The 72,089-nt window shown below is 40.5% G+C and overlaps 5 protein-coding genes across 6 annotated transcripts; 3 read left to right on the top strand and 2 right to left on the bottom strand.

Annotated features, from left to right (window-relative positions):
* Positions 1-30,037: 30,037 nt before the first annotated feature.
* Positions 30,038-31,042, top strand: LOC119719690 (D(4) dopamine receptor-like). The gene has a single exon (XM_038189186.1). It carries the CDS (start codon positions 30,038-30,040, stop codon positions 31,040-31,042), a length of 1,005 nt encoding a protein of 334 aa, XP_038045114.1.
* Positions 31,043-37,391: 6,349 nt separating this feature from the next.
* On the top strand, positions 37,392-41,878 carry LOC119719689 (octopamine receptor beta-1R-like). The gene is made up of 3 exons (XM_038189185.1): positions 37,392-38,274; positions 41,605-41,652; positions 41,782-41,878. The coding sequence occupies exons 1-3, from the start codon at positions 37,392-37,394 to the stop codon at positions 41,832-41,834; spliced, it is 984 nt and encodes a 327-aa protein (XP_038045113.1). The 3' UTR covers positions 41,835-41,878.
* Positions 41,879-45,424: 3,546 nt separating this feature from the next.
* On the bottom strand, positions 45,425-52,375 carry LOC119719238 (multiple myeloma tumor-associated protein 2 homolog). Of its 2 annotated transcripts, none has more exons than XM_038188611.1 (6): positions 52,133-52,375; positions 51,015-51,159; positions 50,198-50,246; positions 49,685-49,758; positions 47,544-47,720; positions 45,425-46,879 (listed from the first exon to the last, which is right to left on the bottom strand). In XM_038188611.1, the coding sequence occupies exons 1-6, from the start codon at positions 52,224-52,226 to the stop codon at positions 46,561-46,563; spliced, it is 858 nt and encodes a 285-aa protein (XP_038044539.1). In that variant the 5' UTR covers positions 52,227-52,375; the 3' UTR covers positions 45,425-46,560. The 2 variants fall into 2 exon arrangements, with proteins under 2 accessions (XP_038044539.1, XP_038044540.1); XM_038188612.1 differs by having other exon boundaries at positions 49,685-49,755.
* An 85-nt stretch (positions 52,376-52,460) lies between these two features.
* LOC119719237 (26S proteasome non-ATPase regulatory subunit 11A-like) lies at positions 52,461-68,547 on the top strand. The gene is made up of 11 exons (XM_038188609.1): positions 52,461-52,591; positions 56,268-56,369; positions 56,901-57,025; positions 59,050-59,179; positions 60,138-60,249; positions 61,186-61,268; positions 62,741-62,885; positions 64,431-64,554; positions 65,708-65,869; positions 67,044-67,095; positions 68,345-68,547. Exons 1-11 carry the CDS (start codon positions 52,465-52,467, stop codon positions 68,485-68,487), a joined length of 1,305 nt encoding a protein of 434 aa, XP_038044537.1. The 5' UTR covers positions 52,461-52,464; the 3' UTR covers positions 68,488-68,547.
* LOC119719239 lies at positions 54,498-55,612 on the bottom strand. The gene is made up of 2 exons (XM_038188613.1): positions 55,386-55,612; positions 54,498-54,832 (listed from the first exon to the last, which is right to left on the bottom strand). Exons 1-2 carry the CDS (start codon positions 55,573-55,575, stop codon positions 54,555-54,557), a joined length of 468 nt encoding a protein of 155 aa, XP_038044541.1. The 5' UTR covers positions 55,576-55,612; the 3' UTR covers positions 54,498-54,554.
* Positions 68,548-72,089: the final 3,542 nt, after the last annotated feature.

Below are 72,089 nucleotides of genomic sequence, written 5' to 3'. Positions count from 1 at the left end.
AGATTCTAGAAACTAGGATTTTGAAGGATTGAGGCGCTGGGTATCCTCCAATTGCAACATTTTGGAAGGTTTGGGATGATTGAGATGGTTCCTAGCAAAAAGGGCATGTGGTTAGCGTTACTGCTGGATAGTAGGCCTACTCCGCGCCTAAACTATAGTCATTTAACATGCTGCCACCATTATAGTCATGTTCCCTGTATCCAGTAATAGTACTGAGTAATTATTTTGTGCAAAAAAGGAACTAGACTTTTATTCATTCCAGCCTCGCTTTGGTTACGTTGATTTGACTTGGACGAAATCACGGATAGCCGTAACATGTTAATAGTCTATTAGATTGGAAGCAGAGGTATATATGGGTGTGTCTAATAATAGTCAGCAGAAAAACCCAGTGGCCAGATGCATGACTATATACTTACCGCAGTATCCATCCGACCGCCAAGCCACGGCAACATTGTTCTCGTTACAAGCCATCGCGTATGCTGCGATCGCCGTACACATGCACTCACAGTCGGCACCCCGGTCACACGCGCACGTGTCATACACGCATGCGTGGAAGTAGGGCTCAGGATCAACCTGTAAGTTGGAAAAGACACTTTGACAGCAAATCGCGCAAAACTGTTCACAGTCATATACGGTATGCAACTGGTAGAAATGTAATTCCATTGATCTAGTTTTATTATCTGAAGCTTGCCATTTTCTGATCGAACAAGCAAGGGAGGTCCTCAAGGTTGGACATCATTGTTAACATTTGAAAGCAATTTCGTGACGAAATTACTATTTCTCATTAGGTTAAACATTCCCTTTACACTATTGACATTTGTATGAGCCCTTTATTCTTCTGGAGATGGACAGATCATTTAGCCCTTTATTCTTCTGGAGATGGACAGATCATTTAGCCCTTTATTCTTCTGGAGATGAACGGATCATATTGTCCGAAACGTCGAGTCACAAAACAGGTTCTTTTCAGAGTCAAACAGAGTCATAAAAGAGATTTTTGCTAACGGCTCTACCGCAAACTTAACATCTTTTGACTTTCCTCCGTGCAAGAAACTTTCAAGTCTTACTGTCGTTTCCCTTTTATTTAAAAAAAATTCGTATCGAAGGTTTAAAGGAGCTCAATATTCCTTATTTCTTACCAGATTGTGGCAAAACGAAAACAGTGTCTTCTTGATGATGCCGCAGACATTCTCTGCCCATGGTCGGCGGTGAGCTGCCGCATCACACGGGTGAACCAGCTCCCTCGGCACGGCACAGTTCTGCACGGACCTCCAGCTGTGCCCGAAGATATGGGCCATGGCCTCAATCTCGCGATTGCGAGACTTGAAGTCGTCGTTGGCATCGCCGTTGAAATCACCGCAGAGACCGCAGACCTGGCCGGCCAGCAGCGGGTCAAGGGTCACGTGGATACTGGTCCCATAGTCCCACTTCAGGGTGATGCCTATACAAGTTCAAAACATGTATTTCGTAAATCCATTGCTATTGTCAATTCGAGGGGGGAATCCAGGTTGAGGGATATTTTGAATATTCCGAATATTTTGATAAATATTTTATCCACAAATTATAGGCCTACTACAGACACAAAAATTTGAAGATTTGTTCTGCATATAGTATATTCTGATGAACCCTTCTTAACTCAAGATGTTTGTCTGAAGCTCTCTTGTAAATAAACATTTCGGGCGATTCACATTGCAGTGCGCCACCAAGAGTTGGCCACGGAGATTTCCTTCTTTCCAGTGCACTGTGGGAGATGGTCGACAAATCCACAGCGTGGGACATTTGAAATTGTTAGTTTTTCTCGTCAGTATAGGGCCTACTTTCGTTAGCGTATGATTCGAGTGTATGTTTGCCTCCCCCCTTTTTCTTTTCATCAAGTTAGTGTTATTTTTTGTAATGCGGCAGAACGCTTTGCCCCAATCTATAACAAATCAGCCCAAGTTGTCTACTGACACTCATTCAAATGGGCCATGCTCTGTCGACCCTAAACTTGAAAAATGGACTCTCCGTGGCAAAAGCTTGGTGGTGCACTGCATTGTGAATCATATTGTGTCTCCAGTTGCTCGCCCGTGGAACAGTTTGGAGAAAGAATAATAGATATGACCATAATGAACCTCATCACCTCTATACCAACGAAACGACTTATCTACCATCTTTTCATCGACCTCTGTGATCACAAGATCGTGAATGTTAGGAAACAATGGATTTTATTATTCTTGCTGGACACACACTAGTTGATTGATGCTTTTAAGCTCACTTTGAAAATTTCCAAAATTGTTGACAATTTGGCATATCTAGAATGAAGGCCTAGTCTGGATGTTGATGTTGTTAGCAACTCGTTATCAAGACGATAAAGGAATCTTTAAACAGAACATGTTGAAAGTATGAAGGCCTACCATCGGGCGTCTTGATGACTAGATACAATCCAGCGTGCTCCACTTTAAACCGCGCCTGCATGGCAATCTCAGGGTTCCTGGTGACGGAGTAAGGGCTGCCACGCACGAGGCGAATTGTGGTGTCGTACAACATGAACTTGACTGCTTTGGTGCAGGTCACACCGAGATCGCCGCAGGGGACATTCTCGATGAGGACGCGAAAGGACCCTTCGGATTCTCCGCAGAAATCCTCGACCAGAGTGTACTCACAATCACCTGGTTATTATACATACAAAGAAAAAAGAAACGAAATTATCAAATTTACCAGCAAGGTTTCTGACTAGCGCCCCTTGAACAACGACATTGGCGACCTGAGGACTGTCAAGATAGGACTGGATAGCTCAGTTGGAAGAGCATCGGAATGGCAAACCAGAGGTCGCAGGTTCAAACCCCGCTCCAGTCAATTTCTTGTTCAACTTTAAAATTGTAACTGAAATTAATTAAACTCTCAAATTTATTGCTGACCTTGTTTTCTGCAATACAAACTGCTGATACCGAGGGCTTACCTTGGAATTTATATCTTCTCATATCGAATGTTATGAAGTTTGACTCGCCGTATGAGCTGCATGTAGCTGTAATGGAAAGTGAGATTTTAATTTACAACGTACATCTTAGTCTATACGGTACAAAGAGGTAAATCGTACCTAATACAAACTAGACAATCGGGATTCGAGGAACAAACAAACTCATATAAATTGCCTTAGAGTTATGGATATTTCCTGAAGCCCAAAAACACCTTAAAACAGATGTGATTTGGTTATTTCTTTTACACACAAATACGTTTAATGCGGATACTAGTATTAAGCACAACCTACTCACATGGGCAAGTGTCGTCATCACATATCCATCGGTGGTCTTTGTTGCACATGCTGAAAACAGGACAGATGGATGGCAAACGCTTATTACCAGCCGTGTATCAATTTCTTCCTTGACAATTTAGAATAGGCTGGACCCTATTTTCTCACTTTTACTCTATGTTATCACATATAAGAAACTGATAATGTCCAGAGATGTGCTCACTATGGCTCTTAAACAAATATGAAAACCATAATAAACTGTAACGTGTTGATCAGTTGATAGACAGGATCTGCCGATTGCTTGTACAATATTAGGCCTGCTCATTATCAATAAGTAAGCGGCGATCAAATCCAATGAATTTGATTGAGATGTAACCAGCAACAACATATGTTGCACATAATACAAGAATGACGGAAACAACAAACAGTTATTGACTGGGATAGCCCAAAAGCCAACTACAGAAGCTTATTTCCATTGGGGTCGCCATTTTGTCCACGCAAATCAAATACCTGAGCGGCAGAGTAAGTAAGGCAGATAGGTGATGGGATTGTGCCTTTGATGATGGCACAATGGCATTTGGCGCACAGTCAGAATATTACGTGAGAAAGGTATTTTGCTATAGGGCCATCGAAGATTTGTCATTTGAAAAAAAAACTATAGGTAGAATAACAAGCAAAGGCAGCCATTTTGATAACTTTACAAATTGCTTCTTATTCTACATGTATTTCCTTCAAAGGACAAATTTGCAATGGCCCTATAGCCAAATATCTTTCTTAAGGCATACTCTGACTGTGTGCCAAATGGCAGGCTTGTATCATCAAATGAACAATTCCCCAAAGTATCTCCTCTATCTGTGCCACTAGTGCGTCGGTTGAGTGTAGTAACCTTGACAAACTTATGTTTGGCAACCAGACGGACTTAGACACCAAGTATGATCTACAGGTGCTTGCGACTAATGGGGCAAATAACTTGGCAAATTAAACACGGACTTACCACTCATGGCACTCAATCGCTACCTTCTCGTACACCTTGTAACTCTTGCCGTTGTAGTCGCAAGAGCACTCCTCCTCTTGGATGCAGGTGCCCTTGTGGAGCACCTTACCCTCGGGGCAGCCGCACCCAGGGGTGCAGATGGTTTGCACGCAGGGCAAGTAGGCATTCTGACAGGTCCTCTCGCACTCTTGACACTCCAGCCACTCCATTCCCTCAGCGCAGCTCTCGTATGCTTTGAACAAAAACAGTATGATGAGGCAACTTATTCGGAATTGCTTAAAAGGAATTCCACAATGACTAGGCGTATAAAGAAAACTCACAGGATGTAACACAAGTTGAAACGATTCATGGAGTCATAGGAGTGCAAGGTGATTTGAATTGAATAAAATTATCTTCAACATTTTAAAGGCATTGATGACAATGAAACCAGCATATCATTGGTTATCACTGTCGAAGTGACCGAATTAGAAAAACAAAAAAATAAAGATATTAAAAAGGAATTTCTTTAAACACTTCTTACCTGTACAGTCCCTCTCGGTGCACGTGTACGTTCCGGCAGAACAGTAACTACAAAAGTAGAGTTTAGCAAATTGAAATAAACTATCAATGCTGTGTCACATTTGGCGATTATTTAAACGTTTCCTAAATCGTTTTAACTGGTTAAGAAATTTTGTAAACGACGAGCTAAGTTGATATTATTTGCAATATATCGTAAAGTGGTAACATACTGAATTGAAAGTTTGTTATGAGGTTTTGCCTTTCACCGGCAAACCTCAATCTCAAATATATAACTTTCCTCGCCTTCCACCGCTGTGACCTGGATTCGAATCCCACCTGGGCAAACATGTGGATTGGGTTTTCAGTCCCTACCTGATTCCGTGGGTTCTACCCAAATATCCTTCTTGGGTTTTCGTCCCACCTCTAAACTATAATTTCTTCACATTGTCTTCTCTCTACAGATTTCTTCAGGCTTGCGAGCTACAGTGCCTATGGCGCTTTTTGAGGAATGTTTGGTTTCATTACCAGAAATATAAAATAATAAAAATAATAATACATTTCACAATCTAAAATGGTATAAGACTGATGCGAATCCGTAGAAGAGAGAGTTGATGTAACTTAATGTATCCAGAATCTGTTGCTCAAAATCTAAACCAAATACGCATTACAATGTATTCCTTTTAAATATGTTATTTTAAGCCTACTCTTCTTCAGTTTCTTGGGATTTTGAATTGTATTCACCGCAGAAAGAAAATTGTAATGGTACATGTCATGTTTTTGCGCACATTCTGTCGTGTGTGTTTTTTTTCTCATGAGAAACCTACCATTCATTGCAGCCTCTTTTCCAGGATTGTTTGGATTCGTACACCACGCCATCTACTTCACAGGAACAATCTTCGACGAGCACGCATTGACCGGAACCAACGTCACGAATCTGTTGACAAGGACAAGAGGATCCACTGTAATGTCTTTTAGGCTACAATCCCGGCCAAAATGGTTGGGACACTTGGAAATAACCTCAGCCTCCAACGGTCACCAACTCCCCCGCTCCCCGGTCAGTGTTGTTCTCTTCAGGGGATAGAGCACATACCGCGCAATGAGAGGCAACATTGACCGGGGGCTGGGGGTTAGGGGCCCAGCGAGAATCGGCCAGGATTGTAGCTTGCATAATTGTTAATCCAAGCCACATTTTGTAATTGATGGACAAACAAGATCGAAATTATAGATTGCGCTATGCAGCCTACTATGACAAGCTAAAGGCTGGTGTGAACATGCAAATGGAAGTGCGATGCAAATTTTGACCACACATTCTCAGCGATCCTTAGCGAGTTTAAATGTGTTCCAAATATTGCGAATTCTAAGTGCGAAACTTGTTTGACGACCCAAACCTTCGCTTTGAGTATGAATCAACCTTATATGTCAGGACGTGTAGGCGTGGGCATACAGGCCCGCGTGGTGAACATTGAGCCGTGTGACTTTTCCACAAAAATGGAATTCCCGCAATGTCTTCTAGTGACAATAACGCACCTTCAAATTGAAAAAGCGATTAAGTGTCCGTCAATATCAGAAATGATGCTTTAAAAAAAAATTGGTTTAGTGTTGATTGCGCAAATACAATACGCTCGAAGTCTTCTGTATCAGTGTGATCGATCATTGAAGTCAATTGGCGCCCGTGTGCTTGAACACTTAGACACAATGTAATACGACATCCAGTTCAATGACAACAATGACAACGACACATTGTGACTTACTTTGCCCGGAGGACATTGGCAGCCCTCCACACATTCTTCCTGACAGTCCTGATACGACGACAGGTCTCCACAGCTCAAGACACAGTTAGATCCGCACATTCTATATCTCTCTCCAGGAGGACACACCATGGCTGTTAAGTGTCAAGAACAAAACACTGTTATTATTACCAATTTATGGAATTGCGTTACTGGAACTCAGAACGAAAACTGATCTATCTGAAATAAGCAAACTCCATTAATTTTCATAGACAAAAAAACGTATTTTCTCCGGTCGGTGGTGGAATCAGGAATGACACGACGCCAAGTTATTTCGTGCTATCTACGTGTCGTGGTAGAACTTTCCACCAATGACCGCCTGCCATTCACGCGTTCAGCATGTGACGTAATCGTATACAACCCCATCAGGGATCTTCTCCAAATTCCCGAGGTGTCCGCGCGTCCTTAAACCCGATTAAACTGTGCTTAATCATCATTTACACGAAACCAATTTCCGTTTAAAGTGCATTGATGGTTTCCTCACACCTAATCATCTTTGGAAAAACATTTAGAGAGAATTGTCCATAGTTATGATAATGCTTCTGTGGACGTAACACAAAATGCCTTTGAGGTAATATCAAATAAAGAATCCTAGCCATTATGCCACATTTGGCAATTGGCAGTTCACGATCTTTCAATTAAGTGGGAAAAAATAGGGACATCGAATATGGAATCCCAGCCATCTCTACCGTATCAGTAATTGGCTTTTCATGATCTTAATTAGTTTCATCAGAGAAGATGACAAAAATGACCTTCGTTACTTACGACACGTGTGTGCGCTTCGCCAGAGAAACGTCTCCCCAGCCACAGCACATTCACGGGCATAGGTTGCGAAAGCGAGACACTGGCACTGGTCGTCACTGGCATGGCAGCCGCAGACGGCCTCTCGACACTGCTCCTCGTACTTGTCCACGGCGATCAGTTTGTTGCATTGATCAAATGGAGGCTCTCGCAGCTTCCTGCAGATGCCATCAGCGAGGGCCACTCGCTGGGAGTGCAGGTCGCATGGCCGGAAAGTCACGTCCTCTTCCACATCCGGGCAGTGACGTCCGATCTTCCAGGAGTTGCCGAAGAAGTTGATATTGGCCTTGGCGTCCAGACCCGACTTGGCCACGAAGTCGTCAATCTGTTTGTTGTTGTAGGTGCCGCACAGGCCCTGAACCTAGAATAGAAATCGCATCAAATTGAATTTTTCGAGCGACTTCATGTATATATGAAATGAATCCATTAATTTTTTTTTTGGGGGGGGGGAGGCAAAAATAAGTTTTTTTGTACCCTCGATTGGACATTTCGAAGACATCCCCATAGACTTGTGCACAATTTTTAAACTTAAATATGCCTTAACCAAATATTCGCGTGTCCCTTTTCCACGAATTTCGGTATGTTTACTAATTAGACAACGAGCAACAAATATAACCTAATTGCGACGGCAAAATTTTGCCTCAAAGGGGGGCTGTGACATTAGGGAGACATGAAGGTGACTCCCTAATGACCAATGTCTCCCATCGTGCGAAGAAATTTCGATAACGTGTCTCCTTAGTGGTACCATTACACGTATTATTATTTTTTTGCGGGGGGGGGGGGTTAAAACACCAATTGTCCTTTAAAAGAATGAGCCCCATGAATGTTGTTTTTTTTTTCTTGCAGAGAATTTACCTCTTCTTTTCAATAACTCAAAAACTAAGAAATGGAGACATTTTAAAATCGTTTGATTGGTAACTGCACGAACACAAGGCGTCCATAAAGAACATACACCGCAATAAAAGTGTGTCAGAATCAATCGGTATATATTTCCAGTTTCGTCAGGACAAGTAAAGTGATTACGTTCCTTAATTTGAATGTTACTAAAGGCTCTGAATTTAGTTAAACAAAACGCATATCGCTAAAATCTACTGAGCTGTTGAACAAAAACTTTGCCTAACGATGTTCATCTGAAGAAATTCAACAGGAATGGCATCACTAGCTCACAACAACACACAGGTTTGACTAAAATGTATGTTTGCTTATATTTTTTTTCAAAGCTAAGCAAAAGGGATGCAGTATAACTATGAGAAATCTACCAGAGAGTCACCACTACCTTTGTTTGCCATCTGGGATTGAGTGTGAGGTACAGTCGACTGTCCCTTCCAAGTAGTATGTCGATACCGTGGTCTAGAATCGTCAAGCGGGTGAAGATTGAAGTCACTTGTCGTGCAACTATGGTGGAGCCGTCTGATAATCTTGTCCGGAAAGGTAACTTTTCTGACGTCCGTCCCAATGAGTTGGAGACTTTTATAGACGATTGGCCATTCAGTCTGTTTGTTGAGAAAAAAACCAGAGTGCTTTTATTAGTTTGATCTCTTATTCAATTCACTTATGATTTCAAACTGTTAATGAGCGTAGAAGCTGAAAATGACACAGAATGCAACGACATAATTTTAAGCGTCTATAAAAGACGAGCGGTAGTCGCGGCTGAAAAGATATAATTATGTACATGTAACAATACCCGCATCGCAAAGAGGGGATTTTCCGAAAAAAATGTATTCCTTGATCTACATTCCTGTATGAGAAAGCATTTAAGCGTAACTGTTTCCTCGTATTTAATATTACCTGTTATCATACCAAGTTTTGAGTTTCGTTTCTATCGACCATTGAATGTTACACTCTCATTCCTTCCCCTTCATCATCGATATCCACCTTTTGAAATCATTTTTGACTTCCTTTTGTGTAGTAATTATTGTCCAGACTTATCACTCACTCAAAGATAGACCGGTCGGGAGTGACGACACTGACAACCATCAAACACGATCGCAAGCTCGCCGAGCAGTCTTCAAACTCGATGAAAATGCTGAACGTGGGGTCAGTTAGCTGTGCAAGGAGGTATTCACAGGAACTGGTGGCCGGGAACAGATAGTTGGAACCGTCGAATGTTCGGAAGTGGTGGCCGCCGGACACGCTGCACGTGGCGTTGCACTCGTTGGTGGTGCAGTCCCATCTACCTCCGAGACAAGTGCTTCAAGACAAAAAAAGAAGAAAATATTCAAATGGTGTTGTACATAACAGGTTGTATGTTGACATTATCTTTACATTACACGTCTATTCTTAGTTCTTGTAACGTTAAATTATTATCTTTGTGATTTGCTTTGATTATCTGCTTCCTGTATTTGTTATTCAAGATGTCCAGAACAAAATATGGGTTGGAATTACGAATGGAATTACATTGAATTATATTCCACTCTACCTGCGATACAAGTGCTTCAATACAAAAGTATCAATGTTGGTTGGGCGTAACAAGTTTGTATGTTAACATCTCTACCTTACAGTCTATTCATAGCTCTTGTAATATCGGAATATTTTCTCCATATTATACATACCTGTTTCCAATGCACTGTCATTCAAGATGCCAATGTGAAAATAAATATTCGTTTGTATTGAATTGTACGTTCATGTGACGACTACAACAACGACATTAATGACATAACAACGACGGCAATGACAACAATGACAACGACGACAACAAAAACAACAACAAAAACGAACGACAAAGAACAAAAACTACAACGGAGGGACAACGTGGAAGAGGACCGCGATGATAACGAAGGCAATGAAGACAATATTGCATTGTTGTCTTGAAGAAAGAGAGTAATAATCTGCTAACGAATTTCCACCCAAATGAGATAAATCCATTACTGGGTAATAGGGATTTTTCTTGTATTCTCATGCTCCGAGGCGTAGGCTGATTGTGATTTAGTTTCACAAAAAAAATATTCGTAAGCTTTTTTGTTTAGAAGTATTTAGCCCCACAAAAGTTCATTGGTCTGTTTTGGGTGCCTCTGTGACTTTTACAACCTAACGTTTTACCGATTTTGACACATTTTCGTCAAAAATATTCCCATTCAAATGTCACGAAATCGCCCAAAAATAATGTACTTAAGTTTTTATCAATCGAAACTATATTTGAACTGCTTTCCAAAATGTTAATTGCTCCTCGCGTTGACGGCGGTCAAACTATATTCCCAGAATGACTCGTAAAGATGCATATTCCTAAATAGGCCTATTCGTTTAAAAAATGGATATCTTATGAAATTGGTTTGAGTGTCAAACAGACGCCGGTAAAAGTAGGAAAAGCCGCACATCTTTTGGGTTATTAAAATGGTGCAAACCAAATTCATTCAAATCTGCTCTCTAAAAAGAGAATAATAGGATAACAAAATAAAGTGGTGGCAATGCAGAAAACAAGTGGTAAAAAATATATTTCACTGTGGCATATTTCATATCAGCCATGTTTGGTTAAAAAAAAATATAGAAAAAGAATAAGCTCATCCGGTTCATACTTGTTCTCATAAAAAATTAAGCCACTGTATTGTTTGAAGTTATGCATATCGATCGCATTTTAAGGTTACAAAATAATATGAATACAATTAATAACCAGATGTTGGCCTACAAACAGGAACCTTATCAGACTACTACGGCAAGCCACCTGTTTCTGATGACGCCATTAGAATCAGCGATTTGGTATTGGTATACAAACCCCCCTTTTGTAGTGTCACGCCTGATTAACTTTGAAAGCGTGTTTACATTGATCGGCCGTGAGATGATTGATTTGGACTTGGTGATTATCTTTGATTGTTCCGTTCAGTGACAGTTCCCTGACTGATAATACATACTCCTATGCCGTTATATTGATCTCATTAATGTGTGAAGTTTCACACCATTTGAAAACTGGAACACAATCTATCCAGAAATGTCTGATGCAAGGCCTCTTGTCCGTGGCCGCCCATAAAGTCTGACGACCAACTACATTGCGAAAGACTGTTCCGAGGAATGCGTGTTATATATAGTACAGACAGGATTGTTGATTGTCTTCGAATGTTTCACACGGTAACATTGAATCAATAATTTGAATTCCAATGATTTCACAAATGGCGGGTTTGTTTCATTTAAGGAAAGCCTACAGTTTGGCTCGCATTTAGTTAAAGGGTTTCCTTGTATAAACACACTTTCCACAATAAGTTTCTCGATAGATTGTGTTCCAGTTTTCAAACCGTGTTTCTCTTCGAGGCGCAAGAATGGACGAATCATCAACATTCATGAGGGCGGGGAGCGAATTCTTTTCCCCCAACGACATCCGTTTCCTATCTTCTGATTAGTACATTACACGCATATCTAATGCTTTGTTCTTTACAACACAAACAACGTCTTGTGAGAATTGTTCCTTCTTCACTTAAATTATTTAAAAGGTAAAATGAGAAGAAGTGAAAAACACTGACTGAGATTCAAACTCCGATCACCTTATTAGAAGTCAGGACTTCTTCTAACCAGTCCACAAGTACGTGTAATTTATTCTCTAAAGCTCTGGACGCGTATTTTTTTTCGCAGCATACATCATATTTAAACCAACCACACCACGCACCTTACATCAATATCTATCACGCTCGAAGACACTTAGGTCCTCATAGTGTTTTCTCTTCAATTAAATTGATCCCAACCAACAAAAATATACGATGAAAACGGACATGGGTTCAAACCACGATCCATAGTTCATGCCACTATCCACTAGGCCACTGTGGCAGCTCGACGAAAGCCGTTCTTTGAAATGCTTTATGTACATGCATGACTGAGTACGTAGGACGTCATTGTTATCTTCTCAAGAATAAACATCGAACTAGCTGAATAATCATGATGCATTGACTAAGTGTGCTACAAATAAAAACACCGTGTTCGAGACATCATGAGTACGCTTAACGCAGAGAAAGCGCCCTCTTTTGAAATTGTCGGATCTCGTTTGGAAAACAAATTATTGATTTATTTTAATTTGTAGGCAAATAACCTTATAGGCCACCCCTCCACAATAAGAAATGGTGAGTAGATGTGTAAATGACAGTGAAGGAAGACTAATTAGACAAACACACTTAGAATGAAAACTGTACATCTATATTGGTTAATCTCCCTTATCTTAAAAGAAATCTTCTTTCAGCAAATACAAGAAATTTAGCTTACCAGAGTTGACAGCCAGATTGGATGGTATGACCAGCGGGGAACAAATCCGATCCTCGAGTGCACGGGCAGTCTTCTCTTGGTACGCACTCCGTTCGGTCCCAAAACGTTCCTGGTTGCGATTAACACAATTCATACTAGTTAAATTGATGAGATAACTTATACTTGTGGTTAACTGGCTGATTTGTAACCGGTTTTATACAGTGTGGTTGACAGTTTAAGATTTTTTCTAATTTCTTGAATACATTATTGTCACAAGAAAATTGTGCATATTCATCTAGCCGCAGTAGTTTTAGTTTAACTGTATTTCTTAACAAGTTATAATCCGTGTTACATTATTTGACTTTTCCTTTGATTTTATAAGGAGATTCCATTTTGTTTTAGTATCACATTTGCATTTAACAGGTATTGTTCTTTTAGCAAAACGAAAACAATTCACATACACCTATGTAATTAATAAGAAAGCTTATTAATGGGCTTTCATATCCTAGATTTTGAACGTGCTACACATGCAGAACTAAATAATTGGTCCTGTAGTTTGGTTTTCTTTTTTTTTGACTCACCCTGTATGTAAAAATTGTTCAATTTGGCTTCGGGTGCAATTCCTGAGATAGGTTTATGGTTTATGGTTTATGGTTTATGGTTTATGGTTTATTGACATATAGCAGTTAAAAACTAAATTGCATGCCATTTACAACAATAAAAAAGAACAATTAGAAAGCATAAATAAATATGTATTCCTCACGAAGATAGAGTCTCAGCCTTACGTAAAATACACGACATCCCGCAGTACGCGCGATGCGAACGCAAATCTCCTTATAAGGTAAGGAGTTGTATAGGGACATTTCATATTATAGTCAGAGGGGTGTTTCATAAATCATGAAGTAAACTTGTTGAACAAAATGGTTGGTTACGTCAATTTTTTTAAATTCTTTTTGATTTTGAACCGAAAAGAATTTTATTTTTGACCGAAAAGGTATATATAAATACGAATAAATATGTCCTTGGTCGGTATTAAACACTCTTTTTAAGACCGGTAGGAGTCTGGAGTGCTGATAATTACCCTCAGCTTCGCATCTGGTAATATTATCACCTATCCCGACTCCAAGCGGTCTTAAACAGAGTTTTTAATACCGACAAGGACCGTATTGATTCCCTTAGTAGCGGAATGAAGTCTTACCAGTTGGACAGTGGCAGCCTTCCACGCAGTACTGTTCACACTCTTCCTGAAAGTCCAAGTTCTCACAGGTTCGAGGACAAGGTGATCCACAATCTGTGTACACTTCTCCGTTTTCACATTGGACAGCTGTTTAAGACAATAAAAAACAATCAGCTCCTCACCTGCAACTAATTCATGTAGGCCTACAGAGGAATTTCAAATTGGCACCAAAGCCGAGGGTCTCAGTGATGTCTTTTGTTGAAAGGACTAAACAAGAAAAGGTCCTCAATTCATACCATTGCTTAGTACGGGGAGCTTTGGTTTCAGTGCTAATTTGGGATGCGTCTGAAAACAGTCTTGGTATACAGCAGCCATCTCTGAGGTATTGTCGCAAGTCAGTTGCAATAAATGCACAAAATGGTCTACCCGTGCATATCCGTGCGAAAAAAACCCGCGCCGCAAAAATGGCTATCCTGCAACAGATCTGTAAAGGATGTTCACCCCTACAGAGTAATATTTAGATACGTTCAGACTGGGAACCTGAGTGCAGAGAAAACGAAAAACAAACTCGGGTCAGCTTTATCCTTTTAGCCAACGAAATTCTCCCAAATTTGTATGAGTCAAAGACAAGGTCCTCTGTATTTGCACCAGCAATTTTTTTTTAGAGGAGACTTTTCTTTAACATTTTGCACCTAAGAGTGAAACCGAGTGATTTCAACTTGTAGCCTAACACTAGACTGGAACATGTCCAGCTTTTTGTGAACACTGATCTTTCAGTAGTCTGGTGGCATGACTATGGAAATGTGTAGAAACGGAGACTGAATACCAGATGTTTCTTTTGGCACAGTTGATTGATGCAGTACCAAAGGTGTGTTGGACTGGTTGTTTCATGTGCTTTAGTCCATTTTCTTGTATTGCATGTTTTTACTGTCCTACGTTTTTGGACTCTTACACACAGTACTGAGAGAATGTTGTCAAGTAGGTCTAATGCAGTGACTGTCCTATAATAAAACGTATACTAAAATCGAGTGGAGCTAAAAGTTCTTAATGATTTTGTGGTCTGAAAATTTCATATAAGCGGCGAATAAAGAGCCTTTTGTTGGTTTTGTCTTGTTCTCCACTCTCCAATAAGCCACCAAAAGCACTGTTCTTTTTAATTTTTGTGTGGTTGAGTTTGTTGCACATTGATGATTAAAGATTTTGACCCAGAATCGGGCTTTAAAGTTCCTTTTAACCCACAAAGTAATACATTTTCAAAATATGTACGTCTGTGGGAAATGCCGAATTTCCATTGGTAAAATACTTACGGCATAAGTCATCCCGACGCCAGTTTGGTAAGACGCCTTCAGCCGCGCAGTCGCGCGAATACTGCGTCAGGACGTCGCACAGTATGGCCTTCCTTCCCGCGGAGAAACAAGGGCCTGGCGCTACATCATCACCGACCTCGCGGAGACACTGGCACATGGTGAATAGGCACAGCATGTGATACTTGGCCGGGTACACACTCGCAGGGCAGGCCCTGAACCCGTCCTCTGCTGCAGTTAGCATATCATCACAGATGTTGTTGGCAGCTTCTGCCAGATCATGGTCAACGCCCGAGCAGCAGGTGCTCGATGATTCAAGGAACTTGAACGACATGCCGAACCCTCGTGCTTCCTCCTCCGAGACATCGTCGTCAGCGGCGTCATCGTTGAAGTTTCCGCACATGCCAGTCATGGCACCTCTGAACAGGTCGGAGACTCGGAGGTCGATGCTTCCGCTGGCGTCAACACGGACTGTTACATCTGGTCGTTGAATGGACAAAACAATTACGTGTAAGTAAGGAATTGCACGACTGACATATCGCAATGGTTCCAAAATGTATGCAGTTGGTGTAAGGGCCTATAGTGTAAAATAAAATAACCCAAACTGCCCAGACAAAATATTTATCTTTTAGAAATTTTTTTTCATGCTGTATGATAGCCTTTTGAGATTTTGAACCGTTCCCGCTCCTCTTTTAAAGGATTGTGCTGCCTGGGAGAGAGCGTAAAATTTCTACAACATATTCACCGATAATCAACTCGTTTGATAGGGACCCGTTTTTCTACCCACATTAGTATCATATCCTAAGTAAGTCTCGATATTCCCTATATTGGAAGATTTTTTTTAGTCCTGATGTCAAGCTCCTGAGCCCATCACGGTCGCTCTCTGCACATTCTCCACTGGAACACCTTACAGGTGCTGGCACTATCTAACTTGATGTTTGAAACAATCATCGATACACCTTCGGCTTACCATTTCCCTGGAATCCTTTGAAGACTGTGTGCACACCGACTTTGGAGATGGTTCCGAAGTCATTGATGATGAGTGGAAGCTCCGTGATGTCTTGATTCTCATACCGCACACCATTCCGCGGGAGAAGCTCTACTTCGAAATCACGATCACCAATTCTGCCATTTCAACATGCAAAATGACATATAATTTAAAGCTTCTTATTCAACAACACGTAAGAAATGCTTGTGCCTAAAGTAATGTAACATAACAATAACTAAATATAACAGGTTACTGGACTACCAGATAACGCCCATATAGACCTACTTAATTTGAACAGTTATGGAGCATGTATCCTATGACCCCCCTAAAAAAACAGATAAGGACGCAAGTTTGAGATTTTCCGTTTACGCGTTCCGACAATATGGTGTGTTTTCTTTGAGATTAGCCTTTTTGTTTATTTTTTTTTAACGCCAGAACCCCTCATAACCAAAATACTCCGTGCACGTGTAGCCTCATCCGGATTGAAAGAAGCACCTTTATTGTTAACGCTGGAAGATTACACAATGATAACCGCGCGTGCCGTACATAGTTGTCATACTGTTCATCTATTATTTCCAGTTCACTAAACCTGGCAGAGTGAACACAGATATTGTCCACACCTTAATTCCGCACGATTTGAACAAGGACACTGACCGTCCTCTACACGGATTGCATTGCTAAAAAGTGAGTTAAGTAGGTCTGATTTCGTTTTGCATGTTTTTTTTCATCCTCAAGGTCCATCTGATTGAAGGCATTAAATGACATGTAATGAAAGATATGTGCGCAGAGGCATATCCTGTCCGTCAGACGGGATGACAGTATGATGGTACAGGTGCAACATGACAGCGGTGGCACCTGCAACAGTTAAGTCGGCACGTTTAGAGTGTTCAACAGGTTGATCATGAGGACTTAGAATAACTGGTTACTAGGCCATCAGCCTGGGGGTTTGGTCGGTATCAAATGAGGGGAATAATAGTCATTGTGATTTTTGGCAAGGTATGCACCCCTGTAGTTGGAAAATGTGAGATAGCATTGCAGCAGTGGCAGCTTTTTCGGTGCTACGCTTTAAAAAAAAAAGGCAGCCAAAACATGCTTGTTACCATATATATTTAATCCAGTTCAAGCATATTGGCGGCCATTTTGAAAAAAAATTAATAAAAGTGATAAAGCCCTAAAAACTGCCACTACTCACACTAAGCTATCACACACTTTCCAATTCTAGATGTGTAAACCTTGCCAAAAATCGCAATGAACATTGCTCTCTTCGATCATTTGACACCGGTTGCCCAATTTTTGAACCGGAGCTGATAGCCTATACCTAAGATAGCAGTTACCCCGATGACCTCAGTACTTTCCGTGTGTACGAACCTCATGGGCCATGAGGTTCGGCCATGAGGTTCGGCCATGAGGTCCGTATACGCGGAAACCGCTGTTCGGACAAAAAAAAGTCGAAGCAATAGGAACAATAAAAGGAAACAGTTAGGTCCTCAGTTGTACAGTAAAACCAGACCGTGCGTGCTCACCTGTACGAGATGATGACTCTGTTGAAGATGTGGCACTGCTCCTGGTCGCACGGGTAGCTTGCGTCAACCTTGATGCTGAAGGCTCCAATCCCGCAGTCGTCACACGAGGCAAGGGTGAACAAGCCGGAGGTGGGCAGAGTGTAGAAGAAGCCATCGAATGATACGAAGGCGCCCCCACAGCAAAGCGTGCACTTGTGCTCCTTGTCGACAACGGGGCCTATTGGAAACAAACATGCACACTTGAATACGGCGGTTATGGGAGGCACTATACGGCTCAACATCATTATGAACTGGGAAGCCGAGAATTTTGCAGCGCAAAGTTAGCTTAGCATAAATCAGGCTAAGAACCTGTTACTAATTACAGCAAAATTAGCTGAGATTTGGCTACAAGCATTATAGAATGCATGAATCTTTGGCTTTGTTGAATCTATTTCAGCTGGGCAAGTATTTGCAGTGCTACGTGAATTTCTTAACTTAAAAGCTCCATTAAATTTGCATTTCAAATAAGATATGCGTCTCAAGCAATACTCCAACTACTTTGTGACCTACCTTTTTCGCACGATGTTCCGCTGAAGCCGGGATAACATTGACATTCATTCGGGGCAATGCAGACGCCATTGACACAATCTGGCTTGCATATAGCTGGCAAGGAGTGAGATGAATGGGTTTTTATAAAGTAAGCTAAAGACATTTAGCAAATCAGGCAAAGACTAAAGACTTAGAGAATAGTTTCTGGAATCCAGCAAAATACACAGAGGTTTCACAACTCAAACTTTGTAAATTCGCATGCAAAATAAAGTAAAATATACATGCTTGTGCTTTTTAAACAATAGTTTTTAATCTCCTTACGACCCATGAAAGTGCTTGGGTCAAACATTAGCCGCCAAACACTCCATATTTTCTGTAGAGGGAGGGGATTTTCCTTTTTTTCTGCAGCGATTTCAATTCAAAGAGCATCTACTTGTTTATCTTTTTGTTCCCAACATTGTAGGCCTTAATATTCGGTTTGTAAAGAAAATGTAATTGAATTAGAACTCAATATCACTGGGTCGGGTGGCTACTTGTCGATGTGCCTACCATTGCAATTCTTGCCCACAGTATGTTGTTAATGATCTTGAATCAGTATATTAGTTAAAACGGTAGCTTTTGATTATTCCAAGATACCTCGAAATGTTTTAGAGATATCTCTAAATCGATTTCGAGATATTTCAAAATGATTTTCAAGATATTGTGAAATCATTTAAAGATAATTTATTCATTTCATAATATTTCGAAATCATTTCACGATATTTCCAAATCGATTTCAACACATCTCTAAATCATTTCGAGATATCTCGAAATGCATTTCACTATCTCTAATTTGATTTCGAGATATCTTGAAATCAATTTATAGATATCTTGAAATCAATTTATAGATATCTTGAAGTGGATTTAGAGATATCTTGAAATGGATTGAGAGATATCTTGAAATGGATTGAGAGATATCTTGAGATGGATTTAAAGATATCTTAGTTTAAGAAAATAGTTTAAGAAAATCTTCAAGTGGATTAAGAGATATCTCAAAATTATCAACCGAAGGCTCTTAAAAATACATAATGTTTTGAAGATATCTTGAAATAATTAGAAATATGTTGAAGTAATCAGAGATATCGTGAAATAATCAGATATAAATTGAAATAACCAGCTACTGCTTTAAATTAAATAAATGTCACTTATGCGCGCCATATTATTACCCTTTTCGCATGACATCCCCTTGAACCCTTCGTCGCATTTGCAGCGGTCTGGAGAAACGCAGTCCCCGTACAAGCACCCTTGTTCACATACGGCTGCAATGAAAAAAAAATTACATTATTGGACAATGACACCTGCAGTTGTCTTAGTTAATGATCCATTATAATCTTGATCATCAGTTTTATAGTTTCTTTTGTGAGGCTTCACTTTATCCAAACTTCTAATTTTCAGGGATTTACTTCATATGGTTACGAGTAGTTAGAAGAAATGGTCCCCTTTTGTCCCATACGTTATGCCATGATTTCTTTAATTACATAATCATCGCAAAGACTAATACAATTAATAACAATACAAAAATGTGGGTTTTCTCTTTGCAAATGCACAACAGTAGAATATGAAAAATGAAACCCATGAATATCTTGAAGGATTAAACGTTTGTTACGTATATGGGACACAGCATGCGCGAATTTTTGGACTTGCCATCTTATATCTACATGTAATTAGTAAGTTAATCATCTGATCAAACAGTCGTTTGCAACAATCCTGTTTGTGTATCCTAATGTTTTAGAATTGATCACTGGATTTTTCGTGGACGTCCTCTTCCCGATCAAATGAATTAAGGGAGTTATGTTATTCTTGAAATACCTTTTTCGCATGTTAGTCCAGCGTAACCCGGGTAGCATTCGCATTCGTCAGGAGAAACACATTCCCCAGACTGACACGGTGGAGCACACACAGCTGATAGATATTTGAAACAAAATGAGCGATGCTGAATATTATTGTTTGTACGTGGTGTAGGTGAAATCATTAACGAGAGCAATTTAAACCTTGCCCACTCGAACCAGCTTGCATCGTGCCGTTATAAAGGTGCAGTTAAGGCCCTAAGTTTTAACACTATGTTAAACCCCTCAAGCAAAAAAGACAGTCGCAATGATTCTGTTCCTTGCTCTGTGCTTGTACCGATACAGTTTAAAAGATTAAAGGAGTATCTTTTTGGGATGGTCTAAAACGGGGTCTACCCGATGTTCCCCAACACATATGTTTCCCCAATTCCAATGTTCCCCCAAATCCTTAGGGTTATGGGTTAGGGTTAGGGTTGAGGTTGGGGTTAGGATTATGGTTAGGGCTGGGGAACATAGGTATTGGGGAACATAGGTGTATGCACCCGTCAAAAACCTATATCGCTTTCGACCATCGCATAGTTGGAATTGTTTGTAGAACTTGCTAAGTACCGACATTGTCATTTATTCTGAAATATCGACCATGACCAGTGCAAGATAATCCACGGAACATTGATTAATTATTCGTCTTTATAGTTACTTACGAAAATCGCAAGTGGGTCCTGTGTAACCGACAGAGCAGTGGCAGATATCAGGTGGGAAGATACACTGTCCATTTACACACTCCGGGTTACATATTGCTGCAAGGTAGAACAAGTACCCAAAATGGTATGAAGGACCCTCCTGTAAAATATATGCTTTCAAGCAGGAAGGAGATTTGTTTTCTTCCAAATCCCTTTCTGATCCTTACCTTGGGGGCAGTAACGTTTTCCTCTTTTTATCTTCCGTGTAAAAATTCCCTTTAAATATAAAATCGACAAAGGAGGATTCTTGTCTCTAAGCAAGGACCTCTCATTGAAAGATCCTTAAAACACAACGTGGGCATATAGTTTGTTTGTCCAAGGCTGGTACGGCCATGCATGGTATCCGGACAACGGTTGGGTCGTGGGTTGTTAATTTAATTGAAGTGTGTCTCTTGATATATCCAAACACTTATCTGTATAGGAAACGATAACAATACATGAACATAGAGTACTAACTCAATAAAATCACTTTGGACAGTGACTTACGCATGTTGCAGTTGTCTCCCGACCATCCTTGGCAGCAGTCTTTGACCTCTCGAAGCCGGGTCTGATGTCTGGGTCGTGAACGCTCAACCGACTCGGCACTACGAAAAACACAGACACAGCCTACAATCAGGTTGGGGCCAAGGGCGGATCGGGGGGGGGGGGGGGAGCCATCGGGGGCCATGCCCCCCCCCGGCCCCCCAAAAAAGTGAACCCAATTTTTTTTTAGTGACGTCGCTATAAAGGCAGGAACTGCGTACACCACCATCTTTTCCTCCCAAAAAAATTGGTAAAAGTGGTCAGAAATTGCCTCAGATCGCATCACAGAGCATTTAGAATAAAAAAAAAACGCCGTAAATTTTTGACCCACTTTTTGGGGACCAATTTTTTTGCCCTCCCCCCCCCCCAATGTGTTCTGGATCTGCCCTTGGTTGGGGCTACATTGATATGTTCAGGGCTCAAGGGCGTCAATCGCTTAACAAAAGTGTGTGAGACGGGGGAGAAACATACCTTGATCATAACTAATGCGAGCGCGAAGCCGTTACGGCGTGGGGTTCGGGGCCCGCTTTTTAGGGCGCTTATAAATTCATGATTGTAGACGCTCTCTGTGGTGCGATCTGAGGCAATTTCTGATCACTGTCACCCTTTTTTGTTGGCAAAAAAAATATCATTTCAACATCATTTATCGGCGTTGGAGTCATTGAATCAGATATTTTGAGCTTAAGGCGTGGGGTTCGGGGCCCGATTAAGGGCTCCGAAAAAAAATCGATTATTGATGCTCTGTGGTGCGATCTGAGGCAATTTCTGACCATTTTAACCAATATTTTCTTTAGATTATTGTAGAGCATAATAGGGCCCTGTTAATGAGACAAGAGTTTAAAAATCTTGGGGGCGGAACTTTGATATTGTGTCCCCCATCCTTCAAAAAGTGTGTGTGTGGGGGGGGGGGAGACATGTCCCATGTCCCATCCCCCCCCCCCCCCCCCCCCCCCAGGATTGATGCCCATGTCCGGGCTACATTTAGGTACAGGGTTGGGTTTACATTATTTTAGGTTAAGTACAGCAGACTACATTTAAGGCAAGGGCCACATTTTATTACATGGTTGGTTCCATATTTATGTCTCGTGTACATTTGAGAACGGGATTAGTGCTACAATTGAGGTGCTGTTCAAAACGGTCGATCATGCCCTATTAGGCAATATAGGCCTACGCACTTTCCAAGGAAGCAAGATTTGCCGACGGTCGCGCAAAATTACAAAGAGGGCACACGTACAAGGCCACTGGTTAAAAAGGGCACTTATTTAAACAAAAAAAGGCAGTTGTTGAAAGAAAAGGGCACTATTCACAAATATTGGGGGTGTAAACGCTGGTGAAAAAAGGGCGCTTGAACGGAAAAGGGAAGTCTTCCTCAACTGGCTACGCGGGGCTGGAGTTACTTTTACGTCTCGGGCTACACTTGGTACAGGGTTAATTAGGTTCCGGGCTACATTTTTGAAACATTTCGTTTTGGGAGCTGAAATTGCACCTGAAATGTGGTTGAGAAATCTTGCATGATTCAGAAATGTTAACGTCATCGGGATCCAGGTTTCTTTCTATTTGGGGTGAGTTTTTAGAGTGACCGTTTCGACCCATTAGACTTTGATTCAGAGAGTGACGTCTGCAATTCGTTCCACAAAGTCCGCTATAGTCGATCACAGTCCTCCGTACTGGTTTAAACGTCGAACGTTTTATGTACGCCTAGTCCTACTTACCAGTTAAAATTATTACATATCGGAAGAACGACTTTTAGGTTTTTTTTTTTTTAATTTATTTAGTGGACAGATTGAAATATTTGGTCACTGTTTTCAGCATGGTTTTCTTGAAGTTCTGCGTATGATTATTTTGGTTTTCACGAACTGACACCCAAGCACTTTGGCGGAAATACAAATCGGAGAAAACGCTTTTGAAAGTTTTGACACGATTATACTCAAACCACGTACTTGTGAGGTTATTTAGAATCATTTAACGTAAAAAACCTGTTAACTGGTGAAACGCAATCTCGACTTGAACAGATTCTTAGTCAATTATTAAGACGGGTTCCAGTTCGTGAAAACGAAAATTACGCGTTACTAATAACTTATAAAGAAACCAAGAAACTCAGGGGTCACCGTGTCTCAGTTCATTGTCAGTAACGAATTGTTCATCATCTAACTCGGGTGACTGTCTGATTGAATACATTTAAGGGAGTGAGATGGAAAAGGGAACTTGATCAAAAAAACCTTTTTAGTGGAAGCTCAAACATTAACACGTTTTCAATTACAATTTCAATATAAAACTCCATTAAGAATAAATATACCGGACTGTTCCATCCGTAGCAGAATCTTTCTTAGAGGCTGTGGCGTAACTTCTGGGTTGGGGGTGGGGGTGGGGACCCCAGCGGATGCCTGGGAGAATTAAACAAGAGTATAATCACTTGCCTTTAGGGCCCCCCTTGAAAAATGTATGCACCCACAGGTTACGCCACTGCTTAAAGGCAGATCTGTTTCGCCTATGAGAACAATTCTGTGTTAGACCATCTAATTTATACGTTGAGTAGATTTCAGGACAATCTAGCAAGTAGGCAGTTTCAAGCAGTTTTTTCTTACTTGGCCTGCAACATCTTTAGACCAAGGACAAAGGGTTTTTTTCCTCGCATTATTTTAAAAGGTATAAGCTACATCGCCCTTATTGTGCACTGCGTTTGTTATATAAATTCAGTGACAATGAAAGTACTTGGATCTTCTCATGCGTGTCACATAATGGAAACAAAACAGCTGTCCACAGTGAGGGCGCTCTTTGCAAGCTCTCTATTGTACTTACACCTGGACTTCACATGTGCCGGAGTTGTCGTCACATCTTACAATTCGGATGTTATCGCCATTTCTCTTACGGTCGTTGTAACTTTGCCGTGACATTACCAGGGTTTGCCATTCCTCGGTAAGGTACTTTTCCGGCACGATGACGTCAACGGCTTCCTCCCGGTTGCAAAAGTGACTTTCGGCAACCTGGCATCTTTGGCGGAAAAAAAGTAAAAGGAAACAAATTACAGAGGGATATCATATTTAACAAGCACAATTCGTGTATTAGATTGTGCAAATCAAATTATAATCGTTGCTCATAATTTTCTCGACCCTCGAGAAGATAATATGTAGTGAGTGTAGGCCTATTTGGCTTCCCCACATTGAGGTACAAACAATAAAAAATGGAAACAAGCTCGGTTCTAGGTATAGAGAGATTGTAACGTCAACAATCGATGTTCTCTTTTAACTTTACATTCTGTTTTTTTTGTGAATCACTTTTTAAATTAAATCTATTTTGAGGCCCCGAAAATGTTGAAATGTGTCACGACTGATACCACGATTCAACTTTAGAAAATTGAAAGTTTTTATCTAAGAGTTATTTCTTAACTGATTACCCGTAAGATAACATAATTAAAAAAAAAATCCCCCAGTAAAATACCCGGAACTGAGCTTCAGCTGTTTCAAACTTTCCTCCCTCATTCCTAACATCTTGAATGGTAAATGCAACAGGCCGATTGACGGAATTCCCATTATGAAACAGTACCGGTATCTAAACTTACTTCGTGGTCCGTGGGTAGAAAAGGGTCAGTAGGAGTAGTAGCAGGATGTATTGCGGTGGCACATTAGCCATCACAACGGGTCCTGTTTTTGTTTCGTCTCGTAATCCTCAGTTTCTTGATTGGCGTCTTCCAGTATTCCACAAGAGTATAAGAAACACTCGCCAAATTTACACGGGATACGACGTTGTACCGTGTAAAGAGACGCCTACCAGTTTCAAGAAACTGAGTGGCTAATGACGATAGCGGCTCAAAAACTGCTGACTACACATTTGGCCCGATTGCTGGTATTTAACGGTGATTGGCTGTTCACTAGTCTGGAATATGAAATCCTTTCTGTAATTGGTTGTTCAAACTGCTGACAAAGCACGTCGCTCGCGTGTTCACGATGGATTATTTCTTAACCAGATGTTTCGAGTGGCCGTGATTTGAAAAGAATTCTTTCGAAAATCGATGACCGGACGCCTTTTTATACCAAAGGCCTTGATGATAACAATACCCTTTTGTTATCCACTAAATGTTCCCGTCGCGGTTAGCGCGGCACGTGTTTCCTGCAATTTCCACGACTGCTTCCAAAGAGGAAATTCTTTAATACAAATGTGCTTCACATTGAAATTCCACAGACTAATCAATACGGAATCTTAAGACAATTCACAACCTATGCAGTGTACCAGTTTAGCCTCATTTAATCAAATATCACTCAGTAAACGTAGAATAGGTTTTCCCGGCCAATTTCCTAAAATGTTCATTCACTTCTGAAAATAGGTCATTAATTTTCGTCTGAATTTGAGAATCGCTCTGAACACGCGTTTCGTTTTGGCTAGAAGAGCATTCGATTCCATTTTAGTTCAATCAATTAAGTGATTGAGCAGCACCTTTCGTTTATGTCCATTCAGACTCGTTTACAAGACTTCTTCTTCGCTTTAAGATGGCTATTTCAAACATGGGAATAAATACAGGCATTCAAATTCAGACGAAAATGAATGACCGATTTTTTGTTTCTGTTTCTGAGACATTCCTGTCCTTTAAAAGTGTTGTCAGTGCATTTTGGCGATGCATTAAACCTGTATAGGACTAGAGAAAGATGTATTCCTTTTAAGATTAACTGATGACGAAGGCGAAACATATTGAGATTGTAAAAACAAAATTAAAGTATATCTTGAGCATGAAATTGGGGGCATTTTAACCATTTAAATTAAATTACTTTCTTTCCCATGAGAAACAAACACCTGTTCCAATTATGAAACTATGTTTACGTAAATCAGAAGGACATTGCATTGTTTTATTCAGCTGACATTGCACAACAAAACAAACAACGCAAACACAATCGATCCTATATCATACAAGGATATGGGATTGCTGTGAAATGCAACCGGCAAATTCCTTGTCAACCAAACGGCATGGGCGTCGAGAGAGGGGAGGGGGGGGGCGCTTGTCATTATATGCAAAGTCATATTGCTGTGAAAGTTTCTGCACATTTAACACCATGGGCGTCCGCAGGGGGTGTCAACGGGGGTGGGGTGGGCAAACGTCCCCCGCCTACCCTTGAAAAACAAAATTATACATTGAGAACATCCCAGAGAAAGTACAAGGATTTGGGGAAATAATGTGCTTTGGACCCCTCTAGAAAAAAATCCTGGCAACGCCCATGCCAAACGATTGTAAGTGCTGCAATTCTTGTAGCGCTCGTTAAAATGTCACAAAGATCACACCACTCGAACAAAATTGAATTCACATTATTTTGTGAAATGTGCTCTAAATACAATCATTTCATTCAAATAAAACGACATGTAACTGGAAGACGTGTGTTGTGGTTCGTGTACTGGAAGTCCGCATGTATGGCACGAATGGCCTAAGAAAGCATTCCTTTAAAAAAAAACGTGAACTTTAAAGTTAGTTAAAATTTAGTTAAATTTGAAGAAAAAAAATCGAAAGGAAATGTTTCAATGTTACGCTAATTCTAATCCGGCCGATCATGCATCGAATGTCTGATATAAAATATTGAATAACACATCGATCGGTTATCTAGAAATGCTGACAAGTAAGTAGAACACATATGCGTGTACACAAGCTGAAGTTAACAATTGGGATATCAATGTCACTGGAGTTGCAAGTTATTTCTCATCCCCATTTGATTTGCAGATTATGCAATCTGGCCCAAATGGGATTTGGACCTTCGACCTATGAAATACCGTCCCGGTGGGTCATCAAGTGCTACCTGTGACGAAATCAGACTTTTCACAAACTTACCATGTTTTTGTAACATCGTTTTATTCCAATTCCCAATTTTTGCATTTTTCACCCTTTTTGAACACCTTGCGTCGATGTAATTAATATTGCCTGGCATGGCCATCTTAAGTATCAAAAAGGTTTCCGTGAGTACTTTTGTGTTTGTTGCTTTTGTGACGTTTGACCTAATTGGAGAATAAAACATTGAATGCAGGCTCTTGTTTATTTTTGGTGAGTTTGTCTTACATACGCAGTGTGGACTTCCGAACAAAAGACGTCCACATAATGTAGGTAGCACCGACGTGTGTGTGTGTGTGTGGTGGGGGGGGGGGGGGGTGCCTCCACCACAAGGCCCCATTAAGATTCTTCTCAATTTAAAATAACAAACACCGAAATCCGATAACCGTGTTGCTCAAACCTTTTTTTTTTCAATTTGAAATAAACGAGACTGATCATGTGCCGAACGCATGATATAATTAGATATCGATTAAAAAATCGATCGGTATCTGTAATTGCTGACATAAGCAGAACGTTCCATGGGAAACACGCAGAGGCTGTTTTACATCATAACTACTGTACAAGCTGGTAGCAACAAACTTTCATTATGAACATTACTAAGCTGCAGACGATACATCACTTTTTTTCTCCACCAAACGGCGATTAATCCCGCGACAAATATCGTTCCGGCGGCTCGCAACTGTAAGCTTCTTTCCATGGCGTCGATTGCCCAATCAAAAGTCTCCAAAAATTCCAAATGTTTTTGTAACAAGATCGTCACGTTTTCACATCACTTTCAAAGAACAACCCCGATATTGCTTTTTTTATAGATGCAATTTTATCAATGGCTTCAAATGAAATCAAGAGAGTGCATGCCTGGGCCACCTCAAATGAAGAATGGTTTTCCTGAAACAGCTTTTTGATAATCGCTTCGATTTTGACATGTTACCAATCGGGATATCAGACAACAAATAATGCATGCTGGCAATCTCTAGAGAGTGCAGCCTGCATTGACTGTTGCACTGACCATAAGAGGTCGTTGTAAATGATTGATCGGGTCTGTCTAAATACCCACATGTGAATATTGGTACGGCTTTCGAATGCCCTCAAGCTTCTATACCACAAATACTAGCGGTACTGTAACCGATCACCGTCACAGGAACGTCTGCAAGTCACTTGGGTGTCCGGGTCGGTTGGTCTCCGAAAATTGACCAACAATATTTTACTAAAATAGTGCCAATGCCATGCCGTCGTCAGTAAATGCACTCTAACAATTGTTTGTGACAATTCCTACAGTTGTTTATGAAAATATTGTAAACAGAGGCAAGATATTGGCAGTAATGTTATAGTCACGTGGTATTTTGTGTAGTGGTAGCGAAATTGTAACTCGGTCGGCACTGACATGTGGCAATAGACCTTTATCATGCTGCCACCATTTCAGTCATGTTCCCTGTATCCAATAACAGTACTGAACGATAATGGCTTTTTTTTTGCAAAAAGGAACCACACTATTTTCCCTTCCAGCCTCACTTTGGTAACGTCGATTTGAATGGGAAAAATCAAGATGGCCGTAACATGATAATGGTCTATAGGCGGCCTGCAAGGTTTGGTTGGTATAACGGTATTCCAATTGCATACCAAAGACTGGTGGTTTCCAAAGTAAAAAAATCCACCAAATGAAAATTAATACGTGAAAAGATTGTAAAATACATTATTAAAACGGTGCTTATAATTTAAAACACTTTTGGCAGTTTTAAAATGTTTAGTCTAAATCAAGTTAACATTTAGTCTAAATTAAGTTAACATTTTTTTGCAAACAACAAAAGTCTATTTGCGGCATCAAATGAAAAGTGTAAGAGTGCAAAACTTTATAGAGTGGATCCGGAGTTCTTTTATGAGACATTTTGTGATAAAGAAATGAGAAAAAGAAAAGTGTATTTACCACGTTTCTCGTCTAGTCAGTTGTATTTACTTTTAGAACTTACGTACTTAAGGGCACTACCAGGCGCTAGTACGATGCCTACACATGTCACACACATCTGCAAATCTAAACATGTGGTAAAAACAAAAATGTGATTACAGTAAGTACAGTTAGCCTCTTCGGATTTCCAACTGCACATATGCACATGAATATTAAATAACTTTCCTTTAGCTGTATAACACTTCGCCGTATGCGTGCAAAATCATAGCGGGTGCTTGCAAAATCAAAGAAATTGTCTTGTTCTGAAGTGAGCACAAAATTTCAAAATTTTGGACAGCGAAGTATTTTTGCTTTCCGTTGTCGTTTTGATTGCATGACAAACTAAAGAATGTAGATTCGGTCACCACGTTCTCCAGAGACTTGTGTGCATGTATGTGCCGCGTTCATCCCGAGTTAAAATCGACGTATATTGTTAAGCACACGCTCAGTTGTAATACCGATTTGTTTTTTAAGTGTTTAAAATATATGTAGACCCTAAACACAATTTTTAAAGTGCAGTGCCGACACGAAAGAGTTTCTGTTTTCAGCCCAGCCTTTTTATTCCGTTGAGTCGATTCAATTGTGGACAAATTCTATTCTATGTTGGTTTTTCTTTGTTGTTCAATTAACAATGAAGTCCATTGAAATGTACTTATGCAGTTAAAGGCTTTCAGAATGTCGCGGGGAGAAATTAAATAAAAAAAAATATTTGTATAGACACGAGGCGTACCGTGTAGTTGAGATAGAACTATACTGATTAAATTAACCGATGTTTGCATTAGATTCTCCGGAAACATTCTGAAAACCATGTAGATTGTTGTGAGGAAGAGCGATCATAGCGTGAATTTCTTCGGTTCCTTTCCTTTTATTATTTTACCCTCGAACATTCATAATTGCTCACAACCATCTCCCCTTGTGTTGGTTCCCTTTGTCCTGCACACTCACGCGTTGTCAATCAATTTGGCAGCTAGGCGTCCGTGGATGATACGTCGTGTATAGACACACCACTCACGTCTACTGGATGCCGTTGGCTTAATGCATTGGTTTCAATCTTGAGGCCATATTAAGTTAAATTCAGTATTTGCGCAGAAGAGCAAAGAGGACCTTGGTCACACGGAATGTGTGACTTCGCATAGCGCCAGTATTTGCTCAGCGTTTCAACTGTGGCGTACCAGAGTATCTCTATCGCTCAGCTTTCACAGAGGCGAGCGTACAAAACCAGTCATGACGTCTAATGGCTCAGAAGTCACGGACTCCGTATGCGAAGTGTGGGAAAATGTTCCCCATCGAGTCCTACGAGCTACCTACATTGGCGTTGATCTCGTGCTGACCATGTTTGGGAATGTACTGACTATTGTAGTCACTAGAAAGGTGGAGGAGTTCTCCGACAGTACCAAAATGATGTTCACGTCGCTGGCATTGGCTGACCTCGGTGTGGCATTCGTTGCTGCCACGTCTTTTGCTGCCGAGATTTCGGGTGGTTGGATCTTCCCAATGTGGATATGTGAAGCTTCTTTCATATCCTTCTACATTTTCACAGCTGTTTCTGTTTTCATGCTTGTCATCATGACATTTGACCGGCTGGTGGCCGTCGTCCGACCGCTCCGTTACTCATTGATTTTGACCAAAGGAAGGAGCCTGGTTGCTATTGCCTTCGTGTGGCTGGCTTGCACCGTAGGCGCAATCTTCACGACAATTACCAACCAGATAATATACAACAAATGCTCGGCACTCTGCTCAACAAAAGACAGGAACATCCTGCAAAGTGTCGTGGCTATAGTTACCTATTACTTCATCCCTTTGACTCTCATAGTCCTGATGAATGTAAAACTTCTGTCAGTTGCCCACCAGCACGCAAGACGGTTCAGGAATCAAGTGGTTGCTACGCCCGCAGTCTCCATCAATCTCGAGCGGGCCCACGTCCAACACCATCCCCGGAGCACCTTGAGGGGCAAAGCTGTTGGCGTAGTCACTCTCGTCACCTTCGCCTTCATCGTCAGCTGGTCACTTTTTTACGTGAAGCTCATACTCAATGCAGCTTCCGATGAGGGTGTCAACTTCCCAGAGGGGATCGAGTTTGCTTCTATCTGGTTGGGACTGACCAACAGTTGGTGGAATGTCATCATGTACTCGGTGATGAATCGCAGCTTCCGGCAGCACCTGAAGTCTGTTTTGCGTCGGTTGTGTTCTTGGTTGCCCGAGCGATTTAGAGACATTTGCCGGAGATAAAAAATACAGTAAACCCAATGCCTTGGCCATTCACTCCGGTCGTGTGACCAACCTTTAGTGAATGTGAATGCAAAATTAGCTACAAATTGATACGAACATACGCCTCTGTGACTCAAGTTAAACCTAACTACACAGTGTGCTTTTGTCAGCCAGTCATCGTCAACAAATCAACAAAATCAAATGACATATTGCTTCATCATGTTATTTTTACAGGATGTGAAATGTATGATTTAAAACCAACGGTTGCTTCAGGGACATTCTAACAAAGGTAAAAACCGTGTTTGATCTGTATCTTGCTTCGATCTCTCTTTAACTCAGCAAAATGCATTTCTGCAGACAAAACAAACACGTTACTCTCTTCAGAGAATGTATGTTTAACATAGATCGGTATCGATAGTGACAGAATCAAAACCTTTCAGCGGCTCGACTCTGCTCTGGCGAACTGAGCGAGACATGTAGGTGTGATCCCATCTCAGCCTTTCCATAAGTCAACATTAACAAAGCACCATGACATTTTAATTTAATGTTTACATGCACATCTTACATCCCAATTTTACTGAGTGGAGAATGACCAAGGTATTATGACTATGTGGAACTAAATAATACTGGCACGGAACAGTACTCATCACTATTATTGATGCACCCCAACGTGGCGCGGCCCGTAACGTGACGCACTTTGAGTTTTCGCCTCTAGTGCCTTGCTGTAGAGCAAAATGTTACCTAAAATTTCACAGTGACATTTTATCAAGCTCTAAACATTTGCGTTCACACATCTTGAGTTTACGTACCCGCTAGAAAGTTCCAGAGAAATTCAATTGGCTTGGTTTTCTGATTTTGTTTCGAAGTGTACAACGAACCCCTTTAAAATGAGGCCAAGTGGTCGAGTGGTAATTCTGTTTGCACTAGAAAGCAGGAGGTCGTGGGTTCGAGTCCCGCCGAGTGATATTTTTTCCAACTTTCACTCGGGAGGTAACACACCGAGTATACAGTGTTAATACGTCGGTAAAGGGCAAAACTTAATATTGATTTACATCGCCCCGACGCAAAATTCCATCTTATGAATAAAACCATTCGGATAGTTTACGATTCTCCCTCAAACAGCTGCTTGATCAACAAAACATTTTTAACCCTCGTTCAAAATACTCTCGCCTGTGAATCAACACTCAATTCTTCAACGTGTAATTACTGAATTTAGTTTGTAACTATGGATGAACAGGGTGTTCCAAGAAAGTTGTTCAAGCAGATATCCTTTAATGTCTCAAAAACTACTTAACATGAGTATTTTCATCTTGATGGAGCATATTAAATGTACTCTTGTACATATTCATTAAAATGCCATGGAAATCCGTTCGTGCAAAGCAGAGATCTATAACAGATTATAAAAGGCGGGATTTTACCCATTCCAATGGGATGGGATTTACCCAGCTAACTTAATTTACATCAGAGTAAAAAGGCCCATGACAATCTGATGAACTGATATCACTGACTGTTTAAATCCCATTGGAATGGGTGAAAAACCCACAGCAACCCCCGGTTAAATCTCAGTCTGGTTTACATGAACTGATTTCCATGGCATTTTCACTGATTATACACAAAAGTATGATTAATATGCTCCATGAAGATGAAATACTCATGTTAAGTGGTTTTTGAGAAATTAATGGATATCCGCTTGCACAGGTACACCCTGTATCTATATTTGATTACAGTTCTGACGAAAATTGCCTTATTATGTAGTTTTTGCTGGAAATGTGTCAAGTGAGAGACGTCTGATACTGAGATACGAACAGTGGTTTAGGACTGGGGGAGAATTTAGTAATTTTTTTGAAGAAAAAAATGGCTAAATTTTTTTTATTTGTTCGTAAAAATTGTCAAAGACGAAGAAGATATTACTATACCTTTATACCGATGACAATGGATGTAATTTTCTTGTCCGTCATTTCATGATGTGATGCATTGATGCACCAATTCAATAATGGTTGATGATTGATTAAGTCCACGTGTAAATTAAACACAGACAACACTTACGACTTGTTTAATATTTTGCTGTGCGTGACCATGCGTCTTTCAATTATAAAATGCCCAAGTTGCATGACACCGACAGACGCCAAGTGCAGCTTTTCCAGTGGGTTCAAAGCATCAATTTTCCCGAGCGATTGTTTGCATAGGCTAAATATCTAAGGTTTGTTGTTTCTTTTGTACTGCCGGTGAAATGTGAATTCCACATGGCGTCATTAAAAAAAACCCATGCATGACATGACCGCGCTCAGACTATAACGAGAACCTTTAAATTAGACTCTGCAGTAAGAGGACTTAGACTGTTTTGCAGTTTTATGACGAGTCCCGAAGGTATGATTCGAAATTTATTGGTGTCCTGTAACGCTTGTACCTGCTAGCACTCGCTGAATTGCTTGCCCTCAGTAAGGCATTCGCCCTTAATGTTATTAAATTGAAACCACGTTAGTTATTGGTAAAGACGTCTTTCCATTGCTAAATGCCCGTGTTGCTTAGTGCTTAAAGACGCCTAATATAAAGGCCGGGTCATACCTCACACGTACCAATGGAAAGCAAGGGCTAATATCATAATGAAACTTAATCGTTGTTGGCGTCATGAAATTCGCTTCGCTTTCGGCCTCGCCATCGCGTGAATTTTGAACAGTAGTGTAAAATTATGTTGTTTTGGTATAGGCCTCCCACTCTTGCCTACATGTGAAGATAAGGACAGTTACATGTCAAGGCTAGGTCGCATGTGGGGGTTATAGGCATGGGCGTCGCCAGGATTTTTTTCTAGAGGGGGGAAAAAAAGTTTTGCCAAAAAATGCTTGTATTTCTCAACACATTCTCGATTTATCAGTTTTAGAGGGGGAAAGGGACATTTTGCCCCCCCCCCCCCAACTCATTAAATTTACACCACTTTGTCTTCGTCTTTTTTTTTCTTCCTTTTTTTTGTTGCTTTTCCAGGGGGGGGGGGGAGGGGGGCCAAGACATTTGCCCCCCCCCCTCGCGACGCCCATGGTTATAGGTCCACATAAGGCATAAGAAACCTGGTTTAATAGGAGTCCATTTTGACACTGGCCTGAAAGGTGCAGGCCAGTATATAGGCCCCAAATAGCATACGCGGGCCAAATCACGATTTGTATGTCCTCAATATTTTTTGCTATAAGAGCATTTTTTTTCCCCTTAAACTTGAGGATTGATAAAAAATGTAATGCTAGAAACCGTGATTACGACTGCAACATTGTATTTATGTGCAATTTGGATGAAATAGTCCCAAAAGTTGCTCTATTTTGCATTGGAGCGTGGGCATCATTTTTCAAAATGGCGATGGGCTTCAGGACTATACTTTTAGGGGTGATTGTCTTTGGAAATGCCATCAGATTACCTGGAAAATATCGAACAAAAGAAGAAAGGTGATGAAATAAGCTTTAATTTGATGGGTTGTCTCAAACACCTTGGAGAGTTGTGAGTATTTTTCCTGATCTTGAGAAGTGGCGCTTTTTATTATCGGGTTATGGCAGTTTGTTTGCTGGTCTGCAACAAGGGCGGATCCAGAGCACAATTTTTTGGGGGGCCCAAAAAAATTTGGTCCCCCAAAAAAGTGGGTAAAAAAAAAATTACGACGTAGGGTTCGGGGCCCGCTTAAGGGCCCCGAATTTTTTTTGGATTCTAGATGCTCTGTGGTGCGATCTGAGGCAATTTCTGACCACTTTAACCAATGTTTTTTTGAGGAAAAGATGGTGGTGTACCCATTGCCTGCCTTTATTGCGATGTCACATAAAAAAATAAAATAAATTGGTTTCGTTTTTTTTGGGGGGGGGGGGGGCATGGCCCCCTTTGGCCCCCTGGATCCGCCCTTGGTCTGCAACCTTAAGCGAGGTCTCCGTCGTTGCGTGCTGTTGTTGAAGCATAATCATATGGGATCATATGTCTTGTTTTGCAATTATCAAATTTATTAAGACTATAGCCATTAACGGTAAAAGACATCATTGGCAAAAAACCCCAGTATTTCAGAAAACAACAATGAAATAAATCCGAATCATGTTATTAAAAAATTGTCGAAAATTCAGTCCAGTAGATATACTAATTGACAGAACTGTAAAAATGCATCGTCATTTTTTTCGACGCAAAGCAATTGAAGGTGTCCGCCGAGAGCCCTCCTTTAATGGTATGTCAGTGGCGGTTCTACGGGACGGGGGGCTAGGGCTGGCTTTAGCCCCCCCCCCAAAAAAAACCCCAATTGTCTAGCCCCCCCCCCATAAAAAAATATTGGAACTAGCAAAATGTAAGAAGGTGACGTACATGCGAGCGGTCTCCCCCTAAATAAATAGTCGTGAGAAGGGTGCATTTGTACACTTTTATAGTGTGCCTGATGTAGGATTTTATCAGCACTCCCCATTGAAAATATGGCACGAGCACCCCTCACCTATTGATTTTCGGAGGCCTAAGTGTCCGCAGAAAATAACCTGTCTACATTTCAGCACGCCTCCCTGCATTTTTTTTTTGGATCCACCATGCTAGCCCCCCCCCCCCCCGAAAAGTATTGGCTCTAGAACCGCCCCTGATGTATGTCACTCGGGGAAAAAACTACTCTCATTCACAGATATGAAACCGATTCGGTCAATTTGGGGCAGTGTGTGTGGGAAAAAAATGCATTGTTTTCTGGTTTAGTTCAAACCATCGCGAGGAAATCATGGTAAATTCGGGTCGCCTCTTTTCTTGAAAATGACTTGCGTACTAGGCGTAACGATTTCACAGGATGCGTAATTCTATTGCTTACTTGAGCTGCTTATGTGCTGGTGGGTGTGTGTTTATATTGGGGGGGGGGGCAGCAGTAGATCGCACCCCCTTCCCCCGTTCAGTCGCTGACTAATATTATGATACAAGTGAAAATTATAAATGGAATGCTAAAGTTCATAGTTATTCTCTAATTACCTTAGAATGCAGTAGAAAGCGCCGTAGATTTCAAAATATTCCCGGGGGCAAGCCCCGAGACCATAAAGCAACCCCAACCTCAACCCCTGCCTTTCATATATGACCCCAACTCCCCACCCCCACCCAGTTTCCCGAAAGCTAGATCGCCCCTTGAAAGAGGGGCAACATACCCCTGGCACACTTGATATCCCCGTTATGCAATAACGACAAATTCAATGTGGAAGCGTATACAACAAAACATTTACCAGGAAATTAAAGCGCCATCTCTTCACAGCCACTTAACTTCCATAATTTGTTTCACGGACTGAATTCTTAAGATGTTATTATTCCTACAAGAGATTGAAACCCTGTCAGCGAAACGTCAACCTGACCATTGACACTAAATAAATCACCGTCGTTATTGGCTTACTGACCGTATCTCTTTAAGTGCAATAAAGGTAGCATTTCGAATGAGACAAATGTCAAGGGATTGATGCTGTGAACGAAAAAATCGTGGCCTGGCAACACGATCTATCTTTAAGACAGAAACTGCTCCAATTCTGTCCGTGCCGGGACTTCATTCTGCGTGGCTTTCAACCTTTCAAGTACCGCGGAAACGGATATCCACTTTGACTGGCATCGGCAAGAAACGTACGCCAACCAGGGGCGGATCCAGGAATTTTCGTAGGGGGGGGGGGTCATTAGCCCAAAAATCTGAAAACGTGCACATGTTTTTTTCTCCGGACACTTGGCCTCCGTAAAATTAAAAAACTAGGGGGGGGGGGGGGGCTTGTACCAATTTCAATAGGGGGCGCTGTTCAAATTCGACGATTATTAACACTCATTACAGAAGGGTGTACCGTATTTTGAACAGGCGGACATTAGACCAGTATAATTTTTTTGGGTTGTCACAGCAGGGAAGGGGGGGGGGGGGGTTTCGACTTATTTTTCAGGAATTTGTATGAGAATTTTGTTTTTTTTGACAGAGCTGGGGGGGGGGGTTTTGACCCCCAAACCCCCCCCCCTCTGGATCCGCGCCTGCCAACACTAATTTAATAAATATTGTCTGATTATTTTGAAGGTAAATAACGGATGTATTCTGTACAGAAAATGTACATCGCTCACAAGGACATGAATCTGGAGTGAAAAGGCTCAAGGTTTGATTGTCAATTGCTTTTTAGAAGCTGGTTCATGTGCGGGTACCTCTTTGTATGCATACATGTAGGAGTTGCAATGGCGGGGTTGTTGTTGTACATCTACAAATCCTAATTGGCTGAGCACGATTTGCATTGTACGTGCCAGATATGAATTCACATCACAGGCAACTTCCTACGAGCAAGCCGCCTGCGCTTGTAATCAGTTATCAATTAGGTTCGGGACTAACTCGCCGTCGGCAACGGCAACCGGTGAGCACGCTCGGCCAAGATCATTTCTAGATGCGATGGCAACCACGGATGCACCTACCACTCTGGCCCCCGATGAGTGTGTCCCATCAGAACACTCATTCCACCGTGCCCTCAGAGCCACCTATATCGGCCTCGACTTCTTACTAACTCTCCTGGGCAACGTGTTGACTATTGTGGTCACGAGGAAGGTGGAAGAGTTTTCGGACAGCACGAAGGTGATCATCACTTCTCTTGCTGTAGCTGACCTGGGTGTGGCATTCGTCGCTGCCACGTCGTTACCTGTCGAGATATTAGGAAAGTGGATTTTCCCGGAGTGGGTATGTGCAGCTTCGTTCATAACTTTCTACATTTTTACCACTGTTTCGGTAATGATGGTTATCGTGATGACTTTTGATCGATTAGTGGCCATCGTAAGACCGCTCCGTTATGCGTTAATTTTACCAAAGCATAGGAGCGTGATTGCTGTAGTGATAGTATGGTTAGCGTGTACCGGGGGCGGCATGTATACCACTTTTACCAACAACATTGTTTACAACAGATGTTCTGCAGTTTGCATGACGACGGGGAGGAACATCGTCGCGAGCATCGTGTCTGTCTTGCTATTTTACGTAATACCTCTTGCTCTCATCATGATGATGAACGTCAAAATTCTTCTGATCGCTCGGCAGCACGCAAGACACATCGGACGGCCTGCCGTTACCATCACGTCAACCGATGACGCCGGTCAACCAACAATTTTGCGACGACCACGCAGTGTCAAAGGCAAAGCTGTCGGTGTCATTTCACTGGTGACTGTCGCATTTGCCGTCAGCTGGTCGGTTTACCAGGCGAAACTCCTGCACGGGTCAGTGTCCGGCAGCAGCGATGCTTTTGATGAGTGGCTGGAATTTTCCGCGATTTGGCTGGGACTGACCAACAGTTGGTGGAATGTCATCATCTACTCGGTCATGAACCGAAGTTTTCGAAGGCACACCCGGTCTGTCTTATTTGGCTGTTGCCCGAGGTGTCCACGTCCGTCTGAAATCATCCCAATTGAGACCGTTTCGGTTAACCTTAGATCCAACCCTCCAGGATAAACGAGAACATAAGGCCTGCAATGCTGATGAAAATGGTTGAAGTCTACCTTTTCCCGCCAGCACTTCATTCACATAATTGCGAAAGTTGTAAATAACACCAGTGAAAGATTTCCACCTGTAGATTACCGCGAGGCCGTGCAACCGTCGATCAACAACGCTACTTGACTTTACGAGGGTGGGCATGTTCCGTTTGATCTCCGACAGAGTTCACATTGTCGCCGCTTAAGATCGCCGATATGTCAAACTAAGGCAACTTACACATCTGAGCAACATTGCCAAATACCCCTTGCAACGTTCTTGACTATTTCTATTGTCGGTGCCATTTTGGTACCTCGAGTCCTCGACCATGCCTCCGAAACGACAAGCTAGTATATTTGCTATGTACATAAAGATCCCATGTGCAATTCGTTGATGTCAGTAAGAGTGAGGGTGCGTAGACGCGCGAAAAGAGGTGCGGAATGGTCCCGAGGATGTGATAAAGTGCAAATGAGAATGACCCTTTTTTGTGTGACAAACAAAGCGTTCAATTTGTTATAGTACGCGCCCAAACAATATAATAATTGAAATACGGGAGAATAAGAGAGTTTTAAAGTAAGATCAGAGAGAAACCTGGAAGAAAGAAACGGAGATTAGAAAGGACGCCGGTGTTTCGGGAGATGGTTTAGGGATGTAAGAAATGTGTTCGGTACAAGAGAGGATTTGATCGATAACACCCAGAAATTTGGCAGAAGAGACCCTGTTGATAGGGATTTTGTCAATTACAAGTTGAAGCGAGTAGATGTCTTGTGGACGTGCCGACTTGGCTTTCAACCACGAAGAAATTAAGAGGAGTTCGGAGTTGACAGTGTCTATATCTAAGAAGTAACATCAGTGCTAGAGTAAAAAAAAATGGTTGTTTATCATCAGCGAAAATAGTGAAATTAAGAAGAGAAGAATTGTGAAGATCATTGATGTAAAGCACAAAAATTAAGAAGTGGCCCACGGATAGAACCTTGGGGGATACCATGCTGGATGATCAGAAGATTAGAGTCACCGTTTATTATTGATACTGGTGTCTGTCAGAATTAGAAAGGTAATCCGCAAACCATTGGAGGGCATACCACTGATATCATAGTAGTTGAGTTTAGAAAGAAGAATAGAATGATCGAGAGTGTCGACAGTTTTGGAGAGATCGATAAAAACACAAATAGCACATATTTCGTTGCAGAGCGCATTGATAATATTGTCGACAAGTTCAATGAGGGCCATGTCCGTAGAGTGTTAAGATCTAAAGCCGTATTGCTAATCGAAAATAATGTGATGGTGAGAGATGAACTGAGAGAGGGATGTAGACAAACCGTTCTAATTTTTTGGAAAGACAAGGGAGGATAGAAATAGGCTGATAGAAATATTGCTGGTGAAATCGAAGCGCACAAGATCTTTTAGGTGCGAGTGTTTTTCTTTTTCGCTTTTAGAGTCAATCTATTGAAACTAATCTGAGTGTTAAATTTAGATGTGATATAGATTATTACCGCCGCAATTAAGGAGTCTATGTTTTCATCGCAGTTGGTTAGTTTGTTGGTTGGTTGCTGTTAACAAGATGACTCAAAAAGTAATGGACAGATTTGCATGAAAAAAATAGGAGTGATCCTTGGTACAAGTAAAATTTGATTAGATTTTGGAAGTGATCCGGATCTTGGTCTGGATCCAGGATTTAAAAAAAGTATTTTTCACCATTTATGTGAGTATTTGGCGTGGAAGTGTTTAGCCTTGGCGGAGGTTTGCGCTCACTGAGTGATTTCTAGTTGGAGTAGGTTTTTGCTATGTTTCTTTTACTGCGCGGTAAGTTGATCTGAGTGATGTTCCTGTTTCATAGCCTAATCATCGTCTCGATTTGAATAATTTCTTTTCATCATTACTCTGTTATCTGTGTCTACGCCTGTCTCTTGAGTCACATGAAATCAAGGCAGGATTTGTTATTTTGTTTTGCTCGTGATTGTGTCTACAGATGTTGTGAATTTTTCCTTATTCTTTCTATTTGTTATTATTTGATCATTTAAATTTAAAGTTAACAAGGGTTTGCGGAAACATAGGTAGGGTCAACGTTATAACATGAAATCAAAATAATTTGCTTGTTTCCTTCACATAGGCAAAAACGAATAAAAAAGCACATACCACAGAATCCATTTGAATGTGGAAAATATTTACCAATTGATTACATTGAACCTCTATGCCCTTCGACGAATTTGAATTCACGAGACGACTATTTGAATTTGAATCAACTTATTGATCGAAAGACTGCTCAAAATAACGAAATTCGAACGACCCTTCCGATGTTCGAAAGCTCAAATATAAAGGAGCATTCGTTTTAAAATTAACTTGAATGGGCCTCGTGTCAAATTGAACAATTTTTAGTAATGAAATTGGCCAGGAAAACCTTTCCGGCTTGCCAAACTCTTTAACCAATGTTTCCTTTATTATATATGGTTGCCAATGATTCTAATTTATTTTATTCTCATAGCATGTAATATTATACTCTTTATAACACTGTGAATTAGAGCATCTTCATATTTCCAACTGGGTCAAAGCCAATAAATTAGCTCTTAATATTAATAAAAACCTATTTTATGTTATTCAGTAATCCAAAGATCAACAATCCATATACATGTATTTCTTACGGTATTCTTGACTGGGGTAAATCGAATGCTTATTTATTGAATAGAATTCTCAACTCGCAAAAGAAGGCTCACAGAATTATCAACGGAGTTTGTTTTCGTAGTCCCTCTGATCCATGGTTTTACAATTATATTCAAGCTCGACTGAAGTGATTTTTTTTTTTAAGAGTATTTCCATCTAAAATGAGTGGTTTTCACTCTAAACCGACTAGTCCTTAGTTTCACTCTTTGGACTGTCGAGAGCGCACGTAATGCATCAGTTCATAGATAATGCATTACCCGGCGAAGTATTTTTTTAAAATATTCATTTTAAACACTCAGATTCATTCTTCTCATACCAGCTGATATTCTAAAGATTTTCATAATTCCCTTTATGTAAGCCTTCCTAAATCTTTCAATATTGTGTGTCATTTCAGGGTCTAAAGCTCAGGACTGGAATTCTTTAAGTAATAATTTCAAATAAATTAACAGCTTTGTGACGTCTTCAAGAAAAAAACACCTTAAACTTTGACTTCTAGGAAATATATTCTCAAAATGGATCCATGCCCTTTTTATTTATTCATTTTGTAAACCTTTGTAATCAACCCTTTTGACAGCTTTAATTGTCGAGTTTGTGCCATGTTCCTTAATCAACTTAATGTGTATATACGCTAGTTGTCATTTTTTTGTAAGAGTAATTTCGATGTGTTTGGGAGACCTCCTTCACTTATTGTTATATGAGAGTTCGGTAATTGTTGTTACTTTATGAACTGAATAAGTGGAAAATAAAATGAATTGAACTGAAATGATCAGTGCTCCCATAGAGAACCTATCAGACAACTTGCATGTATCTATACTGACCGCCTGATTTTAAGCGCGGATGTCTAAATTTTCCCTCGACCACTGAATATTCTGGGTAATGTTGGGTGGTTGCCCGAATTTGAGTCCATGCCCTGGCACTAGGTAAACGGTTCCACACTTAGATGGCGATTTCTTGTCAACATGGGGTGGGGGCCCCGGGGGAGGGGGGGGGGGGGGGGAACACGGGGGACCAGGCTTGAAGTACGAAACTGAGGGTAGACAGGCAGTGCAGTCGCTGTGTGGACATGTTAACAAAAGATGTCCTCACACTGCAGGTAATGAAGACGTTGTCTGGACTTGCCGACGTCCACACAATGTTCCCCGTCTGTGAAAAACAGTTTTAGAGGCAATTTTGGGTTAGGGTTATGCGTCGCAAAATGAAGAGGAACAATCAAGCCTTCGGGAAATCACGATCAAAACTTTGGGTTGAAAGAGTGTTCACCGTGCGATTACTATGAGTTATTTTCACCGATTTTTCTTTAAATGTTTGGGTGCATATGCTATGGTGTAAATCTAGGACACACATGTGAAACATCTTTGAGAGAGGTCAGGAGTCAAATCGAGGACGTCCGGTTTGAAAACGTGCACAAATCCAATGGGAGCTGTTGCCAAAAGGATGAACAAAAGAGGAACAATAGGAAATCCTCGCTTTACACCATAACAAACATCTCTGTGTGTGTTGGGAGGGGGGGGGGGGGCGCCATTCAAAGATAAATGTACTCACGGATAATGTATATGCATTCACAGATGCATGGTTCATATATTCTCAGATAATGTACACACATAATATGCGCATTCATGCCCATTGTGCTATTTGAGTGAAAAGGACGGTGAACAATATAGCCGCGTACAGCTAAAACACTATTTGGGGAAACTGCAGTGCACGATTATGTGTACATGTGGTTAAAATCTATATGCACTGGGTCAAATACTTTGGGGGGGGGGGGGGGGATCATGCCATTGGTGTTCCCCACCCAACAAAATATTGGAGAGGTGGGGGGGGGGAATTCCCCCACTCCCCCAGGATCGCCGCTCATGGTTCTACATAAAAATGATGTGGAAAACAAACGTTGTATATGTCTCACCTTATCGTCTAAAATCATCGGTGATAGACCTTTATCAGGGTACGGTACGCCATCTTCAAAACCAAAGCGAGGACACAAACAAACATGGCGGCGTCACTAGTTTGTGCGGTGAATGAGTGATTCTCATAAGTTACAGCAGTGTAAGACCGCAATCTGGACTGTCTCACAACAGGTACGTGCTCCACATTACACCCCAATGTCTTCACCTCACTCGTTTCTAAGCAAAACTTCCCCACAGCATACCAATATTGTAATTTCATCCACGTGCAGGGCAGAATGTACTCCTACCCAGTGGCGGTTCTACGGGGTGCGGGGGCTTTAGCCTCCCAAAAATTCCATAAAAAAACCTTCTCCCTAGTTGTGAGAAGGGTGCATTACACTTTTAGTTAAAATATTGTGCGCATCGGATTGTGGGATTTTATCAGCGCTCCCTATTGAAAAAAGGGTACGAGCGCCCCCCCCCCCCCCTATTGATTTTCGGAGGCCCAAGTGTCCGGAGGAAATAACCGGTCTACATTTCAGCACGCCTCCCTGAAAACAATTCTGGATCCACCCTGCTAGCCCCCCCCCTCCAATTGGCTCTAGAACCGTGCCTGTTCCTATCGATCGTCCAGACTGACCATTAGGGCCTACGTCAGTCCACCTTTGTTCCGATTATGTCACGTAAGATATGTTTTCCTATGACATCATATCCTATTTCCCCCCAAAGATGCCCCTATGAAACTGTATAAAAAGTTGTGTCCCAATTTTCCAACTTTCGTTGAGTTCTCCTCCCTGGAAACCAGATGTGTATAGCCTAGCAGTAAGCTATAATGCTCTGTAAATTAAGCCAGTCCAGTCCTTCGTCTCTACTCCGGTATCGCCAGACATAAGCTGTCTCAGCCGTACGTTCTTAGGTTATCTTTCTACTCCCTCTTTGCACGCTCCGCCATAAGCATGCAGAACCTCGATCTGGCACCTTTACACTGAATATAGCCGGTTCAGTGATTCCCGGGTACACACGGGTATCGCTGAAACCCCGACACGGGAATCACTGAAGTGGCTACATGTATATCTAATAATTGTGTAAAGTTGCCCGATCGAGGCTCTGCATGCTTATGGCGGAAGCGTGAAAAGAGCGAATTTAGACGAGAACCCGGTAGAATTGAGTTTATGAGAATAACAGTGTTTCCAGTTCATTTAGCTGAACTCACAATGGTGTGTATCCTTCATTTCTTCCTGTTCAACCTGCTCATCGGCCACAGCTCTATAAATTCGGTCGACGTGCAAGACTAAATTTTCATATGGTAGGCCTGCCCCTGAGCAGGCTTGACACTCCTACTGATAGCTCAAATTGCCCGAAACATCAATCGATATTCTAGGCAGGTCACGTCCCACTGTTTTTGAAGGATCTTAAATATAAACCTACAAAACGAGTGTCCAAACTGAATTTTACGATTGAAAAATGACAATTGCATGTGGAATAGCAAATATATCTTGAACAAATCACCTTTTATTTGCCTCACGCAGAGAAACGACGGAGGGGCTAGCTTCATTGTATCACAATTAGCTTTCGGGAAATAAAAATACTTTACCTCAACACAACTGACTTTCAGATCAATCTTTACAACCAAACTCTACGATATGAATATACTAATTCGATTAAGGATAAACTCAAACCCGCATTTCCCCTAAATTATAGGGCCGACCAATTTATCACGTAGTAGGTCCATTTCCACAACGTAAGGCTTTCTTTTAAAAAGGCGGTGGGGCCAATGCAGAATATTAATTTTCAGAATGCACTTTCTCCATGTATAAACTAATATTGGTGTATTGAAAAAGAGTGACCTGCTACAATTTAAAACTACACACTACCGTAATTTAGTTCAGTTGATTATAAGCACTGCCGTAATGAAATTAACTTGATTAAGTTAACAAAATTAAGGACACCAGTACAATGTCCTCCTTGGAATAGCTTCGAACAAAGAGGCGTCCGCCTGAACTTTTTTTTTGCCGATTTCACAACTTGATTATCGTGAAGCAACCACAAACGGAATTACATGTACGTGACTCTCCTTTAGCTCAGATAATAATGCGTATGGTTTGTGTTTGATTTCTGTAGGTGCGCGTTGTCTTAACGTTCTGTTTCTTTTTAAGACCAATTTTACGGTAACTCACCTTTTGAAAAGGAAGTGTCATTTTCACGAGGGCCGTGTCACACAGAGCAATTGACAACTTTTCACAGGCAGAAACTTACAATTTTCTGTACGAAATTGTCTTGGACAAATATCAATGAGATAAACAAGTTTGAATCCGTGCCTCCAAAAATACTATTGTTATACAGCGATTGTTACAGTACACGAGGAAGCACGTTTTAGCCTCCGGATCTTAAATAAAGGATTGAAAGATAGGATGGACGATTTCTTTATACATGTATATAGATTAATAGAAGTCATGAAATTGCAATTTATTATACACTTAACATACAGCCACCACGTATTTCGTGGATGATCATGAAGGTAGTACATGCAATTTTATCAAACTTGTAACGCCTAGTTTCCATATCGAGGTAAGAAACGCAGTTAGCAACGCAAACAATACACAAACTCAACGCAGACATCTGGAAACACTTCATTCGCAAGTCTGCGCAGTCTAGCTTACTAACGTCATAATATGGATAATAATGCTCGTTATAGACCAACCACAAGACTCCAAAAGACTTCGCCCATAAGGCATGGCACAGGGCTACAAACTCTACCCAAAGTTTTCAGAAAAAGAAAAGGAATTCGAGTTTTCGATTCACCTCGTTTAACCGACACGAAAGTTGATCACATCTACATGCAATGACGTCACTGTCTTCACAAGCAACCACTGCGTGCTGTTCCAACCTTTGCAAAAAGTCTTCCGGCAGAAAATCTTTAAGATAAAGTCACACTACCTAACCTCCCTTCATCTTTGGAATCCCTCCATTCTCCTGTCGAGGGGCAGAGCCTACTGTGCGAAACGTTGAGTTTCCCGGTTCTTTTCATAACCTCACAAACTCATACAAGAGATTTGTCACATGGTGCTATCGTAGATCTTTATTATTATTGCTTCCTTCACCGCGCAAACCTTCAAATCCTAACTTCAACAATGAACTTGTGCTAGCGCCATGGACTCCTGAACGTGGGCTCGGTTCATCATAGGATATCCAGCGCCAAGGATCAGACTGGTCCCGCTGCAGAGGGAGCGGAAAATATTAATTGAACATGGATGGTACAATGTTCAGGCCTGATTGAAAGTATGGCTTTTTTCTCTACGGTTGAATGCTGTATGTAGAAGCACGTTCATGTGTATGTATCTTTTGATCTATGTTTACCTAAGCAATCAGTATACTTTTTGTCTATATCAACTACACGCACGTTCCGACATACCTTCCGATAGTCATTTATTTACCCATCCTTCTTCGCAAATGTACTAAGCTCGTGTGGACCCACTTTGCGCGAGTGCGGTGATGTCGGTTTTTTTGTTGTTGTTGCTAAAGCTAACCCATTTGTTTTGAGGATCCTTTTTAATGTGTGTCGATCACCCCTACCGCCTTGGGGAATGTTTACCCCTCTCCCTGCGGCTGTAAGATGATTCAGTGTCACGTTTGGCGTGGTGATAAGAATCTGATGGCCGTCTTCTCTTGGACAGGGAGTCAGACCCCCGCTGTCTATTCGTATCTCTATCACGATGTTTCTCTGGGGGAGTGTCACTGTGTCTATGACTTCCCCTGTCGTACGTTGAGGAGTCGTGATGTTTAGTCCTTCGGCCGGCTGTCTCGATAACTCTGTGTTTTTTGGAATCTCTCGATATTTCATTTTTCCACGTTTCATCTTCGTCTGTAGGTCTCGGGCGGTGTTTTCGTCTGCAAACCAAACATTCGAATAGACCAAGTCTTAATGGAAAGACAACATCATAGTAGGCCTACACCATATCAAGGTTGTTCTCTTTCCAAGCATCAAATCTCGAAAGCAAACGGGGTTACATGGGTCATCTACAGTTGAGAAATTATTCGCACATGGTGTTTCCGCAAACCTCTCATTAATTAGTATCTCCACCATGCAAAGCCTCAAATCTTACTTGTCATCTACAGTGTTTGGTACTCAGGAGGAAAGTATATAGGAATAGGTAACTTGACACTTTTACATCAATTCATGTCTCTATGAGGTTTCTTTTACGTCTTCATCAGAATACACGGTGGATTACAGTTACACATGTACAAGTAAAGGAAAGATATGATTATGAAATACAAAAATATTAGGGTAAGACATGAAGACCTAATTAAATCGTCTCATTCACAACAACTTTTTACAAGAAAAGATGAAATCACCTTTTCGACTAATCGAGTCAGAAATTAGGCTCTAAATAGAACCGGAAATGTTCGTCATAACCATGCACAATTATTACGGATTAGGAAGATTATAACGTTACCAAGGTGCTCTGTAAATTTCGTTTGTGTGTATATTAACACCTTCTTCAAAAATCCATTGATGACAAAAATAGTTTTGATACAAGATGTTTTTAGTCACCTGTGTTTGGTCATCTCTTCTTCGGATTCATCTGAACTGGATGAGTCGGATGAACTAGACTCGGAGCTCGAGTCGGAACTGGAGTGCCGGTGACTTCGCTTGTGAGATCTAGATTTCTTCTTTCCTTTCTTTGCTTTCTCCTTTTTGCGTTTCTTTTTACTCTTGACATCATGCGACCTAAAAAGCCAATATTTACAATATATTAATTGGTGAATTTGTATTGGATATTAAATATAAGTAAAGTCGACGATTCGGTGGTTATTTTGGACTTGATTAACTATGTATATTTCTGGTATTGTTAAATAAGTTGTTTTACATTTGGTATGGAGCTACATACAAAACAACACACCCTACATTTTCCCCCTGACATGACGGAGACTTAAAGAACCGACTGACAGGAAGCAACACTTCTTCCATTTGAATTTTTTTTTATTGATATACAGGGTGTCTCACAAAAAACTGAACCCTCAAAGCATCCTCTTTTTTTAACAGCTTTGAAAAAATACATCGCAAATATCTAATTTAGAGAGTATAATACATTAGCTTTTCAACAATGCAAACATACATTGTATTTTCAATCAGGTACATATTTGTTGAGGTATGACCAATTGAAAACAAGTGCCGCTTTAACATTTTGTCCACGGCGACTGGTATTTCCACTGTCGCCATAAAAAAAGGACCGAAACTTGCATTTGTGAAAAAAGGCTACCAAGAACAAAAAAGGACTACCGTTACTTAAGGAAAAATTACCCCAAATCCATTACGTTACTTAAATGAAAAACCGGCCCTTATTTTGAATCGGCCATAACTTAATAAATCTTTTCCGGATTGGAAAGATTTTTTCGTTGTCGAAAAGCTAATGGACTATACTCTCCAAATATGTATAGATATTCGCGATGAATTGTCTTTAAAGATGTGAAAAAGAGACTCTTTGAAAATTCGTTTTTTTTGCGAGACTCCCCTGTATAAGAACTCCTTTGATGCGGAATTGATTTCCATTAGGCCTACATAGCATAGCTATTCTCTCGCTATCGTGCTTATTTCCTCCTCCCGTCTGCTGTTTTGTTCTCTTCTTTTTGCTCTTAGCTAGGCAGGCACACTTCTTTAACACTCTTAATGTTCTTGTCTTTGTGTCTTTGTTTCTTGTTTTCTCCATTCAAGTTTTTTTTGTTCTGGCAATATAAGCCTTCGCCTTCTGCACATGCCACCATATTGCTGATTTGATTAACGAGTCTTAGATTTGTGGATTGTTTACATTACTTGTTGGTTAATTTAGCATTTTTTTTACGCTCTGTTCCTCCTTTATTTCATACTCTTTATATATTATCTTCTGTTATGCTCCTTAATCATTTTCTCATTAATGTTATTTATTCAAAGACTCAAGGTTCGTTTCGTTAAGTTTTCAGCAATATTGACATATATGTATGTATGAATGAATGAATGAATGAATGAATGTATACATGTACATAATGTGTATGTACATTGTACATACATTATTTCAACTGATCAATGTTGCCATGAGGTACAAATGTAGGCCTACTTGCAACATAGGCGACTATTCATGTATTAAACTCTTACTGAAATTTCCCTTCTTTAAATACAATTATAATGTACTTCTATTTGAATAAAATTAGTTAAGAATTTACTAGCACTTTTCCAAACTACCCATTTACGAAATGTTTGAACCTGGCTCTGTAGCGCTAATGCTTGGGAACAATACGCGCAAGAAGTACTACACTGTATGTGAACATGTAGGAAACTCTGCAGACTGTAGAGTTGTGAACTGCGCTTGGAACAATGATGACACCATATAAAAACACAAAGCTGTTAACAGCTCCTAATCAATTTCCTGGTTCATTTCTGATAAAAAATAGTTGCTACATTGACTAAATTGTAAGTACTATAGTTGATTTCGTTCAGTTGCAAGAATGCACCATTGCAGCTGTACTAAATTTTATTCTGTGACATAAAAAAAGATAATGGAAAATTCAAAGAAGGAAAGCAAACAAGTCTATAGATGTTTGGTGAAGAAAAATGGCAATATGAAAAAAAGAACATTAATGCGATGTGTCATGAACTTGCCGAGCTGAGAAAAGTGGTTAAACATTCAGATGACTCATAGAGTACATGCACATTTGTACCTTTTGCTTCGTTTCTTCCGTTTGTCTTCCCTTCTTTTCCCTGATGGTGCTGATACTGCTGGATTGAGATCCTGCTATGAAAAAAATGACACTTTCATGCATTAGCTAATTCTCACGTTACTTATTTTAAATGGCTTAGAATCTGCCATCTGCATATTTGTTATTTGAAAGCAAACCTTCTCTCTATACGTAGGCCAACGATCAACAAGTCCATGCAAGTTCAGTCAATTATGTAATGTTATATTCCTTCAAAATACAATGTACATTGATGAACAATTCTACAAAAGAACGTAAACTTGGTAAATGGTAAATGTACAAATACAATTGAGACCATGAAAAAATTATTATTGATTCCTAGAATATTATTGAATACTAGAATATTATTGAATCAATAAAGAATGTCAAAATGTGCATTTACACTTCATAATAAAAGTACTTGTTCACCTTCTGTGTTTTATAAGTTTTATATCTAAACTACTGGTATGCACAAGTACATGCAGTTACTGTTCTTACCTGTGTTGATGATACTGCATTAGAAGGACTTTTGACAACCTTCTGACCACTGGGGGACAAAAATCAATGGGTATGACTTTAAACAAGAATTCAAAAAGAGTATTAACGTTGAAGTCAAGTTATCATTAAACCATCCTAAATCCTCCAAAATCCGCTCCACACAAGTAGAGGATTTCAAAGGACTGAGGCTGTATGGCAAAAATGGATCGGTTGATTTTGGAGGATGCATTGTGTCAAGGTCTAGGCTAAACCTTGTGTTGTTTATGCTTAGCCATGCACAAATGTAGGCGTAAATAATACTTGAAATCATCTGCACTGCTTCTGGATATTATCAGCACTGCCTCAACATGTCAACAGGACATTGCAGGATTGAGGCAGTGGTCACCCTCCATGAACAAATTCAAGAAACAACAGAGAATTCGGAGGATTGAGGCTGTATCCAATTTATAGATGCAGGCAGTTGGAGGTTTTTGCACGATTGAGGTTACACCCTAGCAAAAGGTCTAGGAGGTTAGGATTACTTATGACATGCAGTGTAATGGTTACCATGAGTGAACACATACATGTACAAGCACATTTGTTTATGGTGTAAAGCGAGGATTTTTTCATTGTTCCTCTTCCCTTTTCCTTTTGTTTATACTTACTTTTTTACAACAGTTCTCATTGGTTTTGTACACGTTTTCTAACCGAGGAGTCCTCGACTTGGTTCTTGTCCTCAATTCATCAATGATGTTGCACGTGTGTGCCCTCGATTTACACAATAAACAAATGCAAGTACATCTCCACAGTGAACATGAGTCTTGTTCTTTTGACTTACAGAGCAGCCATCATTGCTTCTTCCTCGGCCTGCTTGATGGCTCTCCGTTCGTCAGCCAAACTGTCTCCCTCTTTCCTGGATTTGTTGAACCACTGCAGATCACGCCCATCTTGCCAACGGCCCACAGGTGCCTTCAAGGAGTGACCTGGATTTGGAGTGTTAACAAAATTAAAAGTTAAAAATACACAAAAGTAACTTAAAACTGATTATTTCAGTTGTAAAATGTCACCATTTTTGCTTAAAATCAACACCTTTGAGCATGACTATAGCTATGTCCAAAACTGCCATTTGTTAATTGATTTAAACTTGTTGATGTATATGAACAAATGCTACTGCTAGAACTATGATGCTCCGCGTGAGTATCATGTTGAGCAAGAATGGAAAAATGAAAAGAATGGATATTGAAAAATGAAAGAAAAAAAGAAAACCTCAACTCAATCAAAGATGAGATATCATTGAATACAACCATATCAGTGATATGTAAAAAAAAATGCCAAAAAAGGGTGTGCCAGTGTTTGGAATAAACTCCTCAGTAACAGTACATTGGAAAACCAGACGTGTGGGTGTGGCCTAATAACGTACAGCGAATCTGCAGCAATACGGAGGCCACATGATATGGCTAGTCATGTTGCCATGCATTGCCGTTGGTGCTCCCCGCTTGCCTCATTTTCGGCAACGAGTGGCTATCGTTATGGCAGCCGTTGTTTAGCGCCCTCTACGATACTTTTTTGATACGCACGCAGGTATATAATTATTTGTTTCCCCACGTTTAAGCGCACAGTGCGGCAGCTCAGTTGATAGAGGGTAGGATTTTGCACCGCGAGGTTGCGGGTTCGCATCTCAGTTTTGCACTCGAATTTTTTTCCTTTTCTAACCTGAGGGCAGTGAGGCTTTGGAGAATTTTTTTTAAAAGGGAAATAAAGTCCGAATTTCATAACGTTCAAATTCACTTTTTCCTTCTAATTTTATATTTTCTTCTCATGTTTTCATAAAAGTTGCAGTACTACCGTAACGATAGAAAATGGGAAATGCGTTACGGCTGCCGTAACGATAGCCACACTGCGTTTCGGCAAACGTGGCATGCATGGCAAAGAATATTATAATTAATATGTACGAACCCAAGTAATATTCTCTATCTTTATCTGTCTTCACACCGCTCCAACTGAACTGGTCAGCTCCTCCCCTATTTCCTCCGCGTGGAATATAATACATTTTTAAAATCAAACAAAACACGAACAATCATTCACGACCACAAAACGCAAGAAACAAAATAATGAGGACTTAAATATGTTTTACTTCACATAGGCTTCTGGAAGTTTGCCTTGAACTGTTAAATAAACCAGATACAGAAAACGGGTACGATAACTTTAAAATCCTGCTGTCCCATGGATTCTGGAAAATCAAGACAATTCAACTGGTTCCGTCAACCTTATGATATGCCGAGTTGCTCATGCATGATATACGCGCGGGTACCCGTCATATCAACAAAGTGAAAATGGCGGCCGCCGAGTTTGAGAAAGCAAAGGCTCTTGTTGAAACTGACAAATCGACTGCAATTGCAGTTTTTCACAGCATCGGTAAGTTTTTAACAGTTATTAAGTCATTGAGAGTATATTGCTTCAGTTCCCCGCAATTTAAGTCGATCATCTTATTTCAATTGCTTCGGAAACGGTGTGGTTGATTGGGCCGGGTTTAATTTGTTGAGTCACGTTGATTTTGCAATAGGCATTGCACTACAAAGGAATTCGTGTAGTTCACTTTAGTTTAGGACACCTCTTTGACAACCTGGCGTGTGGCCAGAGATACAGCGCAGCAATATCGCGGCCACACTAGTGGGGCTATCTTTTGAGAACGAAGCAACGTTGGTTAAACGTGGGTATAAGGTTTATCGCAAATAGCTTTCTATCAACAGAGGGCGCCCTGTTGCAAAGCATCATGGGATGCAAAACGGAGCATAATCATTTTGCAGTCCCGGATGTTGAACCGCGCATCGCGCAACCAACACAAAATGATGGCTGCGATCACACACGAAAACTTTCAGCGATCGTGTAGTGTAGGGCCCGTTTGGTTTCGATAAAATTAGAGTCAAGAGTGTTTTTTACCATGCAAAATGACCTTGTCAACCTAGAGCAGACTTCTCTTAATATAATGACACTTCTGTGTAATTTTTGAACAGTTTCTCGGAGTAGAAATGATGATTTTCCTGCGCGGTTTATAGTGGTGCAGTGCGATTCAGCGCGCCTTGCCATTCACGGTACATCGCGCAGTGATCGCCATCTAAAGTTTATTTTCGTGTTGCGTTTTGTCGTTATCATCTTCATTCCCGGGTCTCCCCCCAAAAAAATTTCCCTAAAAAATTCAAAACCCTGCCCTTTATCTATGACACAACTGTATGTTTTTAATATCGCAAACTTGTTTGGTAGGTCAAATAATTTAAAAGTGGATTTTGTTCCCTTACAGGAACCATGCAGGAACCGGGCCCGTTGATACACGATCGCCAAAATTTCTAAGCTAACATGCCTACCTAGCTAGTTACATGTGTACAGCTGTACATGTATGTAAATAACTGTTGTGTATTTTATAAATTGTTTTTTTTTTATAATATGTCTGAGGTTTTCTTGTATTCGTCCAAGTAAATTTGTGCCAATGTTGGGGCTATCAGTTATTTAAGAAACACGGGTGATATTTGCCAAGTTTTTAAACTTTATCCAACTCTTTTTACGAGAATCTGCTCAAATATTGCCAGCTTTTTAATTAAGAAACACAGCTCATATTTGCCAATTACTTTCACCTATTTATTCCAACTGTTGTTTTGAGACTCGGCTTTTTTTATTTGAGGGACATAGGCCATATTCCTTGATATTTTGACAACTGTTCATACAACTCTTGTTATGACACTCGAGTAGGCTTGCATTTGCCAATTTTATTTTCAATTTTCCAGGTTTTTTTTACTATTACACTTGTAATTCAACTCTCGTCAAGAGACGCAGGTCATAATTGCATTTTTAAACAATGTTCATGTACTTTTATAAAACATGACTTGATCATTTCAATTTGCATTTTCTGCATCCTTATTGTGTGCAACTTTGTTCCAAATTTTATTTACATTATTTTTAATAAAACATGTCTCTTATTTTTATGAACCTGCAAAACCTTTTACAATTGATATAATTTCTATTATCATTATCATAAGTGAAGACCGTTCATGTACATGAAGGTTAATGCCATTTATAATTTGGTTTATTTTGCATACAAACCTTAACCCTAACTGCCCATAACCAATCAAACTCCAACAGTAGGTTAGTGTTTAAATCTGTTGGGATAGGTACAGTTCCCCTAAACAGATGGTCTTTTACACTGGGGTTGGCATACCTCCAGAAACTAAGTCCAACAGTGTGTGTGTACAATTTCCCATGTGGGTGTTGGAATTTGCCTGAATGGGTATGGTTCCTAGTAAATTAGGCTGGGGAGTTAGGGTTAAGGAAGAATGAACAAAATAAATAAAAACTTAAGAAAAGGTACAGCAAAGTTTTGATTTTCTCAGATGGCCGGCAGTGGTGTAGTGAGATCCAATGCTCGACTCTTCACCGGTGCTCTTTTCAGTGTCTCAGGAAGGTCGAATCCTCTCAAAAATAAAGTTGGGTGAAGTTCATCAGGATATGGCTGGCCGTATTTAAAGCGGTAGCTGCAGACTGTAGTTGATGATTTTACTTTGAAATCCTGCTGTTGGGTCAGTTGGGTCGAGAGAGCTAGAGGAAAGTGTTTCTTATCCGTGCATGAGTGGAATCCGAGTGTGTTAACATGCTCTATGATGACATCTATCAAGAGAAGGGGAAACGTAAGATAGAGATATTTATTGTTTGTTGACGGAGAAAATAAACCACGTAAGACTTCGCAATTATTTTTATGAGTAAAACAATGGAGTAGGCTAGCTAGCTAGGCCTACTACAGTACTAGCTGACTAGGACAAATATATACATGTGTACATGTATATTTTTTTTTTTACATTTTCGTGAACAGAATATAATTTATTATAAATAAACAATCATGAAATTGTCTGTAAAAGTCACACATCGTTCGCTGACAGAAGTAACAATTAAACCATTATAAAAGCCACATATTTTTCCGATAAGAAAAGAGTCATAAAAGGGAGCTTTTGAGGGGCACAGAAACTCTAAATGCATTGGCCGACACAGCACAGTCATGACTAGTGCAGAGTGTCCCGTGTTTCCCCGGTCGCGTGCCGGTCGTCGGCACATCGCGATCGCGTCGGGTCAGAACTTAACTGCACGCTATCCTACTTTTTGTCGTGAGAACATTTTTTTTCTGTACAACAAAACAACTTTAATTTATGTATAACAAAGATCATACCTTTGTGGATAACAACAGTCATTATTGCAACCCAGAACAGCACAATAATCACCTCCCATCGAACACAAAACGTCAGAAAAATGGACAGCCAAGAAATATCGTACACACCGCACCGTGCAATGCCGTGCATGCCGTGTGTACGTTTTCCCACCGCCGTGTGATGGCGCTGTTGCTCCGATTGCAGCCCCATGATCCTTTGCGGTTTGTATTTGCGATAAACCTTATGAACGTAGATGTATAATTAAAAACAAAATTAGAGGCCAGTATAAAGAGCAAATGCCTGGCCTGGGCATGAAATAAATTGTGATCAATAGAGGGCGCTATAGAGAGTGAATTATTGACAAGTATAGCGAGTGAGACGGCTTGGGATGTCTTGGATGCGTGGTTGCGCGGATGGGCGGATGCGGGGTGGATGGGCATGAAGTCATCAATAGAGGGCGCTTTATTCACCCCAGGACCCACTACTTTATTTCCCTATCTAAAACCAACCAATGTTAAGTTGGAATTTTCCAAGATTAAGTCAATTGCGTCATGCATGTTAGGGAACACTCTCAGTCGACTTTGTGCCTGATTTTCGGACGCCACCGTTTTTGAACTTCGAACTAAATTTCATGTCACCGAGAAGTTTGGCAACATTGATGAGGACGATTGTGACCCCTGTGTACATGTACGCGTACGTGTGTTGTTTACAAGTATATTACTGGTTCCTGACCTTAGAATTCCCTGACATCTATAAATTGTTGAGTCAAAAGTGCTCCTAGAATGAGCACTTTCGTTATTTCAACTTTCAAGTGCTCCTAGAATGAGCACTTTCGTAATTTCAACTTTCAAATTGTGTGGTGCTGATTGATGTTTAAAATCAGCGTGTTTTTTTTGACACAGTGAAGCAAGATGTCGATCCAGCAGACGAAGAAGGAGTTCGAATCAAAGAGCAAAGCATCATGGAACTTGGGAGTCTCTTGGCAAAGACAAAACAGGCTGAAGGTATATCTGTGTAGAGATTTTTTTTTTTCCAGGATAGCATCAAGTTCACATTTTCTAAAATCATTTTTTTCTAAAATAAGGAGTAAGACTACAAATACATTTTTGAGAATGAAAGTTGAAGTAAAAAAGTCATTTAAAAATCAAGTCAGTACACCAATTTTGACTTGAATTAGTATAGGCTAGGCCTTGGCAACTCCAGTTCTTTTGGAAGTGATTCTGCACAGGAGTACATGTATGTAACAATTCTATTTCGAACCACCTCCAAATTGAAAAAAAGAAATAAATATTGGCCCAGGGGTGGCCCCAGTCTAGTACAGACCTGTACATGTACATGTTGCAGGCACAACAGTACATGTAGGCCTACATTTCACACAACTATTCATACATTAATATTAATTTTGATGTTTTGAGATATTTGCGGTTGCAATGCTATTTGGCACCCAAAACACATTATTTTATGAAAACTCAATTATAAACACTTGCTATGTACATTAGACCATAGTATTGCAATTTAATTCCAATCTTACTCAGAATTGGGTGGACTGATCAAGTTCACCAGACCGTTCCTGTCCTACGTCAACAAAGCCAAGGCGGCCAAGCTTGTCCGAGCCCTGGTGGACCTGTTCCTTGACATGGAAGCTGGCACAGGAAATGAAGTAAGTCTTCCCTCCCATTTGACAAAAAAACCTATTTTTGAAATTCATGTTACTTTGCCATACTCAGTCCAATTTAGAAGTCCATCGGTGGGGAATTTCCATTGTAGTCTGTTGATCTCAGCAGCAAAGTAAAGTCGTTACAAGCCAATATGGCACATCAGGCCTGCGTTTATCTCCGCTTTCCTTGGCATGAAACGACTGAGAATAATTCTATTCCCCCACTTGTGATACCAGTTCATTAACCCTAACTCCCTAGGCATTTTTGCTAGGATGTAACCTCAATCCTGCAAAGTCTTCCATCTGCCTCCATGTAAAATTGCATACAGCCTCAATTCTGCAAAATCCTCTGTTTCCTGAATATGGTCCCTGGAGGGGTGACCATTGCCTCAATTCTGCAAAATCCTCCAGCAATCACTGTCAATATGTTGAGACAGAGCCAGTGCCATCCTGGAGCAGTGTGGAGGATTTCAAGTATAATCTAGGTCTAAATGTATGCACGGCGGAGCATAAACTACACAAGGTCCGGCCTAAGACCTTGACACAGAGCATCCTCCAAAATCAGCTGCACATTTTTGCCATAGCCTCAATCCTGCAAAATCCTCCATTTTGCAAAGAGGATTTTGAAGGATTTGGGAAGGTTAGGGTTAAAGGTTACTGCCCTGCTATTGCTAGTACCCAGTTGCTCTCTGGGATGAAGAGAGACAAGTGGGATGAAATGGCTTGCCCAGGGACACAACATATGACCAGCAGCTGGATTCGAACCCCTGACCCTCTGATCATGAGTCAGGAGCACTGTAACCAATCGGCTGCACTCCTCTCAGCGGAAAAGAAAAGACGTTTTGTCTTCACTGTTAATTTCAGGCAAATTGAGTAGGCTTAACCTTAACTCCCTAGCATCTTTTACTGGGAACTGGACCAAGTCCAGTCAAAATCCATCAATCACTGTTTGTCTAATACAAAACTGTACATGACATAATGGAATCCACCACTGAAGCGCTGTTTGTCATTCATGGACTTGCTACACATGGCTTTTATCACAATAGCATTACAGGAAGCTAGGCAAAATCAATCGGATACCCTAGCACTGCTTCAGGCCATTACATGTAAGTCCAAGGCTATCATACTCCATCAATATTTAGTCACGCCAGGCCTTCTGGACCAAGTCCCGGAAAATCCACCAAAATGGGGGATGGATTTTGATGGAGTTGGGGTGGTTAGGGTTAATGATTTGATAGCAGCTGAAAATTGTTGAATGCAGTATGGAATAAAATGAACTCACCTTTTTTTAAGGGGGGGGGGGGAGGGGAGGGGAACATATTCACCAGAGATCATGCACAATATATTGTCACAAAGTGAATTGGGAATAATATCAATATTTTTTATCCGGAGAGCTTTCCCAGCACATGTAAAACTGTCACATTTCACATGGGGTTTGTGCTTTCCTATATCTGTAAGATACTGTTAATGCCTAATGCCTCTACATGAATGAGAACTAAAGGTATCCATAATTTTGGCAGGTGGTGGAAGATGATCAATGAATTATTGTACTTTATTTTTTGCCGGTCTCAGATGGCCAGCCTACCTATATGTACATGTATATTCCACTTTGTACCTGATTGACTCGCTGTTTCTTGTGAACCAGTGCTATTGTGAAGAAACACCCTGTAAATTTTCTAAATCGACCAAAACGATGAAAAACTTCCAGAGAATAGACTTTGCCAGAGACTTGTCTTGTCTTGTATAAAATTGTGGCACAACAAAGTGTTTATAAAGCATTCTATCATGTAGTTATTAGAGTGTATTAACCCTCCTATGCAAACATGCATTCTGAGCCATGCTGTTACCTGGGTCAAAATTGGTCAAGTGACCATTGGTGTGTTAAAAGTACATGTATAGCAGGGGAAGGGGAAGGAAACTTTGACAGTTTGTGACCTTTTAAACAGCAGGGGGGTTACAGAGGAATATCCAGGACTTTTTACCAGTGAAACAATTTTTCTCCCATTTCAATCTATGATTGCCATTAGGTATCCCTGTGTCTGGAGTGTATAGAATGGGCCACGACTGAGAAACGCACCTTCCTGAGGCAAGCGCTAGAATCCAGACTCATTGCTCTGTATTATGACACAAAGAAGTACACAGATGCCCTTGCAGTGGGTAAGCTATAATTTGGACTTCTCTCATGACTCGAGTCTCCTGACGATCGGCAGAGCATACTGTCTGGAGCGTTGAGTTTCCACCAGCTCTGTTCTGAAACACACAAACTCCCAAAGAAATTTCATGTCGCATGAAGCAACTGCAACCGTACTTTTATTACTGACTTCACATTGCAAACCTTCAAATGTTATCATCCGTCTGCAGCATTTGCTTCTATGAACACGTAATTTCTAGAATGTTTACTGGTGAAATTGGGCATTGTATGACAGAATTTTGCCACTGAAACAAATGAAACTACATGTATATGTACGTGTACCCTTCCATTAACGCTAACTCCCTAGGCCTTTTTGCTAGGATAACTTCAATCCTGCAAACTCCTCCAACTGCCTCTATGTTAAAGTACATGTAGCATGTGCCCTCAATCCTGCAAAATCCTTGGTTGTTTCTTGAATATGGTCCTTGGAGGGGTGACCACTGCCTTAATCCTGCAAAATCCTCCGGCAATCACTGTCAGTATGTAGAGGCAAAGCTAGTGACATTCTGGAGCAGTGCGTAGGATTTTCTAGTATAATATAGGCCTAAATTTATGCACGGCTGAGCATTTATACAAGGTCCAGCCTAAGACCTTGCCACAGAGCATCCTCTGAAATCAGCCACACACTTTTGCCACATAACCTTAATCCTGCAAAATCCTCCATTTTGCAAAGAGGATTTTGGAGTATTTGGGAAAGTTAGGGTTAATTAATGTCTTGGTTAGTGAAGGAATTGAAGAAAATGGACGGCGAGGCATTGATTTGTGTTGGAGCATAGCCTGTCCTTGGCACCAGTCTAAATTGACTGAACACTCTCAGATTGATTACTGCCGAGGGTTGGCATTGTATTTTGCAGAATTTTTCCGCTGGAACAAATTAATTCTGCACCAACATGATGGACATGTTTATATGTACCTTTCCAACAGGGTCTCGGTTATTGAAGGAGTTGAAGAAAATGGATGACAAGGCTTTACTTGTAGAGGTACAACTTCTAGAAAGTAAGGTGTACCACGCCCTGGGCAATCTCCCTAAATCAAGGTATTTAATCCCTCCCCCTCCCATTGAATTGAATGGCTTTGAGGAGATACAAAAATATATTGCACGAGCTATAACAATAGTGCACGAGACGAGTACAATATTGTTATAGTGAGTGCAATATATTCTTGTATCTCCCAGAAAAAAGCAATCCAATATTACTGTAATTATTATTTTTATCAGGCTGACTTGATCCGCAAGAAGTAAAAATCAGGACAATATCATAATTTATCAAATTCCCCACTTATCAAAGCAAATTTCGCATCCCTCGAAGCCGCCATTGTGGTTATTGACAACAGTGTGCGCATCTGCTGCGCGCTGCGTCCACGTGCGACGTTACCGTGCACTAACCTCTGTTGGCTGGTTGACAACTGAGTCTCTGCACTCTTGATTATGCGGGAACCAGCGAAATTTGTTCAAATGCCCAGATGAGGACAGTATCAAAAATGCAACATGTACATGTATTGTCGTCATCAGGGTACTTTTACTGACATAATATTGCAGTCATCCGGGTACTTTTTTACGAAAGCATACGATACGCTGATTTATTTTTGTCACTGGAAGCCTGATATCAATAATAATAAAAAAATTGCCCTTTATGCCTTATTGCAACTACTCTCTTGCAAACTACTCTGTTGTCATGTTATCTGCTTCTGAAATAAGTAGCCGTTCAAAGTTTCCAGCAAATTTGAAAGCACACTGACGAAAATTTGCATCCATTCAACAAAAGCAGGAGTTGTAAAAGATTTTAAACATCAAAGCTGTAACAGATACATAAAATGAACTTCAAAAGAACCCTTTTTCTTTTAGATAGATGTAAACTAAATATTTTCCCCACTTATTCTTTTGTTAATACATGTAGACATTCGTAGCATTCAAAGTGACACTTCAATCAGCTGACCTATTTCAAATGTTTTCCCTGGATATTGTTTCTCACAGAGCCGCTCTAACATCAGCCCGAACCACAGCTAATGCAATTTACTGCCCTCCAAAGCTGCAGGCTGCCCTAGATCTGCAGTCAGGTAGGCCATTTATAGTGGGGCAGATAGGGGAATATTTGGGAGAAATTGTGCCTTTGATGATACAAGCATGGCATTTAGCACACAGTCGGAGTATGTCTTCAGAAAGATATATGGCTCTAGGGCCTTCGCAGATTTGTCCTTTGAGAAAATAGAGGTAGAATAACAAGCAATTTTCGAAATTTTCAAAATGACGGGCATATTGCTTGTTATTCTACCTATATTTTTTTCAAAGGACAACTCTGCGATGGCCCTGAAGCCAAATATCTTTCTCGTGACATACTCTGACTGTGTGCGAATTGCCATACTCGTATCATCAAAGGCACAATCCCATCACCTATCTGCCGCACTATTAGTATCTTCACTTACATGTAGTAGTTAAAACAGAAAAAAAAATACAACCTCATAGTTTTTCAAGGTTTGCCATTATGTCTGTTTGGGGTACCCCATTTCGGTAGTTTCCTTAGGGCGGAATTGTTTTCCTTTTTTGTGTCTGTGATACTTGGATTAAAATTCAGACAACATAAGGACTACAGTAGTCCCCCCCCCCCCCATTTTTCATTCTATGAATCAACTCTTAAAGGCAGGCCCAATTTCATAGCGCTGCTTAACAGCCGACTTTGTGCTTACCGAGCCTCCATCTATTTCATAGGGACCGTTAAGCAGTAAGCACAGCAAAAGCACGCTTAACCCCAGAAGAAAACTTTGCTTAAATCAGTGACGTAACAATGGAAATCTCCATGCGCGCGCAACCATTATCATGAAATAGTGCTTAAGCAGCATATAAGCACAACATATAAGCACTGCTATAGTAAGCACAACTTTTCTGCTTACTGTTAAGCAGCGCTATGAAATTGGGCCCAGATAGGAACATTGGTAAAAACGTGGAAGTGGACCTATCAATGTAATGAGAGAATTTTTTTCACATGGGTTCAGATAGGGATGGTACCAAAAACGCCGTGACATTATTCCACCTGAAATGGTATTGCTTGGAATTAAAAAGTTTGCCTGTGGGCACACTTTGCTTTGGCAACAGATCCAGTTACGAGACACAAGAAAGTGTGCAGACGTTGTCTGTGTTTTCTCAAAATGTGTAGTTGCCTTTGTGCTAGAACTTCCACAGGTTAGTTGTTAAAAACCCTACATGTACTTAGGATTTTGAGCAATTTTGTTGCTTCAAATGTAAAAAGAAAATGCACCTTCATACCTTTAAATGAAGCAGTGCCACTTAAATGTTCCTTAAAAATGAAAGTGCTCACAACTTTCCTTAAACAGACCCCCATATTTTATTAGTTTTAGGCACTACATTTGTGCAAGCAGGGAAGAATTTGAAGACCAAGGTTCCGGTATCTAGAAGGGTTGAAACAAATTAACAAATCGGAATTACACTCAGGGACAGAACCATGTAAGCAAGGAACAACAAACAGAAGTAATTTGACAAGTGTTTATTATGAAATGTATCAATTGTTAACCAGGTGTGCTACATGCAGCTGATGAGCGGGATTTCAAGACTGCCTTCTCGTACTTCTATGAAGCATTCGAAGGCTACGACTCGGTGGAAAGCCCCAAAGCCATTGATGCTCTCAAATACATGTTGTTGTCAAAGATAATGCTGAACTGGTGAGTAACCTATACTGTAATTTATTTATTTATGTATTTCTTATTTTAACTGGGTAGCCCATTCAGTGGAATCCACTGATCTCCCATGGGTCCCAGTAAAGAGAAGACATTGTGAAGAAATTACAGTTTTAGAGGTGGGAGGAAAAGCCCAGAAGAGTATTCTGAGGAAAAACCCACGGAATCAGGTAGGGACTGAAAACCTAATCCACATATTGACCCAGGCGGGATTCGAACCCAGGTCACAGCGGTGGAAGGGGAGGAAAGTACCGCTACGCCAACCTGACTCCTGTGATGGGAAATTTGTGATGTGAAGTTGGAATTACTTCCCTAATTTGTGTGTCCGCAATCTTTCAGATTGTTGTGTTCCTAAGTTAACCGCGTACTGTTTTATCAACCTCATTGCATCTGCATGAACTATATAGAAATTCATGGTGAACACCATCACTAACATTACATTTATAAGCCATGAGGCTATTTTGACCTCTCACTGCTTTACAAGTATTTGATCAGGCTGAATCAAACCAGCCATACAACAACCTTGGGGGTAAGGGGGACTCAAAAATGGAAAGAAAAATTCAACCTATTCATTCTCTTTTGGAAAATATGCGTTTTGTTGGTCGTCACTAATGCTACAAAAAAAAATTCAATTTTGTTGTTAAAGTCCCCTCAAACTGTAGTCTGCAACACAAAAGTAACATTGTTTTGCTTTTTGTACAACCCATTTCTAGATTTAAAAACCCATTAAATCAAATCAGTGTGTATTTTAAAGGACATTACATTATAGGGAGGTATATTGAACCATCACTCACGTTACTGTCTCATTTTGCCTGAACTCCTCACATAAATGTCAGAACACTTAAAGCTACAGTCCATCATTTGTAATTTGTGCATTTTGTTCGTTTGAAGCAACAAAAGGGTTCAAAATCTAATGAACTGAGCAACTAACCTGATGAAGTTTCAGCTAAGCTTCAGCTGTACATTCCCAGAAAAACAGCATTCTAAGATCTCAATTTCAAATCAAAAGTTACTGAATCATGTTTTGAATTGTTTTGAATTGCAGCTTTACGCGACGTCGCGCACTGATCCGACGAATTATAACAACCGCGCGCGTGTGCGTTGTTCCAATACTTGTGCGTGCTGCGCTGAAGAACAGAACGAACTACAAATTAAAATTTTCCTACGGTGCTTCTTAAGAATTACCGTTGGAAATGCCTTCTTTCGTTAATTACTTCAAAATGACAGCTTCTCAGAAAGAATAATTTCACAGGGAGTTTAGTTCCCTTACTATCTTTCAACCAAGTATGTTTTTCAACAATAATTAGGCCAGTTACTTTTCGGATGGCTGCAAATGATGGACTATAGCTTTAAAGGGGGCACTTGATTTGGAAAGTGTCATAGCACATTTTGGTAGCAGGCCCTGTTATAATGTTACCTTTTTTGAACAGATTAGGCAAAACGCAAGAGATAACCATTTCCACTTCAAGAGGGTTTTACTTAATTTTTTTTAATAGTAAAAAAGAAAATTTTCTGCTTTTACTTTGTCAGTGCTGATGATGTTCAGTCCATCGTTAGTGGCAAGTTGGCTTTGCGGTATGCTGGGCCCAACGTGGAGGCTATGAAGTGCATAGCAAACGCCAGTAAAAACAGGTCACTGTCAGACTTCCAACAGGTAAGGTGGCTCAGTTCAATCCATTTTTCCCGCACTAGTTGACAAACTCTAATATTTTGTACATTTAGGTCATCAAGCTCACTATAATGACATGCTCAGGTCGCGTGTCAAAACTTGATTTGTTAATTAATACTCATACAGTAAGTCCTGTTCTCGATAAAGTAAAAACCATGTTCATATTTTAGCTTCAGTGTGACTTTTTCCATGTAAGCATGCAAGTGCATAATGCAATGTTACCATCTGAGATTCTGATTTGAAAAACAATTTTCTTGAGTTTGTGATGCGTTCCAAGTTTTTGAGCCATTTCTTCAGCAGAAAGAGAAAATCCCAGTTAATTGCTTCAGATGACCAGATACATGTATTGCATGCATTTGTAGAATTCTTATCCCTGCTCGAGCATGGAGTGATTATGCCTATTTTGCAAAACTTAAACTTGCCCACAGACGTGATTTTCTATACATACACAAAATCGCTGTGTCCGTGCAACAAGGTCGTATCTCCTAAAATGGCGTGTGACGTCATGTACGTGAAACTTGAGTTTTCAATGTCAAAAGGTCGTATCTCGCTTAAAATAACCAGGATGTACACACAAAGTCAATGGACATCGCGATCCGTGAGATACCACCTTGCGGCACGGAGCATATTCACGCGAGAAATGACTTTGTTGCAGAATCGAGTTACGACCTTGTTGCACTGAAATGTGTAATTCGAAGACTTTGGTTCATCTTTTAGCTACTCTCAGTTGTAAACCTACTGATAAATATACAGGGCTGATGATATTCCCCCCCCCCCCCAGATATTTAAACAGGTACATTTTTAGTGAAATTGGAATATTCTGAAACAAGTGTGTGATGCTTGTCGTGATCAAATATCCACGGTCATGACCCGTTCACACCTCATGAGTTTGCGAAGAAAATTTGAAGTGAAAAAATCTTTGGTGAAATTCACCAGATTTTGAAGAGTATGCATTTCTGTGTGTGTAAATGTGCCCTAAATCACATATTTGTAACAGTGTTTGCATCGATTATGAACTGACTTTTTTCGTGGATATTAAATTAAGTACATGAAAGAGTTTCCTTGCAGTCAAGTGTTGCTTCCCTCTCTATTTCTTGTGCGATAAATCTAAAGTTAACTTTTATCTTGATTGAATCAGACAAAAAACAAGTACAAGAAGGAGCTTGAGCAGGACCCTATCATCCAGGCCCACCTTGACTCCTTGTATGATAACCTGCTGGAGCAGAATCTCTGCCGCATCATTGAACCGTTCTCCAGGGTGCAAGTGGCCCACGTAGCCAGCATCATCAAGCTCCCATTGGTCAGTCAGAGGCTTTTTCTTTCTTGCTTGTATGGACTCCGTGCGCAAGTAGTATCCCTCAACTGTTACAAATAGAAAGTTGGGGGAGTTAACTTGGAGGGAGAGTTGAGCATATAGACCTTTATCATGCTTCCACCATTTTAGTCATGTTCCCTGTATCCAATAACAGTACTGAATGATAATGTTTTTGTGCAAAAAGGAACCAGACTATTTTTCCTTCCAGCCTCACTTTGGTTACATTGATCTGAATGGGAAAAATGAAATGGCTGCAACATGATAATGGTCTGTTGCTAACAGCGGTTGAGGCTCATGCTCAGGTGCCATTGGTTGTGCACATTCAAATTAAAATGAAGTATTCAAATAAACCACAAAGGCCAATTGACTAGGTTTGTTATTATAATTTACAAAGTTGAACAAGAGGGGTTAGAACTTGCGAATTCCAGGCTACCAACTGGGCTATCCAGCCCTATGTTGGCGGTTCCCCAATTTGTCGTTTTTATTTTTGTTCATGGGGCACTAGTCTGAAGCCATAAAGCTGTATGTGCCATGTAGCCAGGGATTAGCAACAGCAGCAGCGGAATGGTTTTCAAACTGGGGGGGGGGGGGGGGGGCATCACTGAAAAGGGGCACTTGCTAAGTATTTTTTTGGGGGGCACATTCGTGCTAAAAGATCGACATGTATTTTTCACTGAACACTTGGCCTCTGTAAAATCAAATGGAAGGGGTACCATCTTCTAAAATAGAGGGCGCTCTTTAAAACTGGCCATTATGCAGCAAACTACGCATTATGTGCCCATTTTCAGGGCGCATTTTGGGGCTTGGTTTTCATATTTCTCGTTCATATCAAAACTATCTATACCAATTTGGGAAATGGTTACTTCAAACAAATGTCGGAAACTTTTAGGGTTTTTTTTTTTTTCATCGCAAGGGGACACATTTATGCTCTAGGGGGCACATTTATGTTGGCAAAAGGGGCATTTGGGTAAATCTGGGGGGGGGGGGAAAGTGCCCCCAGCCTGTCGCTGGAAATCCAGCGACAAAATACAGAAAAACACGGTTGTTCCAAGGCATTCATTACGTACCAACTGATTTGCATTGTATTACTAGGTAAGTCAGAACTGATATATATACCCTATATACAGTTGATAACATTTGTGTGTGATTCTTCCAACAGAACCTCGTTGAAAGAAAACTGTCGCAGATGATTTTAGACAAGAAATTCCATGGTAAGTACCATTGTTATAAAAAGCTGTTTTTAAATTTAGAAAGCACTTATATACATTGTACTTATACATATGCTAAGCTTCATGAAGACTAAAATACTCAATTAATTGTGTTTTAAACACACCAATACATTTGTGAATGATTGTACTGAAAACATGCACAAGATAGTATCTGATAATGAATGGTTATTTATAGAACTTGCTTAGTCAGTCTTCCTGTTGTTTCAAACAGTTGTATATTCGTCATAATTACTTTTTTGCAGTGAAGAGTACTAATCTACTACTCTATTTTCAGAAATGGCAATTGCAACTTCTGATGAGATTTCAGTCTGTTGCATACACTGCACTACTTACCAATTTAAATGACTTTTTTTTTAAATTAGGGGGCAGATATTCCAACAAATGTTGCATTTTACTTGTTTATATAACACACTAGTTAATTTAATTTATTATTACATGTATATGTACATGTTTCTGTTAAGTATTTATCAAAGATTATTTTTTCCTTTTTTTCGAATTGGCTTCAGTTTGTATTCTATCATTCATATCATAATGATAATTAGTACTACTCTTAAAAACTTCAGCATTTTACTGTATTTAATCATTGAACAAAACTCTGGCTACTGCATGTATGATGGAGTGATGAATTTTAGTCCTGTCAAAAATAAATCACAAGTCCTTTCAAAAACGTCAAGAAAAAACAAAGGACTGCTTTTGTTATGGTTCATTTGAATAGCTTGTGACTTGACATGAGACTGGATAGCTTGTAATGGACAGGGGTGTGAAATCTCAGCTTTAAAGCTGATTTCAGCTTTTGTTTTGTTTTGGATTTCAGCTGTTTTCCATCACTTGCTATTTTCATTAGTGGTTACTCACAGCCCTGAATGGACTTGTGAAGACTTTTGAGGTTTTTTTGAGGACTTGGGAGGATTTGGGAGGACTTGTACGGACTTGTACGGACTTGTGGGGATTTGTGAGGATTCCTGAGGACTAGTGAGGATTTATGAAGGTGTTTTCAGCTATTTTTATCAGTGGTTACTCACAGCCCTGAATGGACTTGTGAAGACTTTTGAGGTTTTTTTTTTGAGGACTTGGGAGGACTTGGGAGGATTTGGGAGGACTTGTACGGACTTGTGAGGACTTGTGGGGACTTGTGAGGAACTTGTGAGGGCTTGGGAAGACTTGGGAGGAATGGAAATAGAATAGACTCTACTACACTAGAATTTTGTAAAATCCCTTTTTTATTTTGCAGGTATTCTGGACCAAGGTGAGGGCGTACTGATTGTCTTCGATGAACCGATCGTGGACCAGACGTACGAGATGTCACTGAACACAATACAGAGCATGGGCAAAGTGGTCGACGCGCTCTACAAGAAAACCACCAAGTTGTATTAAAAATTGCAGGGTTAGTTTGAAATACAGGCTTGCTTCTGAAGAAGAAATATGGGACAGACATACAGCTGAAGAACATGTCCTTAGGAAGGGCAAAACTATGTGCACTTTTTACATGATGCAGCAGAGAACTCATGGCCAATGTATTTAAGTTTCAGTTCCACACCTTTCTTTTATACAACGTATTTGGGTAATTCTATTAACCCTAACCACCCCAACTCCATCAAAATCCATCCCCCATTTTGGTGGATTTGGGGGGGCTTGGTCCAGAAGGCCTGGCATGACTAAATATTGATGGAGTATTATGGACTTTGGCCTAATGGCCTGAAGCAGTGCTAGGGGTATCCGATTGATTTTGCCTAGCTTCCTGTAATGCTATTGTGATAAAAGCCATGTGTAGCAAGTCCATGAATGTCCACCAGGGTGTCAGTGGTGGATTCCACTATGTCATATACAGTTTGTATTGGACACACAGTGATTGATGGATTTTGATGGACTTGTTCCAGTTCCTAGTAAAAGACGCTAGGGAGTTAGGGTTAATTTGGGCTCTTCTTTTGTTGTTGTTGTTGTTGTTTTTTTTATTCTGGATGCACTCCTTAAGGCAGTAAGGTTTCAAGAGTGAGTATAAGCAGACACTACCCACCCAACAAATAAAATAATAGTTGGATGTCATTTTTAATGACACTCGAATGGCAAATTACAAAGTTCAGAGGTAGACCTAACAGGAACTGGAAAAATGTCCCACCGTAGGCCCTAAATTTCTAGAATGACTCACTTGCACACGGCCTTTGTTTCCACGAGACCCAGAAGAGAAGCAGCAATATGTCATCAGATGTGAAATACTGAGAAAAGAGCCCCTTGCCCCCCCCCCCCCCCGGTTGATATGGCACTCTTCGGTAGACTTATGTTATATACTACAAAATGTAGTAAAATGGGGCCAAAAATAATAAATGGAACCTGAAGTTCCTAAGTGTATCTCAAATTGGCTAAGAATGCAGGAAAAGGCATGAGATTTCAAAAATTTCCGTGGGGGGGGGGGGGGGAGGGAGGGGGCATGCCCCTGGACCCCTAGCAGCAGGGCGTGCCTTCAGCGCGCCTTCACTCAAATATCAATCCCCCGTTTCCTGAAAGCTAGTATCCATCCCTGCTGTTACGTGAAATGAATATATCTGGGTTTAAAATCAACAAGGAAATCTGTATGTGTTATGTGTTTACTTCGAACTGAATCAATTATGGAGAAAGTTTTCACTCCAGATTGGCATCATTTTTTGTTTTCTTTTTGGCAAGTGTTGTTTGTTGGTGGGTTATAGTACGATGTACAGCGTATACATGTATATGAGTGAATGGCGGGGAGGCTAAAATATGAAGACCACAAAATGAAATTCTTGTCTGACGATTCATTTTAGTCAGTTTTGTTTAGACTACGAACAGCCTAACAGTGGCTTCTTTCTGAACTACAGGTATGTATATTGTTAACTGCATGCGTTCAGTCATGCAAACTCGGTTATTATTGCCATTTCCTGCTATATTGTACGTAGATGAATCCCGGCACGTGATCACAGCAGAGCCTCCTTTAATGGCCAAACCATCGTGCTTGCAATTGTGCAAACGGTAATGCTTTCCGCCATTGAATGGGGCCTTCGTGATAAATGACAGCATGCCCGGATGCGAATTTTTCCTCACTATGGTAAAGTCCAATATTGGCATATCTCGTTCTCATTGGCTGGTTTATACCCCGTACGTACTTCTGCGGTATATACTGTACATTGGATACATTGAAGCTGATAATGGTAGACCTACGGTGAGCAAAAAAAAAAACCCAAACATCCTTCATATTATCCCATGGTAAGAAAAGGGTGCCTTAAAAATTGGGAACTTTTCTGCTTTTTTTTTTAGGGTGAGGGGTGGGGACGGGTGTGTGTTGCGCATTGGCAGAGTTCTGTCGCTCTTCCACTTTGAAACATAACATGGGCCTAAATTGCAGCCACCTTCGATTAAAAAAAAAATTATGTGGGCCGAAACAGATTTTGGTGGAATTATGTGGGCCGCCTCAGTAAAGTCTGCTTCTCTGAAGGGGGTCTAACCGATGTTCCCCAATACCTATGTTCCCCAATACCGATGTTTCCCGAAATCCTTAGGGTTAGGGCATGGAGCTATATAGCTCCATGGGTTAGGGTTAGAGTTAGGGTTAGGGTATATGGTAAGGATTTCGGGGAACATCGGTATTGGGGAACATAGGTATGCACCCGCTGAAAAGTTGAAAGGTATAAAGAAAATGTTGGCCTACGTGGTCATAACGCTCGATTGTCTTCCCTAGCCATTTAATCGACCGCCTGGTTAAAATCTGCTTTACAGAGAGCAGAAAAGCAGAAAATGGAAATGGCGAAAACGTTCGATCTGATTTTCTGCTCCGCGAGCAAGACACAATGCAGATGTCCGCATTTTTTCCGCCAGGAAAAAAAAGGAAAATCTTTTCGGGTGTCAGAATTTAAAAATTAACCCGGCTTTCGGCTATTCTGAAAGCAGAAGAAAAAAAAAACAGATGTCCACTTCGTCCTCCAAAATATGTCATAAACTACTACGTTTTAGGACTTTGTTTTTGTTATGTTTTGGCAACCTTTCACATCTTGTTTTTTTTCACGTTTCACGTTTCAAGTTCAAGTTTGGTTTATATCCACTTTGACACAACAAATAAGTAAATAAATACACTGAGCGAGAGCAATAATAATATAAATATACTTTAGACTAAAGAAAGACTCTCTTTAAAAGAAAACTGGTGACATAGAGGAGGGGACCACATTTAGAAGCAGGGCTTGTGAGATATGGGTCCCCTATTGTTACATAATAAAGTTACATAACACAAAATACAAGAACGTTTACAATGTGAAACACACAGAGAGACAGAACACAAAGACGGAGAAAACAAATTCAACATGGAATTAAATACGAAGGGGAGGTAGACAACTAATTTTAAGTAGATAATAACTAGGCTACGAATACGTAGGGCCTAGAACAAATGGCATTTTTGAGCTTTTTCTTGAAAGCAAACACAGTTTTGGATTTAAGATTCGGTCCAATGGGGACGCTGTTGAAAACGTATATATCACAACCTCGTCCCCAGGGCGTTGAGCAGTACGCGCCAACCACTACCTGCTCTCTCACCCTGGTATTGGATGATTTGCAGTGCAAGATTTTTGAACACGTTTGCAAATGAGGAATAGTCTGGTGCCTTGCATGTGCGTTACATTAGCTTTTGTTTTGTATGCGGTGTCTGGGGTAAAAACAGCATCAATTCGAAGCGCCGTGAGTTATGAAAACGCGATTTTTTTGGAAGTTCAAATGTTACAATCTGGCCCGCCAATATGCATTATCACATTTCATATTAATATGAGCAAACTGGAAAGAAAACTGAGTATTATGGAGAAGGCATGGACGTTATAATTGCAATAATAGTGAAAACACGTAATGTACGTTGGAAATAATACCAACTACATGTACACGATTTAAATCTATTATCAGCAAATTGCGGTAACGAATCAGGATACAGGAAGAAAGTTTCCTATCCAGGGCTTACTATTTAAAACGAGGTTGGAAATAAAGTAAAC

Source organism: Patiria miniata, unplaced genomic scaffold (genome assembly GCF_015706575.1).
Source record: "Patiria miniata isolate m_02_andy unplaced genomic scaffold, ASM1570657v1 HiC_scaffold_8, whole genome shotgun sequence".
In the NCBI taxonomy this organism is placed as follows: domain Eukaryota; kingdom Metazoa; phylum Echinodermata; class Asteroidea; order Valvatida; family Asterinidae; genus Patiria; species Patiria miniata.
Note: the sequence above shows the minus strand (reverse complement) of the source record. Positions and strands in the feature narration are given on the sequence as shown.

Coding starts and splice junctions, on each gene's coding strand:
- LOC119719238 (XM_038188611.1), bottom strand. CDS start 52,226: ATGTATTATATTCCACGCGGAGGAAATAGGGGAGGAGCTGACCAGTTC. Junction 49,759..50,197: donor ATGCAGTATCATCAACACAG/GTAAGAACAGTA, acceptor TTTTTTTCATAG/CAGGATCTCAATCCAGCAGT. Junction 47,721..49,684: donor CGGAAGAAACGAAGCAAAAG/GTACAAATGTGC, acceptor TTGGCTTTTTAG/GTCGCATGATGTCAAGAGTA.
- LOC119719239 (XM_038188613.1), bottom strand. CDS start 55,575: ATGGGGCTGCAATCGGAGCAACAGCGCCATCACACGGCGGTGGGAAAA. Junction 54,833..55,385: donor GACTGTTGTTATCCACAAAG/GTATGATCTTTG, acceptor TTCTCTTGATAG/ATGTCATCATAGAGCATGTT.
- LOC119719237 (XM_038188609.1), top strand. CDS start 52,465: ATGCATGATATACGCGCGGGTACCCGTCATATCAACAAAGTGAAAATG. Junction 59,180..60,137: donor CACAGATGCCCTTGCAGTGG/GTAAGCTATAAT, acceptor CCTTTCCAACAG/GGTCTCGGTTATTGAAGGAG. Junction 62,886..64,430: donor TCAAAGATAATGCTGAACTG/GTGAGTAACCTA, acceptor TTACTTTGTCAG/TGCTGATGATGTTCAGTCCA.
- LOC119719689 (XM_038189185.1), top strand. CDS start 37,392: ATGGCAACCACGGATGCACCTACCACTCTGGCCCCCGATGAGTGTGTC. Junction 38,275..41,604: donor TTGGCTGGGACTGACCAACA/GTTGGTGGAATG, acceptor TTTGACTTCTAG/GAAATATATTCTCAAAATGG. Junction 41,653..41,781: donor CCTTTTTATTTATTCATTTT/GTAAACCTTTGT, acceptor TGTGTTTGGGAG/ACCTCCTTCACTTATTGTTA.
- LOC119719690 (XM_038189186.1), top strand. CDS start 30,038: ATGACGTCTAATGGCTCAGAAGTCACGGACTCCGTATGCGAAGTGTGG.